At 34.5% G+C, this 62,343-nt stretch overlaps 4 protein-coding genes and 1 pseudogene across 6 annotated transcripts; 1 reads left to right on the forward strand and 4 right to left on the reverse strand.

Annotated features, from left to right (window-relative positions):
* The first annotated feature begins 9,302 nt into the window (after nt 1-9,302).
* On the forward strand, nt 9,303-11,447 carry LOC145103878 (GDT1-like protein 5). Its single transcript, XM_079041150.1, has 12 exons — nt 9,303-9,583; nt 9,687-9,755; nt 10,059-10,118; nt 10,197-10,244; nt 10,379-10,464; nt 10,550-10,586; nt 10,666-10,701; nt 10,777-10,845; nt 10,925-10,969; nt 11,060-11,121; nt 11,210-11,282; nt 11,358-11,447. The coding sequence occupies exons 1-12, from the start codon at nt 9,563-9,565 to the stop codon at nt 11,427-11,429; spliced, it is 678 nt and encodes a 225-aa protein (XP_078897276.1). The 5' UTR covers nt 9,303-9,562; the 3' UTR covers nt 11,430-11,447.
* Nucleotides 11,448-16,672: 5,225 nt separating this feature from the next.
* On the reverse strand, nt 16,673-19,271 carry LOC145103880 (Transmembrane amino acid transporter family protein). The gene is made up of 8 exons (XM_079041151.1): nt 19,067-19,271; nt 18,846-18,991; nt 18,371-18,754; nt 17,897-18,290; nt 17,315-17,420; nt 17,146-17,237; nt 16,997-17,065; nt 16,673-16,912 (listed from the first exon to the last, which is right to left on the reverse strand). Exons 1-8 carry the CDS (start codon nt 19,097-19,099, stop codon nt 16,814-16,816), a joined length of 1,323 nt encoding a protein of 440 aa, XP_078897277.1. The 5' UTR covers nt 19,100-19,271; the 3' UTR covers nt 16,673-16,813.
* Nucleotides 19,272-26,480: 7,209 nt separating this feature from the next.
* LOC145103882 (mediator of RNA polymerase II transcription subunit 25-like) lies at nt 26,481-31,069 on the reverse strand. Of its 2 annotated transcripts, none has more exons than XM_079041153.1 (14): nt 30,563-31,069; nt 30,168-30,192; nt 29,768-29,831; nt 29,523-29,653; nt 29,234-29,440; nt 29,082-29,147; nt 28,782-28,989; nt 28,634-28,701; nt 27,740-28,558; nt 27,583-27,636; nt 27,469-27,497; nt 27,293-27,361; nt 27,013-27,184; nt 26,481-26,932 (listed from the first exon to the last, which is right to left on the reverse strand). In XM_079041153.1, exons 1-14 carry the CDS (start codon nt 30,661-30,663, stop codon nt 26,627-26,629), a joined length of 2,319 nt encoding a protein of 772 aa, XP_078897279.1. In that variant the 5' UTR covers nt 30,664-31,069; the 3' UTR covers nt 26,481-26,626. The 2 variants fall into 2 exon arrangements, with proteins under 2 accessions (XP_078897279.1, XP_078897278.1); XM_079041152.1 differs by having other exon boundaries at nt 29,082-29,150.
* Nucleotides 31,070-33,535: 2,466 nt separating this feature from the next.
* Nucleotides 33,536-37,595, reverse strand: LOC145103883 (mediator of RNA polymerase II transcription subunit 25-like). 2 transcript variants are annotated; one of them, XM_079041154.1, is made up of 12 exons: nt 37,136-37,589; nt 36,744-36,768; nt 36,564-36,627; nt 36,306-36,436; nt 36,025-36,219; nt 35,872-35,937; nt 35,605-35,779; nt 35,460-35,503; nt 35,303-35,356; nt 35,198-35,226; nt 34,093-34,161; nt 33,536-34,020 (listed from the first exon to the last, which is right to left on the reverse strand). In XM_079041154.1, exons 1-12 carry the CDS (start codon nt 37,234-37,236, stop codon nt 33,762-33,764), a joined length of 1,212 nt encoding a protein of 403 aa, XP_078897280.1. In that variant the 5' UTR covers nt 37,237-37,589; the 3' UTR covers nt 33,536-33,761. The 2 variants fall into 2 exon arrangements, with proteins under 2 accessions (XP_078897280.1, XP_078897281.1); XM_079041155.1 differs by lacking the exon at nt 35,198-35,226 and having other exon boundaries at nt 37,136-37,595.
* Nucleotides 37,596-44,378: 6,783 nt separating this feature from the next.
* LOC145104282 (uncharacterized) lies at nt 44,379-45,941 on the reverse strand (annotated as a pseudogene).
* Between the last annotated feature and the right edge of the window lie 16,402 nt (nt 45,942-62,343).

Consider the following 62,343-nt stretch of genomic DNA (forward strand, 5'->3'; position numbering starts at 1 on the left):
GTAAGACCGCGAAAATTTCATTTTCGGTAGGTCAGTATGATGTCGATATTTTTCCCAGAATTTGGTATATTGTAGACCTGTTTAGAGTCAAGTTTTCCAGACTTTATGTATTCAATAAGCCAATTTAAAAGACATGCATTTTCATACTCTTTGAAAAATAACCACTCAATTTCATATCATCCTGTTGCAAGTTATACTTGTCGTAGACTTCTACTTCCAATTCATTACAAGATTCATGTTGAACTATATGTTTTAGTTCAGAGATATCAAATTCATATTCACTCTTGATATCTTACCATATTTGTATCTTTTTAACTTTTATAGAAAAAGATGCCTCCTCGTAGAAATCCAAGACGTAACATTGTTAATGAAGCACCTCCGCCACCTCCGCCACCACCTCCTCAGTTCGACGCTGCTATGTTCCAAGCGGCAGTCACGGCGGCTGTAGCGGCTGCCATGTCTCATATCAATACTCCTGGTGCTAGTGGGTCGGGAGTTGGTGCACATCCTTCTAACCATGGCGAGAGTCATGGGCACTCACGAGAGTGCACTTATAAAGATTTTTCGAATGCCAAACCCAGGACCTTTAATGGGACTGGAGGAGTTATGGCATTAAGGCAGTGGATTGAGAAGACAGAAGCAATTTTCGAAATCTGCTCCTGTCCAGAGAGCAGCAAAGTCAAATTTGCTGCTTGTACCTTTTCGGATAGAGCTTTAACGTGGTGGAATGGTCATGTTAATTCACTTACTCTGGTAGTGGCTAACTCGATAAGCTGGGAGAACTTAAAAGCCATGCTAATGCGGGAATATTGTCCGCGAGGGGAAGTTCAGAAACTTGAGCAAGAGCTCTGGGGTCTTACAATGGTTGGTTCTGACATATCAACCTATACCAGTAGATTCTGTGATCTGGCAATTCTTTGTCCGGATATGGTTGCTCTGGAGAGCAAAAAGATTGAGAGATATATTTGGGGTTTGTCGCCCCAAATTCAGTCAAGTATTTTAGCTTCGAGGCTTGTTACTTTTGACAGTGCCAAAGAGATGACACAATCTCTTATCGACCACTGAGCCCGTCAAAACTCAGTGGTTACTGTACCAGAACAACCGAAGGGAAACAATAACAACAACAACAGTAAGAAGAACGGTTGGAACAAGAGGAAGGGCAAGTTTTCACAGGAATCCTCAAAGAAGCAACAACTAGTTGCAGTCAATGCTGCTACTGTACCTGCTGTTGTTCCTGTTAACCCTGCACCAACTAAGCCTTATGCTGGTAACCTCCCCAAGTGCAACAAGTGAAATTATCACCATAATGGAAATTGTCGGGAAATGCAGTGTCGTAACTGCAACAGAAAAGGGCATACTGCCCGATTATGTAGAGCACCACCCCAACCGCTTAACCAAGTACCTGCCGCTGGAGTAGGTCAAGCATGCTACCAATGCGGTGTTGTGGCCATTTCAAGAGAGATTGTCCTAAAGCTGGAAATGCTGGTGGACTTGGGAGAATTTTAGCCTTGGGTCATGAAGAAGCGGTAGTAGACCCTGCAGTAGTCACGGATACGTTTCTTCTCAACAACACTTATGCATGCATTCTATTTGATTGTGGTGCTGAGAAGAGCTTTGTGAGCCATAATTTCAAACATTTGCTAAATCAAAACTCCCAACCACTAAAAGAAACATTCACAGTCGAAATGGCTAATGGGAAATCCGAATCCACCAACGATATATACATAGGATGTACTCTTACCTTGAATAACTTCTCGTTACCAATAGACCTTATGTCGGTCTCTATCAAAAGTTTCGACATCATAATAGGTATGGATTGGTTGTGCCCTAACTATGCTGACATCCTATGCTATGAAAGAGACATTCGTCTGAACTTGCCAACAAACGAAACTCTTGTTATTTACGGCGACAAACCTGGAACGAACCTCCAGATCATTTCTTGCATCAAGGCACGGATGTACCTTCGCAAAGAGTACTGTGCTTTCTTAGCTCACGTAGTAGACAAAAAGCAAGAAGTGAAAGACATCGCGAGCATTATTGAAGTCTGCAACTTTCCCGACATTTTTCCTGATGATCTTCCAGGAGTGCCTCCCGAACGACAAGTCGAATTCAGAATCGACTTAATCCCTGGGGCTACCTCTGTAGCCAAATCCCTCTATCGTCTTGCACCTTCTTAAATGCAGGAATTATCCAGCCAGCTTAACGAACTCCTTAGCAAAGGTTTCATAAGACCAAGCTTCTCACCCTGGCGAGCACCGGTTTTGTTCGTGAAGAAGAAGGATGGATCATTCCGTATGTGCATAGACTACCATGAGCTGAATAAACTTACCATTAAGAATCGATACCCTCTGCCTCGCATTGACGATCTGTTCGACCAACTTCAAGGTGTGAGCTACTTCTCAAAAATAGACTTAAGATCCGGGTATCACCAGTTACAGATTTTGGAGGATGACATTCCCAAAACCACGTTCAGAACTCGTTATGGTCATTACGAGTTCGTAGTGATGCGATTCGGATTGACGAATGCACCTGCAGTGTTCATGGATCTAATGAACAGAGTGTGTCGTCCATTCCTGGACAAATTCGTCATAGTCTTCATTGACGACATCCTTATCTACTCAAGAAGTGAAGAGGAACATGGTCAACATCTTCGTCAAGTATTGCAAACTCTTAGATCAGAGAACTCTATGCGAAGTTTTCAAAGTGTGAATTTTGGATCAGGAAGGTTGATTTCCTAGGTCACGTGGTCAGTTCATAAGGAATACACGTCTACCCTTCCAAAATAAAGGCAATTGAAAACTGGTCAGCACCCAAAACACCTACAGAAATCCATCAATTCTTAGGTCTTGCTGGCTATTATCGCAGATTCATCCAAAACTTCTCTCGAATAGCTAAGCCTCTTACCACCCTGACGCAAAAGGGTGTAACTTTTAACTGGGGAGAAAAGCAAGAAACAACGTTCCAAACGCTGAAGCGAGCTTTGTGTAGTGCACCGATCCTGTCTCTTCCTGAAAGAACAAAGGATTTCGTAGTGTACTGTGATGCTTCAAATAAAGGACTTGGATGTGTTCTTATGCAAAGAGGAAAGGTTATATCCTATGCCTCAAGACAGATAAAGACACTCGAAGTCAACTATACAACACATGACCTTGAACTAGGAGCAGTAGTATTTGCTCTGAAGATCTGGAGACATTACTTATATGGCACGAAATGCACAATATTCACAGACCATAAAAGTCTCCAACATATCTTCGATCAGAAAGAGCTGAACATGAGAGAACGATGATGGGTGGAGCTACTGAACGACTACGATTGTGAGATTCTTTATCACCCTGGTAAAGCTAACGTAGTAGCTGACGCCCTTAGTAGAAAAGAATACTCAGGACGCCGAGTAAAGTCGTTGACCATGACAATCCATTCACATCTGTCCACACAGATCAGAGAGGCTCAACTTGAGGCCTTAAAACCTGAAAATGTGGCAGGTGAAACCATGAGACGAATGGGTAAAAACTTCAGAGTCAGGGATGATGGAGTCTACTGTTTCATGAACCGGATCTGGACACCAAAGTTTGGTGGTTACAGAGACGTGGTTATGAATGAAGCACACAAAACCCGATACTCCATTCATCCGGGTTCAGACAAAATGTACCTGGACCTCAAGAAACTATACTGGTGGCCAAACATGAAGGCCGAAATTGCTACCTTTGTGGGCAAGTGCCTTACTTGTGCCAAAGTCAAGGTAGAATACCAGAAACCTTCAGGTTTATTGCAACAACCTGAAATCCCTGAATGGAAGTGGGAGCGGATTACAATGGATTTCATAACCAAGTTACCCAAGACATCGGGTGGTTATGATACTATTTTGGTAATCGTCAATAGATTAACCAAATCCGCACACTTCTTACCAATCAAAGAGACCGACAAGATGGGGAAGCTAACAAGAACTTACCTCAAGGAAATCGTTAGACTGCATGGTGTGCCAATATCTATTATTTCTGACCGAGATAGTAGATTCAATTCTCGTTTCCGGCAGTCTTTACAAAAATCTTTGGGAACTAGGTTGGACATGAGTGTCACACCCCCGAACCAGACGGCGGAAACATCCGAGGGCTCGCGTGACTTAAATTGAAATATCATCACAATGAATATATATGAAACATAACACATGCATCACCAACCATTACATAGTACAATTGGTGTTGTTTACATCGAGTATAAGGTTTATATTATATGATTTCAAAATATAAAGTGTTTGGTGATTAGCTACTACAAAAGAAAACTTTCAACACACCGGATGCCTCCTTGTCTAATGATTACCTGAGAATACAAGTTATATTGAAAACGGTCAACATATATAATGTTGGTGAGTTCATAAGTGTGTTTGAGGTAAAGTAGTTTATGTCATTGGAAAAACCCAGAAAATCCGATATTTTCTGTAATAAAACTTTCTTGAAAAATATTGTGATGATCCTGTAAGTATATGCGTGAATGATTTCAAAACATGAATAAATGAGAAGTTTTGCATTATAATGTTTGAAAGTACAAGTGAGTAAGATTTATTTCCCCGGAAAACCCGATGTCTTCCGAATAAAAGTTATGATTGTTTTGCTTTATTGAATCGTTACATCGAATGAATATGATTTCCCTTGATTAATGATCTTCCTTTGATTAATGATTTCCCTTGATTAACGATTTCCATTGATTAATGATTTCCCCTGATTAATGATGTCGGATTTCTACGTGAGTCGTTATAACCATGCATGATAATGACTAGTTCGTCTGTCTTAGTATTCTAATGAACACCGAATTTTGATCTTAAGACTTTGTCACCCTAGACTGGTAGAGTCTAACTGTAGCGAACAGCTTAGGTGTGGGGGAGTCACCCCCGTATAGATCTATACACAAACTCTCGCTCTCCTTCCAGGAGACTTTGATTACAACTACAGACTACGACCGACACTTATTGGTGTCGCCCGTTATTACTCACTCAATCCACATGAGTTTGATTAACCTTGATTAATGATCGAATTTTATTTTATAAGCAAAGAAGGTAAGCCTAACAAACGAGGAGAAGAGGACTACTAGACCCTACTAATTTCGTATGTTATATAAGGCTGTAGGGTATACGGAAAGCGCGTTGACCCCTTTCGCATATAATTTACTTGGACCTTACTAGTAATGCATAATGGGCCACGGAGGCCCAATAGCATGTAAAAACCATTGAGGGTCCATTAAGCATGTAATTGGGTCACAGGAGGCCCAATAACATGCATTATTTATGTTGGGCCCAAAAGCCATGTTAATGAGTCACGAAGGCCCATTAAGCATGTTTAGAATCTCTCAAGCCCAACCACTTGAACTTGTTTTATATAGAATTAATGTTGCGAGTTATTTAATCGATGTGTCGTATAATTCACAAATTCGTTTTATAACGATTTATAGATTTGTAAAAATAGCTATTTTTCTATTTACAACCCATAATTTATAAACTTTTGCATATTTTGACCAAATCTTTATTATCAACATAATTGACCAAAAACATTAGTTTGACCTATTCAGCCCCTTATTTTTGTAAAGTTGGCAATTTTTGCCCTTTTTATAAAAACATGACATTTTAGGTCCTTGAACCATTTTTCTTGACATCTTTGACCCATAGACTTGTCTAAGTAATGTTTTTAGCTCAAAATTTACTCTTTGGCAGTTTCAGCCCTTTCAGCAAAGAGTTTTTCAGTTAAAGTCCAAACTTTCGCAACTTTTACAATTTTGACCCAAATTCCAAAAACTTTACATTTTTGATCCTTTTTGGAAAAAAAATCATTTTAACCCATGAAATAGTTTTGTTTACCCTTTTACCCCCTGTTTTGAGAAATTTACCATTTCAACCCCTTTAAAATCACATTTTTCGCAATTTTTGGGCCTATGGGCCGAAAAGCCCAAAATTTGGCCCATTAGGCTACAAATCACATTTCTAGTCCTTTAAAGAGCATAATATTCATAAAAACATTTATTTTAACTGTTTTGACTCTTTTGGTCCTTAAGAAAACCGTGAATGACAAATTTTAACCCAACTTTTGTTTATTTGACAAATATAGTCCAAAAATGAGTTTTATGTTGCACTATGTTTATTATAACCTTAGAGGGTAATTTTTCTTGACTTGTTTAGTGTAATACATCTTAGATCATGTTTATTTTCCTTCTTGTGCCATAGATCTCGATATTTCTTTCCTTTTTGTTACATATTTACCACATAAACACATGAAATCACACATAACATCCACATACACATAGATCTACACATTTTACTTGTATTCTCCCCCATAAAACTTGTGAAAACCGAAAATAGAGGGGTATGAACTCACCTTTGCTTGTTGTTTTCGATTTGAAGAAGAAAGGGAAGAGTTTGATGCTATTTTTCGGCCCTAGCAAGCTTTCTTGGGTTGATTTCGAACTTATGAAGCTTCTAAGAAGTAGATCACGGAAATGGTGTGAGTTAGGAAGAAGTTTTGATGAAATAGAGAGACTAGGTTATGGATCTAAACAATAACTTACCAATGATGATGATTATTATGGAATAACCTCCTTGAAGAGCCCTAACTCTCGAAAATTTTAAAAGAGAAGTAAAGAAGTTGTTGTGAGTTCTTGAGAGGATTTAGAAGTGAAATAAGTGTGTGTGTGTGTGTGTGTGTGTTGATACTCTCGGCCGAGAGTAGTAGAAGGAGAAGAGAGAAAGGTGATAGGATGGATGCATAGAAGTATGTGATTTGATGCATGGATATCCCATGGATAATTATGAAGTGGCACCATGGAAAGTCAACCCTCCCTTATCCCTTCTTTTCCTATTTTTTTCTTGTTTTACTTGGGCCGAGAGAGAGAGAGGGAGAAAAAAAGATTTGGGCCTTGGTGTTAGAGTCCAAAATATGGAGCCCAATTTAATAGTTTTCGGCCCATTTGTGCCTTTAGAGTGGGTTACAGCCCAAATGTGCATGCAAGAATGGATTTGTGGCTTTTTAGGGCTTATTGGATTGTTATGGCCCAATAAGGCCCATTAAAGGTAACTAGTCCATTTTAGACGTATAAATCCCAAAAGGGTTAAGCCTTATGAGAGTGGGTCCAATTAGAGCCCATTTAAGAGTTCTAAGCCCAAGATAGTCACATTGGAGGTTTATTGGCCCATTAGGCCCAATAAAGAAATCCTAGTCCATAATGGACTTAAACCGGGATTTCTAGGGTTTCCAACCTTTTGTTAACTATTTGAGTGTTTTGAATAGAGTATTTGATGGAATTTGGTTGTCATTGAATAAGCATCATACATTGCTTTCAAGTTTTTAGTTACAATGTTATCCTTGTTCAATGTTTACAAAGCATTAGAATTCCTAGTTGTGACAATGAGTACAGCCTACCATCCACAAACTGACGGACAAAGTGAGAGGACGATTCAAACTCTAGAAGATATGTTGCGAGCTTGCGTGATAGACTTTGGAAAGGCATGGGATACTCATTTACCCCTTGTCGAATTCTCTTACAACAATAGTTATCACACTAGCATAAAGACTGCTCCTTTCGAAGCTCTTTATGGTCGCAAGTGCAGATCACCTCTGTGTTGGGCTGAAGTGGGTGACACGCAGCTAGCTAGAAGCCAAGTTCCTGACAGTACTCTCACTGGTCCGGAAATCATTCGCGAAACCACGGAGAAAATCTTACAAATCTGGGAGCGACTTAAAGCTTCCAGAGATAGATAGAAAAGCTACGCTGACAAAAGAAGAAAACCTTTGGAATTCCAGGTCGGTGGTCGTTTCATGTTAAAGGTCTCACCCTGGAAGAGCATGATACACTTTGGAAAGCGTGACAAGCTGAATCCAAGGTATATAGGACCATTCGAGATTCTTGCTAGAATCGGTCCAGTAGCTTACAAACTCTGACTACCTCAAGAACTAAGTAGCATACATCTTGTTTTCCACGTCTCAAACTTGAAAAAGTGTCTGTCCGATGAGACTCTTGTAATTCCACTTGACGAAATCGAGATTGACGAGAGCCTCAACTTCGTGGAAGAACTAGTAGAGATCATGGACCGAGAGGTCAAGCAAACTGAAATATCCTCATCTTTTTGCTTAAGTTATTTGTAATTGCATAACTTCTTAGACTCTAATTTCCGGACGAAATTCTCTCTAACGGGGGGATAATGTGACAACCCGAAATTTCTATCTTGTACAGTCTTTCAAATTCAATCACAGTCAGACTCGTTTCTGCTATCTTTTAGCATTGTTCAGGGTCTGTTTGAGTGTTCTAAGCATAGTGCATTCAAGGTTTGGGTTTACGGATGAGATAACTTAAGTTCATCGTATTGCATTCGGGCCAAACACTCCATCAAGAGGAGTGTACGGCCGTACACATGGGTGTACGGCCGTACACCCAAGGTGGTCGTGAACCCAAACATATATATATATATATATATATATATATATATATATATATATACTTTTCCTTTATTCTTTCTCATTTTCTCACACTTTCACCTCAAGAACCTCCATTCTCTCTCAACTACAAATCAAGAACACTTCATCTAATCTTCAAAAGTGTAAGTATTCCTTCCATTGAAAAGGCCTCAGACGTACCACAACAGACTGACAGTAAAGGGATTGTGGGGTGTTTTTGTGTTGGTTCATAGAGAGGTCGATCGCGGAGAAATCACATTTAATAGAGGGTGAAACCGATACATGAGCCATGTCATATCACAAACGATTGACGAATTTTTTTTAGGGTACAAGGATAATGTCAATTTGAACGTTGTACCAACACAAATTTAAGTTTATGTATTTATTACTTTTTTGTATATTTTAAGATTCCATGCACCCTTATTTTTGCAATACAAATTTTATATAAACAAAAAATTTAGCACAAAACACATATTATACAAAAAAATACTTATTCTATAACGTTTGTCCGGAATCCTACTCCGGTATCCCCCAAAGTTTATTCCGAAATGACCTATTCCAGACAAAGTGATTATTTTATAAAAAAAATTGTATTTTTTTTTTTTTTTAAAACTTCATTTGATTAGGTTACTCATTTTCAATTTCATATTTTTTTGGGGTTGTTTAAAGGTTACTCATTTTCAATTTCATATTTTTTTGGGGTTGTTTAAATAGGTACTAGGTAGACGCAAAATTAATGGCTATTACAGTTTTTATTTAATTTTTGTGTAAATCATGGAAGAAGCTTAGGAGATTAGAGGTTTGGTTACATTTCTGTTTTTAAGTTTTATTTGTAGGGATAATCGTTAGTTTATAAGAAAACGATGAATAATAGATATATTGACAAAGCGTCTTTAGTCAGCAACCCTTTCCACCATTAAAAATGGAGTAATATATACTCTGACGGCCCATATACGTTACACAGACGGCACACTTCCATCAACTCACTCTCACCGGAATCTGTTTCACGGCTAACATTTCCATAGATTCGGTTGGGAATTGGCACATCACCTCCTCTTCCGCTTCATCTTCTTCGAATCAACCCAGCCGAGTCACACTCGCTTCCACTTTTCCTTCTCTACATCGCAATCATGACTTTGTCAATTGTCCAAGTTAGTTTTTGTTTTCGTTCTCTTTTTGTAATTCACATGATCCATTTTTGTAATTTGCCTTGTGATTTTAATCGACTTTTATATCCATTTTTGGTGAAATTAGGGGTTCAGCAAATCTCTTGCCATGACCGTTCTCTCTGAAATTGGTGACAAAACGTTTTTCGCAGCTGCCGTGAGTTCGATCCTTACTTCTTTTAATCTAATTTGCTACCTTCTTTTATTCCTTTTGTTGTTAAAAGGCTTTTAATTTTTTGGGTAAATCACCTAATATGATCCTCAGGTTGACAATATAAATCGATATCGTTTTCAATCTAGTTTCGACTTTTCCCCTTTTCACTTATAAATGGAATTGGTTATCTCAACTTTCTTCCATTGATATTCTCTAAACAATCTAATCATAGATACAATTATTTGAGCTTAGAATCAGAAATTAACAGACTCCATATGTTAATCGATGTTGTGATACTGGTTCTAGATCTTGGCAATGCGTTACCCAAGGAGATATGTCTTGGCGGGATGCCTTACAGCTCTCATCGTAAGCTCTTCTCTTCTCCTTTTTCTCCATATATTTGCAGATATCACCACTCAAAAACTCGACCCACTGGTTTTTTAGGTAATGACCATTCTTTCTGCTGCTGTTGGCATGGCTGCTCCGAATCTTGTATGTTTCTTAAGCACAATTCAACACATGCTTTGAATTGTGATAATCTGTTCTTTCTGTAATCAGTCAACATATCAAGTCGTGTGTTCATCTTCATCCCCATTTCTGAAATTGTTATGATTATAATGATGCAGATCTCAAGAACATTGTCAAAGCATATAACCACTGTGTTGTTTTTCGGTTTTGGACTATGGTCTTTATGGGATGCATATCATGATGGGTAACACATCTTCACAATTCACAATTTCTACATTATAATCTTTAGAACCCTTACAACAAATTATGATCTTTGTTTTGACTAACAGGGAATCTGAAGAGTTGGCTGAAGTTGAAGCTGAATTGGTCCGTATCTTTTTTCCCATTTTACCCTTAGTTTATACTTAAGTTTTGGATTACATTTTTCTTCTTATCATCTGTGTAGGATGCCAATATAAAACCAACAAATTCGGATAACAAGGTAAATCTTTATTTTTTTTATGTTGTTTCTTTATAATGTTGGTTTTAAATTCCAATATGTATTATGATCTTTCAGGCTGATGATGATTTAAAGAAAAAAAAGAGACCATTGTTGACTCAATTCTTCTCACCCATTTTTCTAAAGGTACTGATCCTGCAACTATTCAAAAAAAAAATAAAAAAAAATCAAATGATATGATATTTAAGAGGTAGCTATTTTGCAGGCTTTTACTATAACTTTTTTTGGAGAATGGGGTGACAAAAGTCAGGTGAATATGAATCTTGAAAGAATCTTGAAAAAATATATCATAAACATGTTTACAAAATCAAGATTTTGATTAAATGTTATAAATTTTCAGTTGGCTACAATAGGGTTGGCTGCAGCTGAGAATCCATTGGGTGTTGTTCTTGGAGGAATCTTGTAAGTTTATTTGTTTTAATTTGGTAATCTAGTTTTATTTTTATTTTTTTATATATTTTTTTGTTAATAGATTGTGTGTGTTTGTTAGAGGGCAAGCATTGTGTCAAACTGCTGCTGTGTTTGGAGGGAAGAGCTTGGCGACTCAAATATCTGAGAGATTTGTAAGTGAAAATTATTGATTTTTTGTTTTTTTGTTTTATATATATTTGAAATAAATGTTTGTGAATTTGATGCAGATTGCACTCTCTGGAGGAGTTCTTTTCATTGTGTTTGGACTCCAATCATTGTTTTCAAGGGTGGAATCATGATTCCATTCCAGCTTCCAGGTAGAAAATAGTTATCTGTGGTATTATTGTATATTATATTCTCCAATCCCTACATTGCTTTTTTGCTGTTTGCAGAAAAAATAGGAACGAAGAAGCAGTTGAATGAAGAAAAAAAAATACTGTTTTTTTAACATTTTGATAAAATTAAAGAAATTAGAGAAAAGAATTATTGTCCTTGTGGTAGTTGAAAACTTGATGTGTTTGGAAGTGTTTGGTATGATGGAATCAAGAAAGAAATGGAATGGAATCGTTCATTCCATAGGATGTGATTCCTAAAACCTAAAAGAATGTGATTCCTTAAATTTTATTCCTTTTTAGGTTTTTTTTTTTTTTTTTTTTTTTTTTCTCAATTCCATCGAAAAATTGAACTGACATTTTTTTTTTCTTGAAATTGTTTATAATTTTATTAAAAAATTCATTTTCTAAAATGACAAAAATTATTGTTTTCGTTATAGCTTATTTGAGGTTTAATAAGCTTATGTTATATTTAATTGTTACTTTTGTAGATAAAAGTTCGTTAATTAGAACTATATACATATTGTAATGTAAAATATTAAAATGAAAATTCATTTTATTTCTACACGACATTCAATTATGAATACAAAAGTAACAACTTATTTCATTATTTTGTTTGTTCCATCCGTGCCTATAGCGGCTGTATTCAATTCATCTCATTGATTTGTCATTCAATTTTATTGACCAAAGTAGCCCTCATCTAATTGCAACATGTCAACCGGTTTAAATATATTTTTGCTTTCCATTTAATAATTTATCTAATTGCAACATGAACTTTATGCAAACATAAAACATGAACTTGTTTATCTATACATGTTGAGTTGTAACAACGTGTAAAATACTTCCGTTATTGTAGGAGTTCTATTGATTTAGTCTATTCTACTTTCATAGTCTTCTGTATGTAGTTGAGTTGTGCCGTATATTTCTCATTCATCTTTGTATTTATACCAATTATTCTATTGTATCAAACACACTGAAATTCAATCTTTGTTAGCCTTTACATGGTATCAAGAGCCGCATAGTTTTTTTTTTTCTCTCATCTTCTCCAAATCGTATCTGTTCAATGGCTCACCCAAATTCCTCACTCCTGAATCTTGCAATCGGCAGTTCCTCTACTCTCAACCTTCAGATTCCCTCCATCAGCATCAAACTCGATCGTGACAATTACTCCCTTTGGCGGTCCACTATCATTCAAGCCCTAGAGACATTCGATCTTGAGGATTTTGTTCTTGATCCTCGCCCTCCACCGGCAACCACTTCTGTTACTGATGATAAAGGTGCTACCACCACCGAACCCAATGCTGAATTCACCATGTGGAAGAAACAGGACCGTTTTGTCCTCCTCTGGCTTAAATCTACCTTATTTGAGAGTGCCTTAGCCGTCGTTGTTCGTGCCACCTCTTCCCACATGGCCTGGCAAGCCATCGAAAGACCTTCCAGGCACACACTAGGGCACGTAGAATGGCTATGCGGGTTCAATTGCAATCTCTTGTCAAAGGTTCTCTGTCCATGATGGACTGTCTTCAGCAGAAACGATCCATAGCTGACTCCCTTGCAGAAAATCTCTACCCAATATCTGAAGAGGACCTTGTTGGTCACATCTTGTCTGGCCTCGACTCCTCTTATGGTCCATTCTACACTGCTGTCATGCTGCGACCTGATCCTATCTCAGTTGATGATCTCGCTGGTCTTCTACTTCAAGAAGAGGCTCGTTTGGAACAGGAGATTACTCGTCAAGGTGCTCTTCTACCCCAACCAAATTCCCAATCGGTATCTGCTACCTCTATTGCATCTGCTTACTCTGCAAATCGCTCGTCTCCAAGAAAGGTTAATTCCTCCAATACCGGTCCTCTTTCCTCTCCCAACCGCAACAATGACAATCGCAGACGACGACCAATGTGTCAACTTTGTAGCAAACCAGGCCATGAAGCCATTGACTGCTGGCAGCGGAATAATCAAGCTGACTACCCTTCCCGCAAGGCTAACCCACGTGATCAGTCTCGCCAAGCTCACCTGGTTCAATCTGGTTCATCTTCTACTGTTTTAGATCCCTCCTGGTACTTTGATACAGGAGCAACTGATCATGTCACTCCGGATGTGAAGAAACTTCATGGTGCTACTGAATATACAGGAGATGATAAACTCCAAGTTGGCAATGGTAAAAACCTTTTTATTTCTCATATGGGCTCATGTAAATTGCATCACCTGAAACTTCCTAATGTTCTTGTTGTTCCAAAACTTACCAAAAACCTTCTTAGTATCTCTAAATTAACTCATGACAATAATGCTTTTGTGGAATTTTGGCCTACTTACTGTGCTGCCAAGAATTTTCAGGGTCAAACCATGCTCCGCGGGGACACTAAGCATGGCTTATATCGCATTCCTCACTCCAGCAACAATAAGCAGCCTTCTGTCATGGCTCTCTCTGGTGTTCGGACATCTCTTCATGGCTGGCATCAACGACTTGCTCACCCACATGAACAGCTTTTGCGTCATTTAGTTTCTTTGTTTAAGCTTCCTGTTGTGTCCAATAAATTCCCGAATGTTTGTGAATCATGTCAATTAGCAAAGAGTCGTCGCTTCCCTCTCCCCACTTCTCACATTGCATCACAAACACCATTTGAGTTGATTTATTCTGATGTTTGGGGGCCATCACCCTTCTTGTCTATGAATGGAAATCGGTTTTTTGTTTTATTTATCGATGACTGCACAAAATACGTATGGATTTATTTTTTATCTCATAAATCTCAAGTGTTCTCTACTTTTTTGCATTTCAAAACTATGGTTAAAACTCAATTTCATAGTGACATCAAGAGCCTGCAATCTGATTGGGGTGGTGAATTTAGAAATGTTTCTCATTTTCTTCACCACCATGGCATCGAGCATCGAATCTCCTGCCCATACACTCAGGAACAAAATGGTGCAGTCGAGAGACGCAACCGTATAATTGTTGAAAAAGGCCTTACTCTATTAGCCCAGTCTTCCCTCCCTCATGGTTTTTGGGAACACGCCTTCAAAACCGCTACTTATCTCCATAATCGCACCATTACCCCTCTTCTTCAGTTTCACTTTCCCTATCAGAAATTGTATCACAAACCTCCCCAATATGATTTCCTCAAAACGTTTGGCTGCTTATGCTATCCTTTTCTTCGACCCTACAACAAGAATAAGCTCACTTACCGAACTTTACCTTGTATTTTTCTCGGGTACAGTACGTCTCATAAGGGGTACATATGTTTTCATCAACCTACTTCCCGCGTCTATGTCTCACGCCATGTTGTCTTCAATGAAGAGGTTTTTCCATATACAAACATCTCATCTATCTCACCTTCTATTCCTCCTCCACCCCCTTCATCTACTTCCACTGACCTTTAGCACACACAACCTCTCTACCAACACCACCTCCACCTACTTCCCCACCAACACCCTCACCTCTATCATCGTCATCTCCTACTCCAACTGTATCTACACCCGCCCACCAATAATCCACCATCAGCTCTCGATCTAAGCAAAAACAACCCTCCACATCTCATTATCGTGCAGCTGATCACAATACTCACCCAATGCAAACCAGAGCTCGCACCAACTCTTTAAAACCAAAAACCTTCACCACATCCATCATATCCTCCGATCCTGACTTTGAACCCAAATCTTTTACTCAAGCTGTCAAACATCCTTGTTGGCATCAAGTCATGCAACTTGAACATGATGCCCTTATGCGAAATAAAACATGGTCTTTAGTCCCTTGTCCTACTAATGTAAATCTTATTGGCTGTAAGTGGATATACAGGATAAAGAGACGATCGGATGGAAAAATTAAAAGACATAAAGCCCATTTGGTAGCTCAAGGCTTCAATCAAGAAGCTGATGTTGACTATTTCGAGACCTTCAGTCCAGTTATCAAGCCAACAACAATCCGTTTAGTTCTCTCCCTAGCTTTATCGAAAGGCTGGTGTCTCCGTCAACTTGACATCAACAATGCGTTTCTTAACGGTGACTTAAAGGAACAAGTTTATATGAAACAACCACGGGGGTTTGAAGATCCATCCAAACCCAATCATGTTTGTCGCTTACACAAGGCTATTTACGGGTTAAAACAAGCCCCACGGGCTTGGTTTACTAAACTCAAAAATTATCTTGTCACTCATGGGTTTAGGGCTTGCCAATCAGACACATCCCTGTTCGTTCACTGTTCTCCCACATCTGTCATTTATATTCTCGTGTATGTGGATGATTTAATAATCACAGGGTCCAAAGCAGATCAAATTCAGCGATTCATCAATCAACTTCATCAGGTGTTTACTCTTAAAGACCTAGGAGATCTAAATTTCTTTCTGGGGATACAAATTTCTAGAGACTCGAAGGGCATCAGTTTGTCTCAAGCAAACTACATTGCTGATATCTTGCATCGCACAAATATGACTGAAGCATCCCCTGTAACAACACCTGCTGATCCACAATCTTCTCTTCATCGCCAAGGTGATCTCTTTCATGATCCAAAAATGTTCAGACAAGTGGTCGGTTCACTGCAATAAGCTACCATTACTCGTCCCGACATAGCATATGTCATCACTCAGCCTCCACTGTTACTTTGTGACAATGTCGGAGCAATCTTCATGGGCAAGAACCCGGTAATCAGCACCCGGTCCAAGCACATAGCATTGGATTTTCATTTTATTCGTGAACAGATAGAATCTGGAGCTCTAAAAATCTGTCATGTTTCTTCTGTGGACCAGTTGGCTGTCGTATTTACTAAACCACTTCCAAAGGATCGACTCTCTCTTCTTCGTTCCAAGCTTCAAGTTCGACCCGTCCTTGAGCTTGCGGGGGGCTAACAACGTGTAAAATACTTTCGTTATTGTAGGAGTTCTATTGATTTAGTCTATTCTACTTTCCTAGTCTTCTGTATGTAGTTGAGTTGTGCCGTATATTTCTCATTCATCTTTGTATTTATACCAATGTATTCTATTGTATCAAACACAGTGAAATTCAATCTTTGTTAGCCTTTACAAGTTGGATTAAAAATCTCAACCCATTTGATTCATCAGGTTAACTCGAACCCAACCTATGTGTAAACTTCCATTTTTATATATTTGATACATAGTGTTGTATTTTTGTAACGTATACCTATTGAAATTTATAGATATATGTGGTTAGAATGTATGTTATTAGTTATATTGTTATTTAGCACATTTGTATAGCGTTATGCATAGTTGGCCTTAGGCCCAATATTTTGTGTATATAATTTGTATATGTTGTTACTTTTGAATCAATAAGAAAGATACATCATCATTCTTCATGCTACCATTATACAGATACATTACTTCAACAAACTTTGAGTATTAAATTAATTACTGATAAAACTTGTAAGAAGCAGAGTCAGCAATTATATTCCTGAATCCACCGATGGTTGAGGCTAGCATTATGAGCACTCCGATGAATATTCCCACCTGAAAAATCCATTTCATAATAATATAATCCCAACGTCTTTTTGCGTATATTTATGTGAATTTTTTAAAATTGTAAATTCTTACCCAATTAACTATCCATTGGGTAGTGAACTTCTTGGGTTTCTTCAGTATCAGCCATATTATACTTGGAAGCTGCAAAAATAATATAAAATAATTATAATTTTAAATACAAATGAATAATTAAATAATACTAATAATAATATAAATCTTACGAAATAAGAAGTCGGAGCAAACCCAAATCCACCGAAAAATCCAAGAAGATCGCCGAAGAAAGGAAACGTCACCGCCATGAACAACGTGAAAGCTTCAATTTTACATTAATTTTATCAAATATTTTAATTTATTTATATTACAAAAGAGAAAAAAAAAAATAATCCTTACCAACATAAGAAGTACGAACAACAAGTCTCAGTGCCACTCCAGAAGGAACATTGAATTTCTTTGTTAATCCTTTTTCTATTAAAGCAAATAATGGCATTGCAAATACCTGAAAATTATGTATAAGGTTAATTACATAATAAAAGAAATTATATATATTAGTTTTTTTTTTCTGTATTAAAGCTTAATTTTACTTCTTTTCAGTTTTCTTAAGAACCCTTATATTCTTTTATTTTATTTTTTCGATTTGGTAATTTTAGCAAATTTATGGGTAATGTTTCGGTTTAAAAAAAATGTTAAAGAGTTTTTTTTGGGGAAAAAATTGTTACATGATCCAAAAAATAGAAAAACATAAACATCAAATCGGAAAAATGTAAACATAGATATAAAGATCAAATAATAAGACAGAAATATATATATATATATATATATATATATATATATATATATATATATATATATATATATATATATATATATATATATATTTTAAAAAAAATAAATAAATAAATTGAGGTCATGATGTTTCTGAATAAAAAAATAGATAAAAAAATAATAAGTATAAATTACGCTATTTTAAACAACCTGATAACTGCCGAGAACATGAACGACGACCATCAAATTAGCAGCGGCGATGAGCCACGACGGTTTTTGCAGCGCAACCAGAACGTTATCGGTAACATCTTGACCAAACGCCCAATACCCAATAATCGCCACCGGAAAATAACAAACGGCGTTCACAAAATACGCCCCAATTGCGCCTTTCCACATCGCCACCCTCGATGGTTTCCCCGGCGTCGAAGGTATCGTCGCCTGAATTTCAAGCGCCACCGCATGCCCTGCATACGCAAACGAAATCTGACCCAACGCGTTAAAAACTCGAAATATCGAATCAGCGCCGCTTGTTATCTTGTAATCGTAGCTCACGTCTGGTTGTCTTCCTTTACTCAGGCAACCCGCCCATGCTATCGTCGAATAACTGTCACAATGAACAGATTCGGAGTCGAAATTCGTCAGATCTGATGGAAAATCGAATTGGTGGAGTTAATTAGTAATTACCATAGTGACATAACGGCGGCGGCGAGTGAAACGCCGTAGACGGAGTTGAAATTAGGGAGCTGAGAGAGGAGAAAATGTGTGGAGCCGAAGATGACGATCCAGTATGAATGTCTAAGCCGGATGCAGTCGTCGCAGACCATTTCCATGAACTTTTGGAGGCAAGTTCCGCCGGTGACCATGTACACAATGTTCACTCCGACTTGTACTATCAGCTGTTGTGGGAGTACTATCCATGGCCCTAGCTTCGGGCCGAAAGCATGTCTGGCTAGATCGATGTATCGATCGAAACGAACTCCGGTTGTGGATTCATGGAGTTGGATCAACAGCCAAAATGTGTGTAACGTCATGCACCATGAGATCACCATTACAGCCATACCTGGACCCCTGTTCATTGTTCAATATTCTGCAAATCAATATCTGTAAGATTTGAAAAAAGTATGAATTCAAGAAGATGAATTAAGATGTGTTTTCGTACCATCCTAGGTAGGCCATAGCGTAAGGTAAACTTAGAACGCCGGCACCGACCATGGCGGTGACTGTATGAAACGTCGAGTACCACCATTTCGCTTCCCGTCGTGGCCCTTGTTCTTCTTCTTCCCACTCTCCCTCCAATGGAGCTTCCTGTAATTTGATTTCATTTTGAAGAATGAAGGTACAAGCAATTCGATCAAAGTACAAGAGGGCTGTTTAACTAACCTTGGGAAGTGGAGGAGAAGAGGCGGAAACCATCGGAGCAACGGCGGATGGCGGCGAATTCTGGGTGACGAGTGAAGGTAGGCAAGAGTGATGGTTATGTCTTAATCTTTGAATTTCATCATGGTTTTGTAGTTGTGGTGGAGCTCTCGCTCTCTAGAAAAAGGTTTGTTGTTTATTAAGTGGAATAAAGGAAGTCATTCTCTTGCAAAAAGTGATGATGGTAAATTAAGTATATTGCTTTTGTAATAACTTATGCTTATTAATGGAGTATTAGATAGATCATAGATGTTGATCTATCAATTTTAAAGATTTGATGTAATAAATCTAGATACAATGCATCTTTGCGATGATATGTATCGATTTGGGTTGATTTTTTTTTCTTTTTTTCTAAAATGAACCAAAACCTTAGAAAGCCGGTTTTTTGATTTTCAAACCCAAATGTGTTTACTTTCTGGATGAGTTGGTTTTTCGATTTTCTAGTTTGGGTTTATAGGTTTTCGGTTTGAAATCGTGGGTTTTTGGGTTATAGTTTTTTTGGTTTTTGGGTTCGACCCCACCGAAGCCGCTATTAATGGTACTATATCCAATTTAAATATATTAAAATAACTTCAATTTTGTTCATCCTTATGCGATAGTATTTTTTTTTTTTGCTTATAGACTTTCGTAGGAAAAACTAAATCTAACATATTTTTCATATACTTTATGTTAGTGTATCTCAAATCGATGCAACACGGTTCTATAAGTGATTATATACGCCCAAGTCCCACCTCTTTTCACAGACTTTTTTGTAGAGTAAACCGGTAACTCTACATATATCTTATATGATATCAAGCAGACAGCTGCAACCATGTGGTTCAATGTGTATCCTCATCGAACATTCGTTTCTGATGGGGAGTGTTAGAGTATCTCATATCGGTATGATATGATCTTAAAAGTGTCTATGTATATTGAAGTCTTTTTTTTTCTAAGTGTTTTTTTGGAGAATAAATCAAGGACTACACCTCATGAATGAAACTTGAATAGTTGATAACAAATTTTGTTTGAATATTTACACTTTTCAATTTTGAACTTCAATAATATGCAAATGTTCTATAGAAAAGTATAATATTTCATTAAATTATTGAATGGCATGATAGTTGTAAAATTATTTGCAACAAATAAAGTATTCAAGTGGACTAGTGGAGTCATGTCCAGATATATGGGGAGGATTAAACCACTTTTGGTTAAGTAGTTTAAAAGAATTAAATTTGGAAGTATACTTAAAAAAAAGGCATGAGAAATATTAACGTGATTATAACGTTGGCGGATATGGTATACCTCTAAAACGATACAAAAACTGTGTTAATATATGGTTGGAATGTTTTTTGAAATAATGATATTATATTAATATATGGTTCTCAATTAAGTCTGCATGTCGTGTATATGTCTCAGACAAGAATTTATACGTCACAAATTTGAAAAAAAACGAACACGACACGAATTGTAAAACATGTTTTGGGTATCAAAAACAAATATGACATGCAATTAATTTGCGTGACATGTAACATAACACGAATAAACACATTTTTAACCGTGCTACATGAAAACACGGACAAACACGAATTTACACGTATTTAATTCGTGTCAATACGTGTTTATACATATTTATGTCTGTTTATACGTGTCGTGTGTCAACACGAATTAAATCCGTGTCTATACATGTTTAAAAAAGTAAATTCATGTTTGACACGTGTAAGACATGAAACACGAATTTCTAAAACACATACACGGAAACTGTAAATAGTACAACAAAAGACTTCAAAACAAACACAAAATAAGAAGAAAAGGGAAATTGAGCTACAAATACCATCTCTACAATAATTAAGCTAGACTTAAGAGGCCTAGACTCACCAGACCAGCACTAAAACTAATACCAAATTAATAAATAACCCAATGACCATATGCATAGTGAAATTCCACCACATGGAAACGAACCATAACCAAAGGCCTTGTCACAACATTCAACACATGGAATGTAGGGGTAAAATTGTCCAAGCCAATCATCAGGTAATTGTTCCCAAGCGAAAACAGAAACCACCCTTCATGCAATCTAATTTACCATTAATTTTGTGAAAACTACTAGCATGAATGCAGGGGTAAAATTGTCCAAGCCAACATCAGGGACTTGTCTCCAAGCGAAAGCAGAAATCATATTTCATACAATCTTATTCACCATCAATTCTGTGAAAGCTACTAGCAATAGTAGATCCAGTGGACCCATTAGAGACTTGTAAAACTCATGCCGTAAAATGTATACTTTACAATGCACTGTATTTTAGGATGTTATGAAGCCCTGAACCCATAATTGAGATAAGCCCTATTGTAGATAATAGTAGGGGCAAGTTTCTCCTTCTTTTCCAATTCCACATCCACGTGACTTTTTTGTCTTTTGTTTTTTTTTTCCAATTTTGTTTTTTTTGTTTTTAATTCTTTTTTATTTTTTATTTTATTATTATTATTGTTATTATAAATTTCGTATAAAATTCGGACAACATTTTAAAATTCGGATGAAATTTTAAAATTCGGAAGACATTATAAATTCGGACGACATAATAAAATTCGAACGACTATAGAAAACGGAACAAAAACAAAGTTTGTCTTTATTTATCACGGATATATTAATTGGTTCGGTATTATATTTGCGTGGTGCGTTATGCGGATTGAAAACAAACTTTACTTTTGTTCCATTTTATATAGTCGTTCGAATTTTATAATATTGTCCGAATTTTAAAATGTTGTCCGAATTTTATATGGTTATCGAAATTTATTATAATAATAATAATAATAAAATATAAAATAAAAGAAAAAACAACAAAAAAAAGGGAAAAAACAAAAAAAAAATGATGTCAAATCAAAAGTAAACATTTGATTAGATTGATATTACGAGGGTAAATTTGGTTAAGAAAGATACTTATAGCACAACCCATTGCATATCACCAAAAACAAGAAAATGGTTGTACGACTTCCTTTCCCGGTTTATTGATGCCTTGCTTATGTACTTTTTCTTTTATTTTTTGTTCGAAAATATTCAGGTGTTCGAAAATATATATTGTTCTTTATCATTTGGTTGAAGTCGTAGATGATATTTGTGTCTGAAGATGAGAATGTTTTGTGTACTTTCTTAATTCTTATGGTGTTTCATACAACATATTAATGTTTTCATTAACTTATATAATAAAATATTTATTTGACATTCATTATGCCATTATGTTTCAACCGATTAACTTTTATAATAAAATGTATACTTTATACTAAAACAGAATATAATTGCATAATTCGCTTAATAAATTGCTTTCTTCCAAAAGATACATTTATCTTTTTTAATAAAACTTCCTACCAATTATAGACATAATGAGTAATGCCACAATATGATCTCCGATATTTGGGTTAATTAATGTTTCAATCCTATTTGGCCACTAGTCTTTCTTTTTTCCTAAAGGCCTAAATATTAAAATGACTTATATAAAAAGGAATTTGGTCACAAACCCATAAACCATAAATCGTACCATAACCAAACAAAAATCGAAGACCATTACCAAACCAATATCGCAAATCTGAGACCATAACCAAAATCACAAACGATTACCTATTAGAGACCATAACCTAACCAAAATCGGAAATCAAAGAACACAACCATAAGAGACCTTAAATAAACCAAAACCGCAAATCATAGACCATAATAAAAAGTTAAAAACCATAAACATAAATTGAAGCAAGATTGACTAAATCCAACCAAATATTTGTAGGGCTGAGCATGGGTTGGTTTGGGTCGGTTTTGCCCCAAAACCAAACCCAAACCGAATGAACATCGGTTTCTGAAAATTTGAACCCAAACCGACCCTAAACCCATGGGTTCGGTTTTATGGTTTATCGGTTTCTAAATCGAGTTTTTGGGTTCGGTTTCGGTTTATGAGCTAAACCAAACTTGAAACTGTTTTTCTATCTTCCCATATCCTCACTTATATAGAAGTGAAGATGGCTTCAACTTTGATCCCTCAAGCGATGTGGGACAAAAGTAATAGCTTAATAAAACTCAAGAGGATATATGTTGTGCTTATCTACGCGAGCATATCTAGCTACGTTTCAATCATGTGCCGATGTGGGATGGGTTTATGCGAAAATAAAAGAAGTGAAATATTGCACACAGGTTTCAAACTTGAAATCTCCAGGAAAACACACGAGAGCCTTACCCACCTGAACCAACTCATGTTTTTGACATTACTTCGCTAAACATATTTATATTTGTATATAAATTATATATATATATATATATATATATATATATATATATATATATATATATATATATAATCGGTTCAGTTCGGTTTCTATCGGTTTTACCAAACCCAAAAACCAAACCCAAACCGAAATTTTCGGTTTTCAAAAAATCTAAACCCAAACCGTCGGTTTATGCTTCGGTTTCGGTTTCTCGGTTTCGATTTTGTCGGTTTTTATCGGTTTTTCGGTTTACGGGTTCGGTTTTGCTCACCCCCAAATATTGGTGGTAGCATATATGTGATATTCACTCTTATCTTATTCATATGGGGTGTTTGCCCATTCATCTTGTTCAATTTTAACAATCAATTTCCGAATTTCTTGTTACCCATTGATTTCCATATCTGTGTAGTGTAAAACATAAAGGCGTTCTTCTTTTTTATTTGAAAGCGAGAGTCAAATATGCCTTCTTATATACTTAATCGAACATTTTCTCACATGTTTCCAAAATCTTACAAGTTAAACTAATACCCCATTTTTTCGTTGAATCAAAGCTTTTCCACAGTCTAGCGATAATAGGTAGCATCGTAGATGAGGAGTGATGGTAGCAGATGACATCACATGCTGGTGTTGGAGGTAACCGATGTAGAGAGTGATCGATGAACGGCGCCAAGAGTTGGTATTGTATGAAGTAGTCACCGGGGAGCAGTGAGATGATGTTGGTGATTTTATTGTTACCTGACATTTTGTGTAATCAGAACTGACATGTGAGTCAAGGGGCTTATCGTTTGTACTCTATATTATATCTTTGATGAATGCGGAGTGCATGCATATATAAGGTCGGATTATAAGCTGATACGATAGAAATGTTGCTGTCAAGGGGGGCACACCCCATTTATTTTGAGATTTGCATAACTAATTTAGAGGATTAACCCTAATATGTCATGTATATATACGGATCCTCTTTTGAGCCGTATACAAAATCCTTTTCTCAGCTCTTCTTCTTCTAAACGAAACTTAGAACTCTCTGCGATTTGGCTTGTGTTTCTGTGCCTAGATACACAAGTGTCCTTTTTGATTATCCTATACTAGATTTTCTGTAACTCAGACATAGAGTGAAAATATCAGTTCGAAAAGTGAACATACACGATCCATAAGAAATCCGGTTCTCCACCATCACCCTACCTTATATCCCCCAACAGATGAGGCAACATAAGTGACTCACAATTGAAAGGTCATGAGTTCAAGTCTCGTTGGAGTCATATGTGATAATTTAGGAGTAAATTAGTTTGCCGTTCCAAAAAAACTATGAACATTTATAAAAGAAAAAATATTGTAATTTTTTAAAACTAATTAAGCTATATAGGAAGCTACATCACCCACTATTACCGGTGAAACCGGTTTTAAAAAAAATCCAATATTCTTCTTAACATATCATTTTTAATGTTTAGGGTCTTAAAATACCTGAAAAATATATTAATGAACATAGGATGGAAACCTAAGTTTATGGGACTACTATAACATTAACCTTTAACATCTTAATGGTAATGTCTTTTCTAATGTGGCTTAGAAAGTCTTATTGTGCTTCCGCACGCTCAATGTGGAGGGACCCAAGTGTAAAAAGGTTGTAGTTGAAGTACTTGAATAGAAATATGAAGAAAGGGGTCGTTTGGTTGGTGGCATGTCTTGAAATGATTACATTTTTTAGTTTGTACTTTGTCATGTTGCACTATATGTTAATATCTAGATATATGAAAGACATAATCATATAAGAAACTAAATGTGATTGTAGACACTTTTGTGTGTATTACAAGTCATAAGCAAATTGATGATATTCATCACCAAATTCTAAGAGTTGTGATGTCAACAAATAAAATAAAATAAAGTTGTTTGCTTGTTCCATACATGTTTTTTTTCTTCAAAATCTTCCCATGTGTAGGAATAGGATGAGAGAGAAGTTTTAGGTGCTGTTTGTTTTTTTAAAACAACCACTTCAGACCACTTATTGCTGCGCCGCGGAGCACACGCGCAACACTTGGCCTTTCGCAGCTGTTTGTTTTCCTGAAGACTTCTGACTTAAAAACTGTTGCGCGTGTTCAAACCTCTTCGTGCCTTACTTTAACTTACTGCAGCAGTCTGCAGACGTTAAAAAACAAACAGACTTTTTATTAAACGTTGCAGCCTTTTGTTCCACCTCTTCTACTACAGAGGATTGCAGAGGTGGTCCGCAGATTTAAGACATTTTCGCTTCGATAAAACAAACAACACCTTAGAAACTTGTCATTGCTATCTTAGAATAAACAAATAAAAGGTTTACTGAAAGTGCTACAAGTTGGTGAGGGGAACTGTCATGTAACTTTAATAGGAGGAAAAGGTGACCAATGGAGGTAGTTCACTTTACTTTTAACATTAGAAAAGAGATAAAACTTTGAATGTACAATATGAAACCGTGTAATTATTTGTTTTATTTTTCTGGATGATTGTATTATTTGTTGGCAGGACCCACTACCTTTTATAAAGAAATATTATTTCTGCAAATAAAAAATACTGAAAAAACCACATAATCCTAAACCGAAACGAAAACCAACAAAGCGGTTTTTAGTTTTGAAAAAAACCAAAATTTTCTGTGTTGTGTATTTTCATGAATATATACTTTCATAAATCTCCCCCATTTAATATTGTTTTAATTACTCTGAGTTGCTGTGATAAACAAATTTATAAAATCATATTGTCATTTCGACCACACAGGACCCACTACCTTTTATAAAGAAATATTTTTTGTATTGGCTTTAAGGATTTATTTAGACATAATGCCTAAACTAATCGTCAAACACCTTTTTCACATGTTTCAATTGTCTTCGACATGAATTCCCAACATATTTCAACATCGAGTCTTACAACATTTTAGAAACATAATCTATTTCCTGAGCACAAATTAGTTTTTGTCATTCAAGAGCAACATACCATTATTATAATGACAAGATAATCAACTTGAAATTCATGTTCGCAAAATACCATTATTATAATGACATTTTGTGAACAAGAACAAATAGTTACATCTTTATGGTGCTCTTTTAAAACAATGGTATTTACAAAATTCCAATATGAAAAAACATGGAAAGTTGACTAACTTCAATATACTTATAAAATTCCAAGGATCTAGATTTAATAGGAGTCTTATTTTCATAAACAAATCTAATAATAGGTTCAAATTAAACAGTGGGAGTATGGGACAAAAATACAAACACAAACATAAACATAGATGTGGTAATTAGGATGAAATTTATTTATATATTTATATATGAGTTAGTTAATAAAGCTCCCACTGGACATGCTTTGTGGCCCTTGAGATGACACCTGTCCCTGAGACACCACCATTTGTGTCCTCCCTCCAGGACCTTGAACATACCCTTGATTCATCCCTGTCCCCACCATCTGCTGCTGCTGTGGTGGTGCCGCCTGCTGCTGTTGCTGCCCCTGTGGCGGAATCTGCTGTAAGTGCTGCTGCTGCATCTGCTGTTGCTGTTGTTGCATTTGCGGGTGCTGTTGTGCTTGAAGCTGTTGCGGTTGTGGTTGCTGACCGGATATCTGTGGCTTAAACACCACCATGTCCTAACACCAAATAAAATTATAACAATTTTTATTTTTATTTTTATTTTGTTGTAAATAAGGATAAATAACAATTTAGTTACCCCAGGGAAAAGCATTCCAATTAGTCTACATGCTTTATCAGAAACAGAGAGTAGAAGTGTTTGTGAAGGCAACTGAATCACTGCACAAAGCTTCTTTTCTTGCAGTTGACCAAGGAATCCATGTTGATTCATTGCCCGAAAAACTAGAAAATCTGCTTTTCCCACGTATTGCCTGGAATTTTATTTTTAATTTTTTTAATTAATCAAATTATTTAAATGAAAACTGAAGATGGAAACAGTATATGACAAAAAAAAAATTTTTTTTTTTGGTAAAGCTTACTTGTTGTTCATGTGATCTTGAGATATAAGTCGCACTATTTGCATTGTTGGTGGCCAATTTGCTGCAAGTCTGAGAGAGAGAGAGAGAGAGAGAGAGAGAAAAAAGGGTATTTTAGGTATTTCAATATTAGTCAAAAACATTTCTTTAAATACTATCTGATGTGATGGGTGACTTACGATTCAGAAGCCGATGCACTCCGGTACCCCTACCATTTTTTTAAAAATCAAAATTCGTAAGTTTATTTTTATATATGTGAGACAAATTAAATTAAATAATATATTTAAACTTACTTCTAATCTTGTAATAAATACAGGCTGACCTTGTCTCTGACCCGATAAATTCCCCTGCATCATTTATCTCACACTTATATTATTCCAATTTCCAAATAAATGATTAATCATAAATTTATAATAATGTGAATATTGGTTATTATATTTATATTTATACCTCCCAGACTTTGACATATTTTGACTGTGCTGATTGCAATGCACCTGTTGATTGCTGTGTGAGACCAACATTAGCTGCTGTATTATTATTATTATTATTCACACCACCAGATTGCATTCCTTGTACTTGTTGCTGAGTCATCACCGGAGTTGGCATCATTGATCCCATTCCAGTCATGGTTCCGGTTCCAGTTCCGGTTCCACTACCTGTTTGACCTACACCTACCACACCACTCATCATATTATTCTGACTCATTCCCATTCCACTCTGCACCATTTGCGACCCCGGAATGCTCCCTTGACTCATCCCAGGAACGGAATTACCCATTCCAACGCTTCCTTGAATCGGTTGTGAAATATTCGATGTAGCCGAAGCAAAAGAACCAGGGACAGTTGATGTAGTTGACATTGCCATTGATGGAATCACTGATTGCCCAGATGAGATTACGGTTTGGGCAACCGGAATTGTGGATGCCATTCCGCTTGATATCATGTTGGACATATGCACAGCCATGGGATTTGGTATTCCCATGGATGTTCCTCCAGCAATGGCTGCTTGGTTGATGATTCTTGCTTGTGATAGGTTGTTGAGAATGTTATGATTTACAGTGACAGCTGGACGCATAGGTGGCTGTATATTACTCACAATTGGCTTCATATCTTGGATTCCATCATTACTTGATAACATTTCTTGTGAAACAGATAATGGTGATGACATTTGCATGGGTGGTGTAGGACGTGGGACAGGTGGCACGTGTTGGAATGATGGTGCAGGTATAGGTACAGGTACAGGTGGCACTGAAGTAACCGTTGTTGGCTCCTGAAATTTTTCAATAATTACCAAAATACCCTTTTTGTTTTCTGAAAGAATTAAAAGGTTTTCAATGGGACTTACCACTTTCACGGTTGCAGGAGGAATGTTTCCTACAGGAACTGGTTGTCGATTCATCATAGTCCCATTTGCTGTATATATAAAAAAAAAATACAAAATGTTTATATTAACTAAAATGAAATATGATATAAACATGAATTTGAAACAAAACCTGGTGGAACTGAAGATGGAGGGGGGGCTGAAACTGGAGGAATTGAAGATGCATCTACTTTTATAGGAGTTTGAGAGGGCAAATTTGTAATTCCTGATCGACTTAAAGCAGCACGAGCCTCCATGAATGTTTCTGAAATGAGTACAAGATAATGTGGATTTTTCACAATATCAATTGTAGGATCAGCTGCTGAAGGGTTCCTTTTTCCCTATAAAATCAAATACAATTATTAATTTAAGGAATATATTATATAATAATATAGGAAACTTATTAGAAAAATAAAATGTAATTATTAATTACCGCATTATAGACTGCTTTGAGTTTCGGTAGCTGTTTAGGGCATATAACTGATAAAGAAACGGAACACTGCTACGAAAAATACATATAAGTGTAAAAACATTTAACATTAATTAAATATCTATGTATAAATTTATTTATTAATAGTTTAATACCTGAGCAAATGCTTTAGCTATAGTTTCAGCATCTGATAAACGACTTTCTGATTGTGCTTCATTGTTATCAGTTGGTTCTATTTTTTGCATTGGGGGTCGATAAACTGGTGTTGGAAGTGGATAAGGATTACTTGCAGCCACAAGTATGCAATGTCTTTGAACACCTAAATTGTGTTGATTTTGGGACATACTTTGGGGAGGAAACATCTGTTCGTTAAAGAATGTAAAAATTTTAAATCCTTTGGTAAAAAAAAAAGATATGACACAAATTATGTTTGAATTTAAATACCATTAAAGCTTCACCAAGTCCTTCTGCAATTGCAGCATCACAAAAACCACCACCAGTGAAGTGAATGGCTGATAGCCATTCAAAGAAGTAATCAACATTTCTTGTCCACCCACTCCTTTGTACTAAGCAAGCTGGAATTTAGATTGATGGAAACCTTAAAAACACAAAATTTGGGGAAAGATTGTTTTTTTTTTAATATAAAAATGAATGAAATGAGAAAAGTAATACTGATACGTTATACGCACAGCTAAAAGATCCGTGAGCATTGAATATTATAAGTGCCAGCTCAGCAATAGTCCCTGAAGGTTTCTGTATGTTGAGAAAGTAAAAGATTTTTAAGTTAGTAGAAGCAATATGGCGCCAAAATAAATGATACGTTCAATAAAATGAGGTTACATATATAGGCTATGTTGTTATACTGTTGTTTTTGTAATGTTGAAATAGTAAGCTTAATTTAATTCAGAGTGTAAAGAGACATTAATTCTGATACGAATACTGGTAAGGCAGTATATATCAAATAAATAAAGAATAAAAAACAGAAATATATAGGATCTTAATCAAAGCATATGCCATGAAATCTTGCACAGGAAAGGAATGATGATGGACATTGTGAAGTGATGCTTAGATTAACAAATAGAGACTTACCAAAGACTCGCTATCACAGAAGGACCTGCATGAAAAAACAAAGGATTAGAAAAGAAAATGTGAACAGAAAAGCATACACAAGAACCCTAAAGACTACAAACAAAATACCCCCAATGTTCATCCATAGATATGATTATGACTGGTGATATATATTAAGAATTAATGAAATGTGTTTCAATATTCATGAACATACCTTGTTTTGAACCCATAAACCTAATTACACTAAGATTGAAAACAATTACTCTAGGTCAACTGGGCAAACCAATTAAGAACTCGATAAATCATTACATCCTAGGTTTGGCACTAGCCACAGAAAGGGGGTAAATCTACGAATATAGACCTTCAATGATACGTAATTTGAAATCCCTAAATCCAAAATACGACCATAAGAGTACCTGATAACTTTTTCGAGGTAATCGGAGACTATAGTGCGCCAGTAAGGACCTAGAGCGGCGGTACCTTCAACCACCAATATGAGCTGCTTTTTGTCCGCCATGTATATGTATAATTGCCAGACGCCCAGAGACTCGATCGATCAGCTCTTGTTTGTGGCACTATTGATCGTCTCAATCGAAGAAGATACACACGTGATAGAGCAATTTTCTCACACAATTATGGTGGACTTTTTCAAATTGAAACTTGTTTAAACCATGGATGCTGCTATTGTTCATAACCTGTGGGGGTCTTTGATCCTTTCGTCCCGGTATACACGTTGAACATGGAATCAAAACTCTCTGTTGAATATAATTTGTAAGCTGCTCTGATCTTTTCTTCCCAATGCACGAAGGGGTTTGTGCCCTGGTATATAACTTATACGAAGCGAAACTCCTCGAATGAAATTTGTCGCGTTAATAATTTCGAAGCTAATCTTTCTTTTCAATCCCACTTCAGCCTCATTTACTAGTTCTGTCGTCGCCAACATCTATTTATTTATTAAAAAAAAAAACTTGATATTTATGTATTGGGTTTAATGTCACAAAAGCTCTTAAATTTGCAGAAAATTATGGGTTTTACCCAAAGTCTTTTTTTGTGTCACATTTGGGTAGATTGTGTCATTTATGAGCTTTTATCGGATTTTACATTACTTAGTCTGTCACCTTGTTTGATGTTTTGAATTTCAAATTCTTATATATAATATACAATTGATTGAATTCCTTTCGTTTGTTTTTTCTCACTGAATTTTATATTAAAATTCTAAAGTTTTTGGTTTTGTAGATATACAACAGTTGGATTTGAAAAACACAATATTTGTTAATATCTCTTAGAAACCAACATATATGCTAACATTTTTTTTTATATATAGTGGTTTTTATTCTCTTTATTTTCTTTGAAATCGATTTAATTCGATTTATAGTTTATCTAATTTTGAACGTGTAAAAAAGATGATATATTCATTGTGAATTTGCAATTAAGCATTGTACTTAGAAATATGTGTTTTCTTATTTTAATTGATTGATATAACTACAGAAATTCCATTAAATAATTCCATTAATCTAGGTTAAGGATCCATTGTCACACCTCCATGAGGATGGTGATTTCCAATATTACTTTAGGAGGAATCTAGTTAACCTAAATAGTTTGCCAAATGGAGGATTGACTTATGTAAAGTCAACGTACATTGCTATATTAGACATTAAAGTAATAGAAATTAAAGTAAGATGATAGTTTAATTTGCTAGAGAGAATATTAAGAGGTTAGATATACTAAATAGTTGGAGTGACGACATAAAAAGCTCTTCATGTAAATGGTAAATACCTACTTAAATGATCATTCAAATAGTAAAAAGTCTTACAAATGACCATTAAAAATGCTTTCATGTTAAAAGGACATGACAACATGATGACAAAACTGCACCAATTAATCATCTATATATTGAGTTACCCTTTGAAAATAAGTATTTATTTGTAATGTACCTTAAAATTATTATTATTAGGGAGGAGGGAATCGTGAGTGGGTTGGGGGGAAGTACCTACAATATGTGAATCCCTCACCAGCGGGGGTCAAGGCTAGTAGGGTGATATGCGGGTTATGTAGCTCGCTGCTTCCTTTCTCTCTCTCTCTTTAGATCCTCTCATGCAATGACCACTTGTATATTTTGCTTTAAGACTTGTACAAACTAATTTTGTATGTTTTTAAATTAGTTTGTGAATTAAGGAGTGTTTGGCAAAAAAAAAAGTATTTTTTATTAGCTTATAGCTTATTAGCTTATAAACTAATAAGTAAGTGTGAAATAACTTATGAAAAATGACTTATTAGAGGTTTACCACCGGAATAAACTATTTTTATCCAAACACTTTCTTAACTTATAGCGGTGTGGAACTCTTAATAAGTTAATAAGTTGTTTTAATAAGATTAGCCAAACACATTAGTTTTATATGTTTTTAATGTTTTGTAAATTAATTTTGTGTGATTTTTATTAGTTTGTGTTTATATTAAAATTAAAAACTGTGTGAGTTGACGGAGTTGGAAAATATACGTTTTCATGTATTTTTGGTGTTGAGAAAAATAAAAGAGAAAAGAAAAAAAAAAAACTTGACGTGACACCTTATTATTATATAAATATATCCTATGAGTAAATGACAATTTTAGTTAACATTAGTTATGTGTTTTTGTAATAATGATATTTTTCCAGTTTTAACGTTTATTGCCTCTAAAACCTTTTTCGTAACATTTTCTCATTCCTCAACCATCTAATGTACATATACTATGAACAAATGTGCTCACATCTTTAAGGTGTTGTTTGTTTTTTTAAAAAAAACCACTTATTGTTGCGTCACGTAACACTTGATCATTCGCAGCTGTTTGTTTTTCAGAAGACTTCTGACTTAAAAACGATTGCGTGTGTGCTGCGTGGCGCAACATTTGACCATCTACTTCAAACTTCTTCACACCTTACTTTAACTTATTGCAGCATTCTGCAGATGTTAAAAAACAAACAGACTTTTATTATATGTTGCAGCCGTTTGGTCCCCCTCTTCTGCTGCAGAGGGTTGCAGAGGTGGTCCGCAGACTTCAAACATTTTCGCTTCGAAAAAACAAACGGCACCTAACTTAACCATTGAGGCTTAACTATGGACACCTACACCACCAATGACGGTCATAGAAATAAGTAGAAAACACATAAACGAATGATACATTACCAAAATAAGAACCTCGTTTATAAATATATGTCGATCTTGATTTTACTTTTAAATTACAGACACTTCACAATTTATATTTTAATAGGAATTGAATATCCCCAAATGTAATTCGATTAACAAAAATGTACGAATATATATATATATATATATATATATATATATATATATATATATATATATATATATTGCAAAATGAATATATGTGCTTTGAGTGTTGCAGTCACCAAATTGAAAATCCGAATATTTTAACGGTCGGGTTGACCAATTCTAAAAAAAATAATAATAAGAAGACCTGTTTGGCAACCTGAAAATCGGTCGTGTCGCAAAACACGGGTCCGGGCTTGGGCTAACACTTGAATTGGCCCGGATCTTAAGCCAAGTACGACCCACTAACTTATTTTTTATAATTTTGACCAAACTGTTAATTTTTTAGGCATTTCGTCTAAATCTTTTTTTAGCAAATTGTTGAATCTGTTGTTGCTGTTGTGGTTGAAGCTGTTGCTGAGTGGATATCTGTAATTCCAAGTAAATTACTTACTACCCCAGGTAAAACCATTCCAATTAGTCTACATGCTTTATCAGAAACAGAGAGTAGAAGTGTTTGTGAAGGCAACTGAATCACTGCACAAAGCTTCTTTTCTTGCAGTTGACCAAGGAATCCATGTTGATTCATTGCCCGAAAAACTAGAAAATCTGATTTTCCCACATATTGCCTGGAATTTAAATTTAAATGAATATTTAAAGGAACACTGAGTGTGAGAAAAAATAGATTTTGTTGAGCTTACTTGGTGTTCATGTGATCTTGAGATATAATTCGAACTATATGTATTGTTGGTGGCCAATATGCTGCAAGCCTGAGAGAGAAGGGTATTTTAGGTGTTTCAAAAATAGTCAAATATTTGCTTAAAAACTAGGGCAAATACCATAAAAGTCACAATTTTTTCACGTGTAATTGAGAAAAACCCTATTTTTTTTTTTGTTTGGCTTTGACCACAAATTTTACGCAAAGATATTACTCTAACCAACTTGACAAGTTTTATGGTTAATTCTGTTATCTTTTCGCAAAATCAGTCCTAAAGTTGTGTTTAAAGTCCAAATTTGGTCCTTGTAGCTTGCAAAAAATTACTCTAACCCACTTCTTTATTTTCATTTATTTTTATTTTTTTAGTTAAAACTAAAGTTGGTTTTATATATTTTTTTCGTTTTTTTATATATTTTTCGTTTGTTTTATGTTTTGTTTTTCGTCAATTTGATAACTTCTTTTTATATTTTTCAAAAAGTGTAACGTGTATGAATATATTAGAGTATATTACATTTTTGGTGCTTGAGTTTTTTTTTTGTTTTCTATTTTTTTTAATTTGGGTAATTTATGGTTTTTCTATTTTTTTTATTTTGATTCAATGTATGATATTTACAATTTATAATTATTAAAATAGGAAATAACTAAAAAACGAATATATATATATATATATATATATATATATATATATATATATATATATATATATATATATATATATACGAAAAATAAAAAGAATATAAAAAACGAAAAAAAGTATAAAACCAAGTTTAGTTTTGACTAAAAAATAAAAATAAAAAAGTTAAAAAAAAACATAAAACCAAGTTTTGGACATGTGGTGTAATTTTTTGCAAACTACAAGGACCAAATTTGGACTTTAAACACAATTTTAGGACTGATTTTGCAAAAAAAAATAACAGAGTTAACCATGAAACTCTCTAAGTGGGCTAGAATAATAACTCTGCGTAAAATTTGTGGGCAGAGCCAACAAAAAAAAAAAAAAAAAAAAAAACAGGGTTTTTCCTAATTACGCGTGAAAAAGCTGTGGCTTTTACATTATTTGCCCTAAAACTATGTAATGAGTGACTCACGTTTCAAAAGCCGATGCCTTCAGGTACCCCTACCATGTTTTTAAAAATTGAAACTCATAAGTTTTTTTTTTTTAAAGAATTAAATTACATAATATTTAAACTTACTTCTAATCTGGTAATAAAAACAGGTTGGCCTTGTCGCTGACCATATAAACTCCCCTGCGTCATTTATCTCACTTATATATTATTCCAATTTCCAAATAAATGATTAATCATAAATTTATAATAATGTGAATATTGGTTATTATATTTATATTTATACCTCCCAGACTTTGACATATTTTGACTTTGTTGATTGCAGTGCACCTGTTGTTTGTTGTGTGAAAGTGAGACCAACAGCAACATTAGCTGCTGTATTATTGTTATAATAAAGGTTAATAATTAATAAACATGAATTTGCAAGAAACCTGGTGGAGCTGAAGTTGCATCTGATTTTAGAGGACTTTGAGAGGGCAAATTTGTAATTCCTGATCGATTTAAAGCAACAAGAGCCTCCAAGAATGTTTCTGAAATGAGTACAAGATAATGTGGATTTTTCACAATATCAATTGTAGGATCAGCTGCTGAAGGGTTCCTTTTTCCCTACAAAATCAAATACAATTATTAATTTCAGGAATATATTATATAATACTATAGGAAACTTATTAGAAAAATAAAATGTAATTATTAATTACCGCATTATAGACTGCTTTGAGTTTCGGTAGCTGTTTCGGGCATATAACTGACAAAGAAACGGAACACTGCATGCAAAAAATACATATATAAGTATAAAAACAATCACCATTAATTAAATATCTATATAAATTTATTTACTAATAGTTTAATACCTGAGCAAACGCTTTAGCTATTGTTTCAGCATCTGAAAAACAACTTTCTGATTGTGCTTCATTATTATCAGTTGCTTCTGTTTTTTGCATTGGGGGTCGATAAACTAGAGTTGGAAGTGGATATGGATTACTTGCAGCCACAAGTATGCAATGTCTTTCAACACCCAAATTGTGTTGATTTTGGGGAGGAAACATCTATTCATTAAAGAATGTAAAAATTTTAAATCCTTTGATAAAAATAAAAGATATGACACAATTAAATTATGTTTAAGTTTAAATACCATTAAAGCTTCACCAAGTCCTTCTGCAATTGCAGCATCACCAAAACCATCACCAGTGAAGTGTATGGCTGATAGCCATTCAAAGAAACAATCAACATTTCTTATCCACCCACTCCTTTGTACTAAGCAAGCTGTCATTTAAATTCATAGAAACCTCAAAAACACAAAATTTAAGTAGAACGGTTGATAAGAATTTCGGGAAAATTTTGGTTTTTTATAAGAATAAACGAAACGAGAATAGTAATACGTTATACGCACGACTAAAAGATCCATGTGCATTGAATATTATAAGTGCCAGCTCAGCAATAGTCCCAGATGGTTTCTGTACGTTGAAAAAGTAAAAGATTTTTAAGTTAATAGAAGCAATATAGTGCGAAAATAAATGATACATTCAATAAAAGGTTACGTATATACGCTATGTAACAAATAGAGACTTACCAAAGACTCACTATCACAGAAGGACCTGCATGAAAAACCAAAAAAATTAGAAGAGAAAGTGTCAACAGAAAAACATACACAAGAACCCTAAAGACTACATTCAAAATAGCCCCAATGTTCATCCATAGATATGATTATGACTGGTGATATATATTAAGAATTAATGAAATGTGTTTCAATATTCATGAACATACCTTGTTCTGAACCCATAAACCTAATTACACTACGATTGAATACAATTACTCTACGTCAATTGGACAAACCAATTAGGAACTCGATAAATCAAAACGGGTAAAAAAAAAATAAAAAAATCATTGGCTTATTCTACGAATATAGACCTTCAGTTACACATAATTTGAAATCCCTAAATCCAAATATGACCATAAGAGTACCTGATAACTTTTTCGAGGTAATCGGAGACTATAGTGCGCCAGTAAGGAGCTAGAGCGGCGGTACCTTCAACTACCAATATGAGCTGCTTTTTGTCCGCCATGTATATGTAAAATTGCCAGACGCACAGAGACTCGATCGATCAGCTTTTTGTTGTGGCACTGTTGATCGTCTCAATCGAAGAAGATGCACATGTGATGGAGCAATTTTCACACAATTATTTATGGTGGACTTTTTCAAATTGGAAACTTGTTTAAACCAGGGATGATGCTATTGTTCATAACCTGTGGTGGACTTTTTGTAAGCTGCTCTGATATTTCTTCCCAATGCGAGAAGGGGTTCTAGAACAAAGGGGCTCTGATAGTTCTCGATAAACAATCTTTATTCACAGTTTCATTTAGAAATCATCAAGGTTTTTATCAAAAGTCAAACTTGTGTCATCTCTTTCTAGAACAAAGGGGCAAGAAAACTATTTATTTTTAGGTCATGTGTTATGTTTACATGTTATGTGTAAAATATTTGATTCTCATTATGGTAGTAGTACAGGGAAAGTTGAGAGGTAAAAAGCATGATAGATACAAGACAACATCAACTAAATCAAACCTTTTCTTATTGCAGGCAGGAGAAATCAAGAATCATCTAATCATATCAATGCTTTTGAGCTCATCAGAATGTCTTGGAATCTTGAACTCTTTGAGGTTCTTTGAGGAAAAAAATGAAAGAACTTGATGAGATTTTTTTTCCATGTTTTGAAAATTTCATGCATTGTAAAGCTTGTTGAGATTTTTTTTCTATGTTTTGAAAATTTCGTGCATTGTAAAGCCACATTTGGTTTAACTGTTTTATTTATCTTATATCTATAAAATCACGAGTGGATCCATGCTTTAGAAGGAGGGAACAATTGTTGTATTGCTTCTCATATTATAAATTAAAAATAATATTTGTAAGTTGTCTTTTTGTATTAGTATTATGTTTCCAAAATAGAAGATATTTTTTTTTATAAATTTAGATAATATATAAAATGTTAATTAAGAATTCTAAATAATAATTTATAAAAAGTAATTAAGAAATATAAAAATATATAATGTGACAAATTTAAAAAGTAATTATTATAAAAATATATAATTTATTTAAATTTCAGTTTATGGCAGCAGTCTGCAGATGTTAAAAAACAAGCATGCTTCTTATTACAGGTTGCAGCCGTTTAGTCTATCTCTTCTACTGCAGAGGGTTGTAGATGTGGTCTGCAGACTTCGAGGATTTTTGCTTCGAAAAAACAAACAACACCTTAGTGAGTTCTCCAAGTTACCATATACCACAATACATATACATGCATACAAACAATGGCTCACTATATGCCAATAATATGCATATTTTAGACTTACAGCCCAACCATTTCGTCTTCAACACGGTTCTACGTTTACTTACGACCTACGTGTCATTTCGTCAAAATGGGTCTATGTGTACTTACGGCCTATTTGTCATTTCGTCAACACGCGGACCTATACGCTCCCATCCTCTTTAACCGTTCCACCATCATCCCCTAACTAAGTCCAATATCACAACAATTTCGCACATAGAGACTGTATTTTAGATTCTACTAATATAGACACATTCATACTTCCTACTCTACTAGTGTGCACTTAAGCACGTAAAGGTTATACTACTAGCTTTACTCTACACATTCCTTATCCTAACATACATATATATATATATATATATATATATATATATATATATATATATATATATATTGTACTATAGCCTTTCTAAAATCCAATAACCAAGCCAACGTAACCATTCTAGACACCTCTCCCGTAAGTAGATCAATCAACATTATAACTGGAATTACTGATAAATCGTATATATATATATATATACATATATATATATATATATATATATATATATATATATATATATATATATATATATATATAAACGACTATGTATTGGCCCGAACCACTGCCTCAGGGCTTCGCTAAAGCACTTCAAAAACCCAGAAGGTTGTAATCGAGGGGTGGGTGGTCTCCAAAGAGTTTGGAGTGAAGAGAGTGTGAGGAAAGAGTGAGAATCGAAGAAGCCGAAGACATCTATTTATAGTAAGGTCGTAACGTCGATCCATCCACTGCCTGGCACGTGTCAAAACTGATGGGTTTTAAGCATAACAAACAAAAACTTATGTATGCATGCAACCCTAATTTCCCGATCTATGTTTTCTCTAATTGAACATACTGTTGGATTAGTGTCTAAGCTCATAACTATATTTGGTAAGTACTTGACCCGGTTGTGCATGGTCCTTTTGGGTTGCCTTCACCAAAGCAACTAGATAGGATGATTTATGAAGAGATAGGTTATTATGGTTTATTAATATATTATATGAATAATATATTAAAGGAGAAATCATATAGTTTAATTAATATTAGACAAGAATTAATTAAGAATTAATTATGTGGCTAAAAGAGATTAATTAAATAAAGGGGACTGGATTGCAATTATTGGATAATTGATTAATGGGTTGTGAAACCCTAGGAAGAAAGGAGTGGATGAAAATTAGATCGGAGCCCATCATATTTTCGTCCAAGGCCTTATTCTAGAAGGTCCCTTGGACTGCTTAAGGCCTAAGCAATCCAATTAGGGTTTTGACTGAAACCCTAGCAACACAAGTATAAATAGACCCCTAGGGCATCATAATTCGGCGACCAGAAACCCTAGAGAGTTCCATAGCCGAAATTTAGTGCCTCCCTCTCCTCTCTCCAAATATCATCTTCTTGCTTCTGGTGTTTGTAAGCCATTAGAGGAATGAGATTTGTGACTCTAAGCTCCAAGACAAGAAGATTCAAGTTATTGATTGAAGAGGTAATCATCTAGATCTGATTTCATATGATAATTTTCGAAATATGTATGCTAGATCTAGGGTTTATAAGTCTTGGATGAATAGCATGTACAATAGAGAAACCTAGATCCAAGCTTTAGGGTTTGCATGAGCACATAGGATGTTCTTTTGTATAAAACCCATCAGTGGTATCAGAGACTTGATTGGTTTCTATTGTATTGATGCCTTGTATGTTCATCTTGCTGAAAATCGTTTTTCTGCCCTCTGCCCGACCTGACTCGGCGAGTCACTTGCTGAACTCGGCAAGTCGGCCCAACTCGGCGAGTCCAATGAGTGACTCGGCGAGTCGGGGAGTCAGACAGAGGGATACTCGGGATTTCTTGCTGTTTTGCTGAAGGATAATTACCAAAACTGTTTTTGACTAATAAAATCTGAATTTTATTATTAATATGTGATTATCCTTACCAAAACAAAAGATAATTACCAATTATTTGAATAATAAATTCCTTATACGATAATATTTGATTATTTAAATTATTTGATGAATTATCTTGTGAATAAAATGGAATAGGTCAAATTTAGATAATCATTAAATTAAATGTTTGATTTAAATTATTTACTATTTGATCGTATGTGTTTTGAAAAGTTCAAAACTTGCCCTCAAGTTTTGGAATTTAAATTTTTAATTAAAAGTTTAATTTAAATCATTTAAATTTCAAACCCTAGAATTTTACAAGTTTAAAATTCACCCTATACTATTATAATATTATAAGAATAATAATTATATATGTATAACTTAAATGTTAGTCTTACCGTTAGTAGGCCTCATTCACGAAGCCGATCTATAAGGGGGTATAAGGTTATGGCTTATAAAATGACCGTTTAATGGGTGTCCACTCTCACCCACCGCTTCCTTGATTGGTGGAGGGTCGTTAGCCGAACGGGTAGGATAGGGCAAACATTTCCTCATTAAAAGTATAATGAATTTATAAAGTAACTAAATGTTTTTCAAAAAAATTCTCAATCTTAGTTACTTTAGGCAAAAGTGAATTGATGCAATTCCATGAAATTACACTTTGTACCCTTGCTAAGACGTTAGTGGAGCGTGTGTGGTTAACCGATACACTAATTGGGCTCTAAGCAAAGGTGGCAAAGGGTGATTCGATGTTTGTCATAGTTCGATGGAGCGTGTGTGGTTAACCGGCACGTCGAATAGGTGACTGTAACATTGAGGGCACCATGTATATTTGCATGGTTATTCACACCCGCTTTGTGATCCTCGGCATCCCAGTCACAAACTTGAGGGGCATATCGAGATTTAAACATGCCATTGAAAAGTTCAATGAATCTCAAAAGATCTAGGAGTTTTCAATACATTTAAAACTTATCTTTAATTTGTTTTTCATGGTGGAAAATTAGTGAATCATCATTCACTTACCTTCAAATTATTTGCTTGTTAGATTACGGCATCCCTCTTCTAATTTGTAAATAATGTTGTTGGATCCTAGCCCTAATTTCTCATTTGGGTGTTTAATTGGGGATTCATTTCTGATCAAACTTGTCTCTTTTCTATTTTAGATGTCTAACGTGAACAACAACGCTTCCGGCTCAAATTCCTCTGGCTCGTTCTCACTCATGAACTTGTATGGGAGAGTGGTCTTTAACGGGTCCAATTTCAATGATTGGATCCGCAACATCCGAATGGTCACTCGTTACGAGGACAAAGAGTATGTCCTCGATGAGAAGCTGAAGGAAATCAACATCAACACTGCCTCCGTTGAAGAGATCGCGGCCTTTGAGGCCCATGAGCGTGATACTACGAAAGTCCATTGCATCATGCTGGCGACTATGACTGCAGAACTCCAGAAGTCCTATGAGGACATGTACCCCTATGAGATGCATCAAGATCTGCTGGACCGGTACCACCAAAGCGCTAGGCAAGAAAGGTACGAGATCATCACTTCGATGATCACTGCCAAAATGGGTAATGGAGAGTCCCTTACTGCTCATCTGCAAAAGATGTCGAGATATGTCGATCGCCTGCTAAAGTTAAATGTTAACTTTGATGAAGAGCTGGCAATTGACATCATCCTTCACTCCTTGCCTCCCTGCTACAACCAGTTCCGCATGACCTACCACATGAACAAGGAGGAGGTCTCTTTGAGCAAGCTTCAAGGCTTGTTGAGGACTACTCAGAGCAACCTCAAAGACAAATTTGTTGCATCAACTCCTACTCCTGTTGTTGCCCCAGTCTTGGCAATTGGGCATGGAAATGGTAAGAAGAGGAAGGCCCCCTCAAAGAGCCACCATAAGGGAAAGTCCCATGATGGCACCTCTTCTAGTGGAAACAAAGCTGGTTCTGCTAAACCCAACTCCAACCCCAAGGAGGCAGAGTGCCATCACTGCCACGAAATAGGGCATTGGAAACGAAGTTGCCCGAAGTATCTGCAAGACATCAAGGATGGAAAGATCACGCCATCCTACGCAGGTATTTACACTATTAAATCTAATGATTTATCACATGCTATTTCTTGGGTTCTTGATACAGGATATGGTTTTCACATTTGTTCTGACTTGTAGGGCCTAATAAGAAATAGGGATGTGGAGCATGGGAAGATAAACTTAATCATGGGGAACAGAAGATCGTCGCCTGTCACCAAGATTGGAGTTTACTCTTTAGTACTTAGTAATGGATTAGGATTAGATTTAAATAATTGTTGCTATTCGCCAGATATGGCAAGAAACATCATTTCTTTTCATGGTTTGTATAGACAAGGGTTTAGATATTCATTTGATAATGAAAAGGGTTCTATTAATGCTTATCTTAATGGTGTTTTCTATTTTGAAGCATTGCCTTGTAATGGAATATATGAAACTGTGATGGTTGTAGATAACTTAGGAAATGATGTGTTGTGTATCGATTCTTCCAATAGTTTGGATAAAGCATGCTTGTGGCATTGTCGTCTTGGACATGTCAACAAGAAATGCATAGCCCAACTCCAAAAGGATGGAGTGTTGGAGTCATTCGACCTTAGGGACGATGACGTGTGCGAGTCTTGTTTGCTTGGAAAGATGATCACGTCACCCTTCAATGGTTCTTGTGAAAGGGGTGAGGGTTTATTGGATCTCATACATATAGATGTATGTGGACCTTTTAGATCCACCACAAGGGATGTGTGCCTCTTCTACGTGACTTTTACCGATGATTATAGGAAATATGGCTATATCTACTTAATCAGGCATAAGTCAGAAACCTTTGAAAAGTTCAAAGAGTTCAAACAAGAAGTGGAGAATCAATTGGGCAAGAAAATCAAGATGCTTCGATCTGATCGAGGTGGAGAGTACCTTAGTCTTGAATTCCACGACTATATAGAAAATATAAGATTTTTATGTGAAAATACGTTTTTTTTGTATAAATATGATTTATAAAGAAAAAACATATTAGAAACAATTCTTTGAGAAAAAAAAAGTTGTAAAAAAACTAAAGTTAGGATGAATTCATAATAAAATTCTAAAATTTGGGCAAAAAGGGTAAAGTTTGGACCAAATTTGTAACAAAATTTAAAATCTGAGCCAAAAGTGTAAATTTTGAACCAAATTTGTAATAAATTTTGAAATCTGGGCCAAAAATATAATTTTTGAAAGTTGGATGACCTGTTGACCGGGTCAAAGGGTTAAATTGAATACGATTACCAGTATTTGGGACTTAATTGAATAAAAAAAATATATAGAGACTAAATCGATTATGAGGCCAATATGTAGGGACTTTATTGCAGTTTTCCCATTTAAAAAAAATATGTTAAATTTCGTTTTTATTGAATTTAGATTGTTTCGAGTGGACACAACCGGTCCTGAAATTTTGAGGGTCCTATACAAAAAAACGACCGTATAAAATAGACTTTTTTTATGGTTTAAATGAAAAAAATATATTCAATTAAAACTATAGTAATTAAAACTAGAGTGGGAAGTGTATCGCTTAGCAGTCCTGATACACAACCGGTGGCGGATCCAACCCGGAAGTCAAGTGGGATGCATAGTTAACCGTTGATCGTGTAAATTAAAAGTAATAGAAAAAGAATACTTAAAAGTAGAATAACATTAAAACATTCAACTAAATGTCATTTTACAGTTGAAATAAGACATAGCTAAGAAACTTTTGATGATATTTTCATTGGTAACCTTGGAAAATCCTTCTCTTTCAAGCGTGCAAATTACACAATCATTTAACAATTCATCCAAAATCCGATTCCACAAATCTGACTTGACAAGCTCCATCGCGGAAAAACATCTATCCTCCGTTACGGTTGCAACCGGCAAAAGCAAGGACAACTTCAATAACCGGTAAACCAAAGGAAAGTTAAGATGCATATTACTTTCCACCATCACTTTAGCAAGGTCGGATATACTCTTCAAAGTAGCAAATCTTGCATCTTGTTGCATAAAAGTTGGGTAAACCGAAAGTTCATGTCCAACCTATCTTTAAAGCTAAAATCATGTGGATAGAAATCGATCAACGTCCGTAACTTTGATGGGTCAAAGTCACAAAATGAATCATGTGGATTCAAACCCGTCATACAAATAAACAATTCAGAACTTACTTCGTTAAAACGATCACCGAACTCTTGAATTTGCATATCCAAAACCATGTTGAAACAAAAAACTCGTAATAATGACGATTGGAGATATTGGTGTACCTTCTCCGGGCTCTTGGATTAACATAAATTTCATCCATATATGTTTACCATTCGAATGTTATTATTCTCACAAAAAGAGGTGATATCCAATATAAATGCATCAAACCCATCATTTCTCATCTTTTTTAATGTTGCAGTGGTTGATTTCATCAAACTTATAGCATTCGCAATATCTTGATCCTTTCTTTGTAGAGCTTGCGGCAATATGTTTGTGATCTCCGAAATTTTCAAAATCAACTGCGAGTGGAACACAAAATCAAATGATCGAAGATATATTCGAAGACCACTTGCTTGACGTTGACTAAAACCATTAAGGCCTTCATCTTCAATATATTTAAGCACATCAGTAATAGATGAAAACAAACTAGCCAAACGCGATAGAGTTTTGTAATGAGAATTCTAACGTGTATCTCTGGCTCTAGTAAGAGAAAGTTCTTGGTTTAATCCACTTCCGGTTTCAATTTCACCACGACCGATGGATTCTTCGAGTTTATCTTTTTGACTTTCACGCAACATATTTGTTCGTTTACAAGAAGCACACACAAGATTCATTAGAACAACTATCATATCAAAAAACACTCCAACGTCGTGATGTTTTTTTACAACCATGATAATAACTAGCTGAAGTTGGTGAGCAAAGCAATGAACATAATATGCGGAGGTATTTTCTTTCGTGATTAAAAATGTTAAACCATTAAAGTTCCCACTTATATTTCTTGCTCCATAATAACCTTGACCCCTGAACTAAACTCAATCCATATTAAAAAAATAAAGAGTCAATAATAGATTTCAAAGACAACACAAATGTCTCCTTCACATGAACAAGACCAATAAACCTTTCTTTAACAATCCCACATGTAACATATCGCAAAATTACCGCCATTTGTTCCTTTTTGGATATATCGTTGGACTTGTCAACTAATAAAGCAAAAACATCATCACCAATTTCTTCAAAAAAATTGATTTAAGTACTTCTTGTGCAAAACAATGAGCAATATCTTTTTGAATACATGGAGCCACCATTTGATTGTTCCCCGGAGCATTTCGTAATGTAACTTTAAATACACTCTCGTTTTGTTCCCGAATCAAAGTATATACTTCCAAGAAATTCCCTCTAAAAAGAGACATTTGAAACTCATTGTGACCACGAAAAGGTAATGCACATTTCAATAAAAAACTACAAGCATTAATGGAAGCATTTAATTGGATTCGATGTTCATTCTTAGCAACCTCATTTTGCTTATGAAGAGTTGTAGCAATTGATTGATTTTGTCTCATTAAGTCTCCACATTTTTTTTAAGTGCAATATAATGAGAACTATTAACAGTTCCCCCCTCATAAGTCTTAAGTCTTTCCAGTTTATTCCAACTAGTAAAGCCTTCTGTTACAAAAGCATCACCCTCGCCCCTTTTATTTTGTTCATATTTAAATAAATAACAACACAAAAAGGCTTCATCTGATTTTATACTGTACTCTAACCAATCACTGTAGTCATCATACCACGACAGATTAAAATGTCTTCCCCTATTTCCAAACATTCTTACACTGTATTTTTGAAGACACGGTTGACATGGTCCTTTAATCAAATATTTATGTCTTATATTGTCTATTTGATTAGGGTGATAATCTGAATTTTTTTTCCGATCAGTCGGATCCCAAGGAATGTTACTTGAATCAGTTTCAGTCGACATCTGTGGAATAAAACTAAGTTGGGGAATTTCAGTTGAAGACGGTCCCTATGACAATGGTCTTGATGAAGATGATTTTTGTGTTGTTATTTTTTGGTAAAATCTTTCCATTACCCCCTGTTTGGGTTAAACAATAAAACCCCATTAAACAATAATAATTGTTTAACAAAACCATTAAACATTGAACAAATACAAAGTAATTAAGTTAGAAATGAAAACAGTTAAGCACAAATATCTACTTTATCTCTCTATGACTCTGTTAAAAAGAAAAAACCACTAAACAAAAAAGTTCTTAAACAAAACCATTATTAAGCTATATACTTTTTCCTTGTCCCACATAACTATTAAGCAAAGCAAACAAACTGTATGAACCCATTTAACACAAATTAGTCATCGACAGTAACAAATGAAAGAAAATCAGTTTGCAAAACATAAATTAGTTCATAAAGGGTGTTTGGGATTAAATTTGAACCTCAAAAGTCCTTTTTGTAAATGAACTTTTTATAAAATGACTTTTTTGCAAAAAAAAAAAAATTTAAAATGTGTTTGAATTAGCTTTTGAGGGAAAAAGTCAAAAGTTGTTTTTAAAAAGTTTTTGGCTTAACTTTAACCTGTAAAATGACTAAAAATGACATGCTTACATATTTACAATGATTTACTACTTTACATATACTATTTTATACTTAACAATTTTTTTTACACACATATTATAATTTTGTTAACATTTTATTAGAAAATATAAAATATAAAATTCTTTTAAAATATTTCTAATTTTTTTATTAGACAATGATAATATTAAAATTACGTTCATACAAATTGTAAATAATTCATAAAAAAATATCATAGATAACGCCATATTACCTTCATCCCCGCAATGCGATTATATCTTGTGCAATAATATCTCGTATCGTTGCCATATACGAATCATCATCATTCGTGCAACGTGTACTTGGACCTTCTTCGTAAACTTCACTACTAGTACAACCTCGTATGGGATTGTATGATTCTTGTTGTGCCCTATATAAACGCTTCATCATACCTATCAACCTTCTAATATAGTTATGGATCGCCATCGATGCTATCACAATTTTCACTTGGTTCTTGTACTTGTAATTAACATGCATGTCTCTTAATAACGCCCACCTAGTTTTCCACACTCTAAAAGTTCGTTGAATGATATTTCTTAATGATGAGTGGAGATAGTTAAATTTCTCTTTCGGTCCACGAGGTTCACGAATAGCAGCCGTGTGTCCACGTCAAAAATCCGGTAAATGATAACGAATATTTACGCCTTTGTATGGAGCAAGATACCCTTTGGTATTTAGATATCCGACATCAACAACGTAATATTTATCTGTAAATAAAACAAACATTTGTTATTCGTTTCAAAGAAGTAGTAAAAACATAAAATTTGTGTTCCAAAAAAAATTATACTAACCACCCGTTGGATATTGAAAATTAAGATATGGTCTCTGTAAGGCTTCATTGAAAATTCTTGTGTCGTGTGCAGTCCCCTCCCAACCGGCCCATACAAATGTAAAACACATGTTAAAATCACAAACAACAATTATATTTTGTGTTGCATATCCCTTTTAACCAATGTTCTTCGCTTCCTCTTTTTGTGGAACTGATGCCCTAATGTGTGTCCCATCTATAGCACCAATGCAATCCTTCAAATACAAAGAAGATATCATAAATAAATTATTTGTTAAAGTTTGACTACCAAGTAACTGAACAATGGATAATACCTTGAACATTAGATGATACCGAGGGTTATTTAATATATATTCGGGAATATCATCATTATAGTTTGCGTCTGGCTTGATGATGTCGGCACTCAACTTTAGCACGACTTCCAAAACTGTATGGAAATGCCTATGAATCATTTCCCCCGAATGATTAAAAAATTATTGCACAAATCTATTGCTACACCCATGAACCAAAGTCATCAATAATATTCCTACAGACTCCTCAATAGATATATTTCGTGTTTGTTGCAGTCCGTAATTTGTAGCAAGATCTATGCATAACTGTCTAAAAACTGGTACGTGCAGTCTAAACATCTCATAACACCGTCTAGGATGGCCATTTAGTACTTCATTAATAAACATGTGTCATATGCAGTTTGAAGTGTGACATGGCCTACGTACGTTACGAGCTAGTATTATCCCTTTCAAAGCTAAGCCACATAAGATTTCAAATTCTCTATCCTCTTCCACCCAACATTCTTCATTATCATTAGATGAATTAGAGTCATCACTATCCATCCTACATAATACAAATAAAAAGATGTCAAGAAATAACACATAATATAAAATGTCGATTACATAACAACAAACAATAACACATAATATAAAATGTCGAATACATAATGTCAAAGGACAACACATAATGTCAAAGCATAACACATATTGTCAAATCATAACACATAATGTCAAAACATAACACAAAAAACAATAAGACATAATGTCAAATGCCAAATCATTATTTCATAAGTAACTTAAGGAACTCCATCTTTGCTTCATCAATTGTTGGAAACATAAAAGCTTCATGATTTTGCTTTTTGGTGAAGACAAGCAATGCTTGTGAAAATTCTTTGGACCCTTCACGAAAATTGGGAAACTTGATGACAATGGCCATGCAATCTACTATTGTTGGGGAAGGATTATTTTGTGGATAAGTTTGTGTGCTTTTTGTTGATATGACATCCAATAAAGCATCTACTTTTTCCTCATAAATTGAACTTTTACTCATGGTTGAACTGTTGTTGGAAACAAGCTTAGACCTCTTCCTTTTACTTCAACTGCTTTCATGGAAACTAGGAAAAAGAGGCTCATCATCATCTAAATTGATTTCATCGCTATCTCCTTTGCCCTCCATATTTTCTTCGTTCAGATTGCTATTGTTTTGAAAGTGTAACATAATCATAGTCTTATCTCCAATGACAACGGTATCCCGAAACAAAAGAGCATATTTCTCATCAAATATGCTCAAATCTGTGTTCCTAAATTTGGCATATTCTTTATTCTCCTGCAAGACAAAAAGATAATGTAAATAAAAAATGCTCAATCTATATGCAATCATAACTTAAAATAATTAAAGAGAATAGTAAATCATACCTTTATTTTCTCCTCCCACCACTCAGGCGATGCATCTATTAGGCTTCTCATCCCACCGAGTCTGGCTTCAAGCCTCATTAAGCGGCAGTGCCGAATATAAGGGTGGGCAATAGGGACGTTTGCACAGGGCCCATATATTCTAGGGGCCCAATTTTTTTACTTATATTATGTGTAATTAAAATTCCAAGCCCAAATGCTTAGCTCCAATAGTCCATCAAGCGTGCAGCAGTCCAGAGATAGACAAAATTCTGCCGACTTGTCGAGAAAGTTGAGATTTTGTGATTTCTGACTTTCTGTGACCGTGAGGTCGTGAAACGTGAGAAGGGCAGTTGATCATTCATCATTCAGGGACATTCGATTACTCCACAACGTGCAGGACATTCAGATTTCAGATTTTTATTCAGGGACATTAATAATCATTCAAATTTCAGAAAGTAGAAGGTGAGAAATGAGAAGGGAAGGAGCGGTATTATTCCACAATTTTCTTGTTTTATTTTGTTCCAGACTTCCAGTCAATCATAAATCATTCATCATTAAATTATAAGTTATTCAGACTTCAGTTATGTTTAATTGTTTGTTTTATTTTTGAGATATTGAATGTTGAACCAGAGTATCACAGGATCATATTAGATAATTAAATTACTTAGCAGAATTATTCATCATAAATTGAATTACAATTACATTGTAAATTGTTCCATTGAAATTGAATCAGAATGTGAATGTCATCATATTATAGTTAGTGAATGATGAAATCAGACATCATAAAAAAAATCAGTTTATGTAATTTAATTCGTTACACGTTAATGCCTAAGGGCCTTTTTTTCCACCTCGTCCCGGGCATTTGAATTCTCAGGACCGACCCTGTTAAGCGGTCATAAAGCTTCCACTCTTTTTTCATGTTCTCCAATTTGTTTGTTAGTTGTTTTTTCAAGGTTGTAACCTATTTTATCCTTCATGTGTTTTTGTAAATTCTCCCACCCAATATTATCAAAGTGAGTACCGGGTCTATGGCCTTTTCTTATTTCAGTCAAGCACGAATGGATAAACACCATGAAGCTACAATTATCCCATACGAATTTTGGTTTTTTCATTTTTAAAGATGTTTCACAATCAACAACATTAGTGTGGTTTTCATCCATTATCTGTGAATTACATAGTATCGACATTTAAACCACATAAATATCAACCTAACATGTAACTATTTCATCAATTTCACAAAAATAAGAAGCTGCAAATAAGAAAAAAAATGTAACTATTATATACAATTTCATTAATTTCATCAATTTCATTAACATTTGTAACTGATTTCACCAATCTTTCACGAAAAATAGTTAATCAAAACAAAAAATCGGAAACAATAATCAGAAATAAGAAGCTGCAAATCAGAAAAAAAAATGTAACTATTATATACAATTTCACTAATGTCATCAATTTCATTAACATTTGTAACTGATTTCAACAATCTTTCACGAATTCTAGTTCATCAAAACAGAAAATTGGAAACAACAATCAATTTCTCTCACTCTTATAAGTACCTGTTAACACAACACACAACACAGGTACATATGGATTTCTATACACAACCAGGTAACATATGGGGGTGCATTACAGAAGCAAATTAGAAGAAGGAGGTGCATAAGTACAGAAGCAAATCAATACATTTGGGGGGAAACGATGAAAAATCTCAGAATAAACAAAGCAAATCGGATCTGAAGCTTACCTAAACGGAGAAAGGGGTAGGCGACGTCGGTAATGGTCGTTGACTGAGGAGGATCGTCGGTGGGGAACGGGAGTGGTGAAGTCGATCGAAACGAGAAGATGAGAACAGTTTTGTAAGGTGGGAAAAAAAGACGAGAACATATATATAGGTGGCTGTGAATTGAATAGGGTAGTTGTAAGGGCATTAATGTAATTTACTTTTTTTGAGGTCCAAAAGTCGCAAAAGATACAAAAATGTGTCTTTTATCCAGCTAACTTTTTCTTTTTATCTAAAAGTTGTTTGCAGAACTTTTCCATTTACCAAACAACTTTTGGGACTTTTTGACTTTATGAAGAAGTTAAAAGTCCAAAAGTAGTTTAAAAAGGAACCCCAAACACCCTCATAATATCAAAGCAAAACTCATAAATCGGAATCAAATCAGTTTATATAATAATATAAACCATTAAGCAAGACAAACCCATTACTGGAAATTGAACATCAAATCAAACAAAATCAGGGGAATAAGCTTACTAATTCTCCGGCGACGGTGGTATACGACGTTAGACAAAGGAGGGTTATCTATGGTAGGCGGCAGCAGTTGGTGTTGCTCAGCCGACAATGAAAGTGGTAGTCCGTCACCGACGAGTGCATCGATGCTAATTTCTAGCGTTGTGCAGTGCAACAGTGCTAACTTTCGGCGGTGGGCGGTGGCTGTAGAGTGGTAACTTCCGGAGATTTCAATCTAGTTCTTGTTCTTTGGTATATTGGATCATGGTTTCTTCTAGTTCTAGGTCAAAACTCGAAAAACAGGAGAAAAACCAGAAGTGGGGAAACAAAGGTGTGTTGGATGAGTGGGAGTGGGACCAATCTTTTTTGAGTGGTGATCAATAGTTAATTTTTTTTATATCCAATCCTGGTAGGGACCATTTTTAGATGGAGGCCATGCTCCCCCATTCCTAAAAGATTGAATCTGCCAATGTGCACAACAATCAAGAAGGTTTCATGTAATCCTGTTTAGAGTAAATGGTTTTGATAGAATTTGTTTCAAATATTTAATATACATATATTAATTATAATTAATAAAAAAGAAAAAAGAACATATTATGCTAAAACTAAAGATGCTTAAAATCAAACTCATCCACCTTATACATTTAGAGAACAGCGTTGCTGATCATGAGAGAGAGAGAGAGAGAGAGAGAGACATTTGTCACATGGTTCAATGGTCAGAATTTGGAACTACTACTAAGGAGTTGGTATAGCTTTAATAGATTTATATTACTCGTTGGAGATGTCTAGAAATATAGTTTTTCATTTTATGCATTGTAAGGACAAACTCCAATTTTCTTTTTAGCAATAAAATGAAGTTTTTGTAGTTATTTTATCTTATAGTTCCTTGTAGTGGCATTTATGAAAAGTGTTGGTTATGTTTCTAATAATAACAATATTAATAGTGGATATTGATTCTTCAAGAACGTGCCTGTGGTACTGTCATAATTGACCAAGTGAAAAGAAATCTCATCACCAAGTTTCAGTTGGACAGAAATTTGGAGTCATACAATTCGAATTGCATGATGTATGAGAATCTTGTTCATTGGAAAATTATGACTAATTCATTGTTCACATATTTATGTGAGACAAGTGAAGGACTAATGGATCAAGTACATGTTGACATAAACTTTTCTGATCCACCACAAGGTACGATAACTCTTTTCATCATGATCTACTGATACTTCAACAAATATGATTATGTTTATAAGATTAAGCATAATTCTGATACTTTTGAAAAAGGTTCAAAGAGTAATTGAACGAATAAAATAATCTGTTAGGCAGAAAGATAAAAGATTCTCCAATCTGAAAAGAAAGTAGAGTGCTTTAGTATCATGGTTTATGATCATCTTAGCAATTGTGGAATTGTATCACAATTAATCCTCCAAGAACATCATAGTGCAATTTTATGACTAAGAATAGGAATCAAACGTTGTTGGAAATGGTTTGATCATAAGATAAGTCATACTTTGTTCCAATAAAGTTTTAGAGTCATGCTCAAGTAACTATAAACCGTATCTTGGAACTTATTTCAAACTAAGAAGGTTGAAAACACCACGAAATATGTGGAGTAAAAGTCTTTTCTTGTCGAGAATCCACATGAACTTTTGAATACTTGTTTTAGCTCATCAAGGAATGTTCCTTGAGAAAAAAACTCATATGTCAAGAAGTCAGTGGATAAACTCACTCTTAAAGATTACTTCATTGATTTTATCACGAGTAATTCTAAGATGATAATCTACTATTCTTAAGCAGAGATATATAGTTCATAATTTACGAATCAATTGTGCATTATTTTATCCAAACGTATCTCGCAATTGGGTCTTATAAAGAGTAATTTCATGCATGATTTGGTTAGTAAAATGTATGACTATATAGTCAAAGTAACTCGTTCCTTTTGCCTTAACAAGAAAAGTGATATCTTTGGGCCACTCGATGATTTGTTTCCGACATCTGAAGTGCTTGGTCAAGCCCGGACTAAATTGATGTTTTCAATTAGTAGTCTGAATTCTGTCGTCATAAATCGGGAAATCGAGAAACTAATATTAGACTATGAGATTGATTCTAATCCATGTCTTATGTCTATACGATATCTTGTAGAACGAAGGAATAGTTGATCACTTACCTTAGGGCTAACGGTTGATTTGAATCAAAGTTTGGTAGTGGCTTTGGAAAGCACACTTTGTTGTTTAAGTCAATGTTTATACTTGCATTTATAGTTATAGACTTATCCAAGTGGGAGACTGTTGGATTAAGGTGTCTAAGCCAATAACTAAATTGGTATATTCTTTTAGCTAGAAGCAAAGTCCTTTTTGCCCTCATAACTAGAACTTTTTAAGAATGACATTGAGAGAGAGATGATATGTTTGTTAGTTTATTATATGATTAATAAATTGTAATAAATGATTTGTTAATATATTATGATTAATATATTAATTAGAAATAGATAATTGATTTGTTAATTTATTATGTGAGATCAATTGTTAAATGATTGATTCATTAATTAATAAATTAATGTGAAATCAGTTAGAATTAATTAATTATTAATCAGACTTGATATGGAATTAACTTGGGATTAATTGGAATTAATTAAAGTTCCAAAGGTTGAATTGAAATTGTAATTGAGCAATGAAGAAAATTCTAGAACCCATATAGTGGTGAACGAAATTTAGGAGTGTTCTAAGGTTTCTGGAATATTCCTAAAGCTAATAAGGATATCATATTTGAATAAAATAAACCTTAATATTTTATTATTCAAATTTAGGGTTTTCCTTGTCTCATCCACACTATAAATAGGACCCCAAGGGTTATTATTTTCGTTCATATGATTCGCTTAAGGATACTCTAGCCGAAAATATCCTATCTCCTCTCTCCTTTTGTCTTCTAGTTATAGGGTTTTGGTGTGAACCATTAGAGGCATCATCTTTTTGGTGCTAAGGTTTCCAAGACCTTCACTACAAGGGGATTAAAGTGCTATGTTTACTACAACAAACAAAAGGTATGTAAACCTAATCCCATGATTTCGATTATATTAGGGCTTATGCTAGTTTTATTGTTCATAGTATGTTGCCTTCAAAGTGTTATGACATAGACCCTTTATAGGATGCATGCACCCTCTTAATTCTTAAGTGTTTTTCATATTGTACATGATTTTATATTCTATAAAACTCATCAGTGGTATCAGAGCTTTGGCTTGTCAAACATTTATCGCACATGAGATGAATTGAAGAAACAGTTTTCAGAAAAATTACTGATCTCATGACGTGGCAGAGCCTCTTTCACGACGTGAGATGTGTTTTTCCTAAATTTCGGTTGTTATCTTCCTAATCTAATTTATGGTATTAGTTTGGGTCATTATCTGGTATTAGTTCAGCTTGTTACAAAATTTGAATGCCTTGTGTGGTAATTAATAAAACGCTAAATATTGTGAGATATCCTTATTTAATAATTTTTAATTAGATAAATTAAATTGAATTATCTCTTGTGAATTTAATAACTGATTTAATTATAAGAATAATTAAAGGATAATTATAAATTCATTCTAGGTTTAAATTAATTGATTAATTATATGATAATTTAGATAATTAATGTTTGAACCTTGTATTTTGAAAAGATTTAAAATACACCATATACTATATATGATTAAAAGTTTAATATATTATATGTATAAGACAAGTCAGTAAATCAATAATAGGACTCATTCACGAAGCCATGTTATAAGGGGGTATAAGGAAACAGCCTATAAAATGACCATTGAATGGGTGTCTATTCTCACCCACCGCTCCCTTGCATGGTGGAGGGCCGTTAGCCGAACGGGTTGATAGGACATAACCTCATTAAATTATGATGCTATTAAAGTACTGGAACATTTTATACAAATCCCAACTCTAATTAAAGTACTGGAACATTTTATACAAATCTCAACTCTAGTTACTTTAGGAAAAATATGAAGTGTATGTTAATCCATGAAAACGCACATCACTCTTTATATGTCGTTGGTGGAGCGTGTGTGGCTAACCGACACATTAATGTGAGATTATAAAGTTGAGGTGATGGCAAATCGAAAATTATCATGATTGATGGAGCGTGTGTGGTTTACCGGCACATCAATTCGAGATGATAAATGACCTCGAGGTTGTCAAGCGGGTTTGCATGGTTATTCACATCTTAATTGTGATCATCGGCATCCCAGTCACAATTGGTAAGAGCATAATTCGATATTAAACTTGCCATTGATAAGATTCAATTAATCTCAAAAGATCTAGGAGTTTCATAAGATTGAAATTCGTAAAAGCCTTACCTACCTAAAATAGATTCTCAATTTGATTTCGGCATCCCTCTTCAAAGTTTGAATCGAAAATATGGATCCTAGCCTTAATTTAAATTTATGGGTTAATAATTATGATTAAAATCAACTAACTTGAATTTTCTTTTCTCCCAACCTTTTAGATGTCTTATGAAGATAGAAATGGTCTTCCTCATTCTTCTGGAATTGTTTTCCTCGTTCTGATAGAGATGGTCTTCCACATTCGAGTCCAGGTAAAACGTTTTCCCTTCTTTGATTAATGGTGGAAATGGACATCATCTATCTTCAACTCTTCCTCCTCGTCCTCCTGTGACTCTCCCAACATCACATTTTCCTCGAGTTGAAATATATGAAACTAATCAAGCCCTATTGGCATGTAAGCACAAAGATGGAAATTTATGTGTGTGTGTGTATGTTCTTAAAATGAAATCGCACATTGACAAGTTGGGAAGAATGGGTGTCGTATTCCTGATAGAGCAAGCCATTGATTTGGTTCTTCTATTGCTTCCAAGGTCATATAGTCAGTTCATAAAGAACTTTTATATGAGGAATCTTGTCGTGAACCTATTGATTTGACCGAGATGTTGATAGTTGTTGAAGCAGAAATGCTTAAGAACACAACCGAAGTAGAAATGCTTATAGGGTCTAATCCTAAAGTTTCCATGGACATTGACAATGGTGACATTTTTTATCAAGAAAAGGTTTATCTTCCCAATAGAAAGGGATCTGCCAACACCAAACCGTTTGATCATATCGTAAAGAGAAAGGATCATTCTAAAATCAATCCATATGTTGACCCCAATGAGTCCATTTGTTTCTACTTCCAATTGAAGGAACAATGGAAACAAAGTTGCCCTATATACCCGAAGGGTCTCGAAGATGGAAAAGTCAATTGGTGTGGCTTTACTTCAGGTAAATCCACTATCTAACTCCCCTTTTAAGTTCCCATTTATAAACTTTTTACATCATGTGATGATCACATTTTAATGGAATTGCAGGATCTAAAAGAAATAAGGAAGCTTGAACAAAGTGAGCTAAATCTGATCGTGAGAGATGGACATTTGTCACATGGTTCAATGGTCAGAATTTGGAGCTACTACTAAGGAGTTAGGATAGTTTTAATAGATTGCTATTACTCTTTGGAGATGTTCAAAAATATAGTTTTTCATTTATGCATTGTAAGGACAAGTTCCAATTTCTTTTTAGCAATAAAATGAAGTTTTGGTAATTACCTTATCTTATATTTCCTTACAAAGACATTAATGAAAAGTGTTGGTTATTTTTCTAATAATAACAATATTAATAGTGGATATTAATTCTTCAAGAACGTGCTTGTGGTACTGTCATAATTGACCAAGTGAAAAGAAACCTCATCACCAAGTTTGAATTGGACAGAAACTTGGAGTCATACAATTCGAATTGCATGATGCATGAGAATCTTGTTCATTGGAAAATTATGACTAATTCATTGTTTACATATTTATGTGAGACAAATGAAGGACTAATGGATCAAATACATGTTGACATGGACTTTTCTAATCCACAACAAGGTACGATAACTCTTTTTGTCATGATTTACTGATACTTCAACAAATATGATTATGTTTATAAGATTAAGCATAATTCTGATACTTTTGAAAATATTCAAAGAGTAACAGAACAAATAGAAGAATCTATTAGGCAGAATAGGCAGAAAGATAAAAGATTCTCGAATATGAAAATAAAAGAGAGTGCTTTAGTATCATGTTTTATGATCATCTTAGTAATTGTGGAATTATATCACAATTAATCCTCCAAGAACATCTTAGTGCAATTTTATGACTAAGAAGAGGAATCAGATATTGTTGGAAATGGTTTGATCATAAGATGAGTAATATTTTGTTCCAGTCAAGTTTTAGAGTCATGCTCTAGTAACTATAAATCGTATCTTGAAACTCATTTCAAACTAAGAAGGTTTAAAACACCTCGAAATATGTAGAGTAAAAGTGTTTTCTTGTCGTGAATCCATATGAACTTTTGAATATTTGTTTTAGCTTGTCAAGGAATGTTCCTTGAGAAAAAAACTCATATGTCAAAAAGTTTTGTCTATTTTTAAATTTCTATCCCAAATGATCATTGATTAACAAAAAAATAAGAATAGTAAAAAACTTGCGAAATGTGTGTGCTTTGAGTACTCGTCACTAAATTGAAAATTCAAATATTTTAGCAAGACCGGTTAACCAATCCTAGAAATATTAAAAGATATGTTTGACAATATGAAAATCGATATAGTTTATCTATTTATCAGTTTTGTGTATTTTGTGCATTGCACGGGCACCACCCCTGACCCCACCGTGTGTAAAGTATTTTCTTACATAATTTCATTAAATCCTCATTGTCATAACCTAACAATACAATACTTATATTTTCTTACATGGTGATTTTAATTACTTGTTTATAACAATTGTGTTGTGTTTTTAAATGATGTCTACACCAAAAATGTGTTATGCTTGATATGTTAAACGTTCAATCACTCTCCCATTTTCTTATTTGTGAGTGCATCGAAAATCCCAAAGTCCGAGTTAAACCTTTGAAAATACAACCCAATAACTTTTTATATTATATAGTTTTTACTTAGCTTTTAATTTTTTAGTCATTTCGTACTAATCTTTTTATTTTTTTACAAATTTTCACACCTTTTTTTACAACTTACTTTTTATATGTTTTTTTAAACTTCTTTCTTTAGGGAAAAAATTTACAACCTTTTTTTACATCTTTTACAACTTTGGTTTTTTTCTTTTTTTCTTTAAAAAAATACTACTTTTCTTAAAAACATTTATCCTAGACATTGTTGGGGTCAAATTCAAGGAACATCAACATAATTTCATTATCTTTTTGTTTGTTAGAGCACTTAGAGTTTATCTCTATTACGACGTCGTATTTTGATAAAACTATAAAGTAAAGTACACCTCCTAATTCATATTTGTGAGTTAATTTGTAAGTTACTTTGATACTTTAATTGACGAACATAAATACTTTTTTCCACTTTTCTTATTTGTCTTTGATAATGAGGGATTTACATAACAAATTAACTCACAAGTATGAATTAAGAGTCGATCCAATTGTGCAATTGACTTGTTCTTGGTGGTGCTCAATTGGTGCTTATGATACGTTCATGCTAAAGGAGACTAGAATTAGATTGGCTAACTTGAATCTCCCTTCAAGTGGTCTGGTCTCTAGGTGGAATACATGTCTTCCTATTAAGATTAACATTTTTGTTTGGGGAGTGCTTTTGAATAGCCTTCCTACTAGATGTAACTTGGATAAAAATAGGTGTTGATCTTGAGTCGTTATGTCCGTGTTGTGAAGTGGAACAAGAGGAGGGGAATCATCTGTGTTTCGAGTGTAACATTGCACGTCGTTTTTGGCTTAAAGTTGCTAAGTGGATGGATAAGTCGATTCCTAATTTTTGAGAGGTGCCGAAATTCTTTTTATGGATTGATGGTATTTCGCAACTCGGTTCTATAGGGTGATCATGGAATCGATTTGTGCTACCCTCATTTGGATTTCATGGACGTACCAGAACGGCCTTGTTTTTGGCAACAAGAAGTACAAGAAAGAGTTTATATTTGATTCTATCATTTCTTTTTTCTTATAATTGGTACTGTAATAGGAATCGTAAAAGTTAGGAAGAATCGGAATGAGTGGATGCTTAATCCCCTCATGAACTAATTTGTTCTTGTTTGCTAGCTCTTTGCTAGCCTTTTTAATACATTCCGTCGTTCAAAAAAAAGGTAAAATATAGTATAGTTGTTTGATGATTTTAATAGATTTGTGATATGTCATTGAAATGATAAAAATATGAATATAATTAATACCTATTAGTAAAATAAAACAAAAAAAATATTGGATGGTTTTGTCAAATCATATAGGTAAGATTAATTATAAAATATTAATATATGTACATAATTTTGGACGCAAAAAATGGTTAATATAATTGTATCTCAACCACCTTATTAAATTAGTGTCCATATAAATACTTATATATACTTGTGATTTTTTATGGATTATTACAACTCATCGATAGAATATTAATAAAGAAAGTATACATGATGGTTTTCAAGTTTTCTGTTGGTGTATCTTTTATATTCATGATTTTGATTGGCATGGTTAACATTGCTAATAGTGAAAATCTTGCTGAAGAGGAGAAGACATCTTTTGGACATGGTGAGGGAGTTAGAAAGGCTGAAGGAGTATTCGACGGTGGGTGTGGTGCCGAAAGAGGATCTAGTTGTGGGCTTCAAGGAGTAAAAAGGTTAAATTTGGGGATGGGGGTTGGTATGGGAGGTCCGGGAATGAGGTTTGGGTTCGGGGTAGGAATGGGGACTGGTACTGGTATTGGTAGTACTGGTACTGGTACTGGTACTAGTATTGTTACTACTGGTGGTACTGGTACTGGGGCCGCAAATATAGGGACTGGAACTGGGGATGGGGTCATAAATGAGACTATAAGTGTAGGGACAATGGATGCAAATGATACTGTGAATGCAAATACAGAAACTGAGATTGGAATCTAAATTTGGAGTTACACTTAATGTTGAAGAAAAAGAAGCTGGTGAAAATTGATGACTTTAAAACACTAATGCAACTTTTAGAATAATAAGGGAGCAAACAACTTGCTAAATCTATCTATTTTTAAATAAATATGCATTGTTTGATTTTTAATGGAACATGGATGTTTTATGTTTCTTAGTGTATTATGTATATCATGAAATAACTAAATGTATGAAAATGCATGTTTTATGTTTCTTTATGTATTATGTATATCATGGAATAAATAAATGTATGAAAATGAATGTTTTATATTTCCTTAGTTCTTATTCATCTGCATTCTCATACTACAAAATTAAAAAAATAAAGGAACAAGATTTTATAGTATTTTCATACTGTAGAATTAAAAATAAAGGAACAAGATTTTAGAGTGATGCTATTTAGTTATTAAAACCTATGCTAATAAAAACAAACAAATTCTGAGGTAAAATTACTCAAAAAGATCTAATTGACTTAATGAAGTAGCACTAAATAAGTCATAGAGATGAACATTGACCGGTTCGAATTGGTCTCAAGAAATAAACATTGATTAGATTAGTTTAGAACCGAGCAATCTAGGTCCGGTGTAAACTTAAAATCTAATTATTGGTTTGCGATTTTGGACTTCAAATAGTTTTGGTCCGATCTCGATCTCTCCAATTGGTCTAGGATTAGTCTCGATTCAATCTTAAACAAGTCTTATTTAGGTATTTAACTGGTCTCACATGTCATTTTTATTTTTATTTTTCAAATAATTTTCCCTATAAATATCATATCAAACATTTGCCAAACCCAAGTATTCTTTTAAACTGTAAAGATAGACATTTTAGAAAAATGTCTTGATCCTTTAACATCTTGTTCTGAAAGTTTTTATTTCTTTTGTAAAGCTTTTAGAGAAAAGCTTTATTTCCTGCAGGTTTTGACTAGGATAGATGGTTTTTACCAATCCTAGTTGAAATGCTTCATACACTTGTAAAGAGTTAGCATTTTTGTAGAAATTGTAGTGGCTTAAATTCTTCCCGTCAATATTGGAGAATTTTTCTTCTACAAATTTTTCTTCCGTTGCACTTCGAGCATACCTGTAACAATACTCAAAGTCTTTTATCTTGATTTCTACTGGGAGGTCAGGTGTGACTTCCTCAGTATTTTTGGGAGTTCTTCTTGGAAGGCTTCCAAGAACAGTTTTGGAACTTTTGGTAGAATTTAAGGCTAACTTGAACGTGTTAGGCCTTAAGGTCTCTGCTGCAGTAATAAGGTGTAGTTCTGAGCACCTTTCAGATCTTGTGTATTGATCTGCAGCTATCTTGGCTTCAAGAAAGTTATTAAACTTTTTATGTTTAATATTTTTAATTCCTTCTGTTGCCTTTTTGGTGATATTCCAGTCTTAAAATATACCAGCGTTGGGTCCATTGAATACAACGTAGTATGGTTTTGAATTTCTATTAGGAATTTGTAACAATTCCTCTGGGATTTGAATTCCCTTATCAGGTGTTCCTGATCCTAAAGATGAACCTTCAGTTTTTGGGATTTGAATTCCCCCTTTGGGTCTTAGACTAAAGTCTAACGGTGTAACCAACGTTATTGGAGTTTGTACTCCTGTCTGGATTTTTGGTAAATCCACAACCTTCAACGGATTTGTTGAGTCTTTACCTGGAGCTGTTTGCTCAGGACTAGACGTTTCTTTTCTTTTTAAAGGAGGTGAAACATTGACCTCTTGTTGTTCGATGTTCTTTTGAACACTTACATTTTCTTC

This window comes from Lactuca virosa, chromosome 4 (assembly GCF_052849685.1).
Source record: "Lactuca virosa cultivar CGN04683 chromosome 4, Lactuca_virosa_CGN04683_v6, whole genome shotgun sequence".
Classification (NCBI taxonomy): Eukaryota; Viridiplantae; Streptophyta; class Magnoliopsida; order Asterales; family Asteraceae; genus Lactuca; species Lactuca virosa.

What these genes read in the sequence shown, in the direction of transcription:
- LOC145103882 (XM_079041152.1), bottom strand. Translation starts at nt 30,663, where the DNA reads ATGGCGGACAAAAAGCAGCTCATATTGGTGGTTGAAGGTACCGCCGCT. An exon ending in TCAAAGCAGTCTATAATGCG is followed by an intron (nt 28,990 to 29,081) that starts GTAATTAATAAT and finishes TTGATTTTATAG; the next exon opens with GGAAAAAGGAACCCTTCAGC. An exon ending in TCCATCTTCAGTTCCACCAG is followed by an intron (nt 28,702 to 28,781) that starts GTTTTGTTTCAA and finishes TTATATATACAG; the next exon opens with CAAATGGGACTATGATGAAT.
- LOC145103883 (XM_079041154.1), bottom strand. Translation starts at nt 37,236, where the DNA reads ATGGCGGACAAAAAGCAGCTCATATTGGTAGTTGAAGGTACCGCCGCT. An exon ending in TCAAAGCAGTCTATAATGCG is followed by an intron (nt 35,780 to 35,871) that starts GTAATTAATAAT and finishes TTGATTTTGTAG; the next exon opens with GGAAAAAGGAACCCTTCAGC. An exon ending in TTTTTATTACCAGATTAGAA is followed by an intron (nt 35,227 to 35,302) that starts GTAAGTTTAAAT and finishes AAAACATGGTAG; the next exon opens with GGGTACCTGAAGGCATCGGC.
- LOC145103880 (XM_079041151.1), bottom strand. Translation starts at nt 19,099, where the DNA reads ATGGTTTCCGCCTCTTCTCCTCCACTTCCCAAG. An exon ending in TTGCTCCGACTTCTTATTTC is followed by an intron (nt 17,066 to 17,145) that starts GTAAGATTTATA and finishes TTATTTTTGCAG; the next exon opens with CTTCCAAGTATAATATGGCT. An exon ending in CCCAATGGATAGTTAATTGG is followed by an intron (nt 16,913 to 16,996) that starts GTAAGAATTTAC and finishes TGGATTTTTCAG; the next exon opens with GTGGGAATATTCATCGGAGT.
- LOC145103878 (XM_079041150.1), top strand. Translation starts at nt 9,563, where the DNA reads ATGACTTTGTCAATTGTCCAA. An exon ending in GCATGGCTGCTCCGAATCTT is followed by an intron (nt 10,245 to 10,378) that starts GTATGTTTCTTA and finishes ATAATGATGCAG; the next exon opens with ATCTCAAGAACATTGTCAAA. An exon ending in GTTGTTCTTGGAGGAATCTT is followed by an intron (nt 11,122 to 11,209) that starts GTAAGTTTATTT and finishes TGTGTTTGTTAG; the next exon opens with AGGGCAAGCATTGTGTCAAA.